Source organism: Schistocerca serialis, chromosome 5, assembly GCF_023864345.2.
Source record: "Schistocerca serialis cubense isolate TAMUIC-IGC-003099 chromosome 5, iqSchSeri2.2, whole genome shotgun sequence".
NCBI classification, from domain to species: domain Eukaryota; kingdom Metazoa; phylum Arthropoda; class Insecta; order Orthoptera; family Acrididae; genus Schistocerca; species Schistocerca serialis.
This window is the reverse complement of record NC_064642.1, coordinates 252385721-252457809: the sequence shown is the minus strand read 5'-3', so window position 1 is coordinate 252457809 and position 72089 is coordinate 252385721. Positions and strand designations below refer to the sequence as shown.

The 72089-nt window shown below is 42.2% G+C and overlaps 1 pseudogene; it reads right to left on the bottom strand.

Moving 5' to 3' along the window:
- Window positions 1–47682: 47682 nt before the first annotated feature.
- Window positions 47683–47800, bottom strand: LOC126482689 (5S ribosomal RNA; annotated as a pseudogene).
- Between the last annotated feature and the right edge of the window lie 24289 nt (window positions 47801–72089).

Below are 72089 nucleotides of genomic sequence, written 5' to 3'. Positions count from 1 at the left end.
CCTATGGAGTGCCTTTCACAGCCCGCTGTGTAGTTGGTATGTTCCATTCAGTGGTAGATGAGGACAGAATGAACTGCAAACGATCATACATACATTGAACTATCTTTATCAGTGGGAGCAGTGGCTGGGAAGCCTAACTACGAAGTGGTAGCTTTATTTTCATGTTATTTATGTTTACTATCTTCGATGGTGTCTTCATTCTGTTTTAGTTTTCCAGTCTTGATTAACTATGACTGTTCGCACATTGATATCTATATAAATAAAACAATAAAAAAATTAAAAAATATAAAAAATACCTTCCGCACGCTACTAGATATAACCTTCCCCCTCTTCCTTTCATCGTGTTTTTGTGGGTTGGCGCACACACGTTAGTCCCGTATAGTATAGTTTCTTCACATTTTAGATTGCGGGGGGGGGGGGGGGGGGGGTTAGGAAGGCGACGCCTGAAGAGGTAAGAGTTCATTTTTATTTGGAAGGGACACAAGACACAAGTGGCGGTGCCCCGTAGGGGTGGCTATGATTTTGTTTTATTTCTTTTGTCAGGTAAATAAAAAAAGATGGTAGAGCACTTGCCCGCGAACGGCAAAGGTCCCGAGTTTGAGTCTCGGTCCGGTACACAGTTTTAATTTGCGAGGAAGTTTCATATCAGCGTACACTCCGCTAGAGAGTGAAAACCTCATTCTGGAGGAGCCAGGATGCTATAGACGGCTCAGATACGGCAAGTTGCCGTTGGCCTAGTGGGGGAACAAATGCCCCTCCCTGGGCACCATCCAGCGTGGCGAAGTAGGTGCAATTTGTGGTTGGCGACGAAATCGTCGTAGTCTATATACACTTTTCTTACCCGTATTTGTTCGAGATTCTGGCACCTTCTTGTTAATGTAGTTTTCGGATGAAATGGGGACGTTCATTGAAAATATCAACAGGACGCAGTTTGGTTTCGTTTGTGTTCGGTGTTGTCCTTACGAAGTAAACCACGTGTCAGTATTATGTGCTGGCTCTCGGTAATGATATTATTGCCGTATATGATAAACGATTGTGGAGCCCATGTGACAATGTAGCAGTAAAAAGTTCTTCCTAATGGACTGTCGTACAAAAAAATTCTCTGCTCTTGTTATTGCAAGCAGTCGTTGATTGCCCTGGTCTGGTTTTCCGATGTCTTTTTATTGTCACTCGGCACTGGCCCTGCCACTGAAGATTAATTACAGTTTTTCGTCAGTCCCACTTCCCCTCCTGCCAACTTCCTGTCCTCCTCTCTCATTGTTGAAAGTTGTGTACACGCGCGCCTGGCACTTTGAAGGCCAACGAGAGCGGCGGTGGTATTGTGTCTGCGACTATACAAAGTATAGCTAAAATCTGGAACACCGATTATTCTGATACAATGCTTCGAGAGCTGCAGTCTACCCCTGAAGTACATAAAAACATTGCTTGGATGTTATCGCGCCCGGAGGAATGTTTTCCAGAAACATAATAATTACTAAACCTCATCTCTCTAAGATCATAGTAAATGAACTGTAGGACAAACAACACATTTTTTACACTGCGTTGCGTTAGTCGCCTTCTATGACACCACCGAGAGGGGTCTATGGCATGTGGAAATTAGTCAGAGATGTACATTCTCCTTAATTTAAGCGCAATACTTTGAAACGACTGCATTACGGTAGTACAATGGTAATCATTACTACCAGCTACAATTATGGACTAAAACATTTAAATTTAAGAGTCTTGTGCGGATACTCTTCAATGGGAGTTGCTCAACAGAACGTTCTTTAATTCAGTCTTAAACTCCACCACTTTATTTATATGACATATAATATGTCCTCAACTAAAATGAACACCATATATATACAGAAATATGGTGTTCATTTTAACTGAAGACATTGAAATATCTTGAAAACTACACATCGGGTGAAAAAAGTTATAATTCGAATTTGTTTCGGAGAGGGACATCCAGTGATATCACACTCGACACCCACCCCACCCCGTGCGTTGGTGGCGGGGTGCAACTTTGAAATCTTCAATGGGAAACCTCGTTTTTTATTACACATTACGATTCTAAATCAAAATCTACATACGTTTTATCTGAAGCATTTTCTTCGTTTCGCCACAGATGGCGCTGTAATCGAAGGAATAGAAGTGGGTACACAATCGTAATTGCACTTTACTCAATGGTTCTCGAGTATACAATTGCACGTGGGACCCTACCTCCAAGCTGCAAGAGTAGGATAGGCCAGTACTTCATAACTCCTAATTTGAAACACCATTCGCAACGTTATATTCCTTCGTTATATGGAAAAGGGGACTACTCGATGCACCACTGTGGCCGTGGATCGAGGGAAACGTTACTCTACTTTTCCTATCACATTAAGTGTTCAAACGTCGTGCCGCCAGCTGCAGTACACGTAATGATCCGCTTTTCAAATGACCGTGCGCAGGGCAAAAGCATATCCTCGGGAATGTCAGCACAGGCGTTTCTGATGAGATCGACCGTGTCTTCACGAACTAATGGCACTTGCTACTACAAATTTTTTCTTTTCTTTTTTTAAAAATATCCCTACAGAAAGAAATCCGCCGACGTCAAGTCCAGTGACCTAGCGGCTAATTAATAGGCCACCTCTGCTTATCCACCGACCAGTGTAAACTCGTTTAATACCTACTGAGTTTCAATTGCACAATGCTCTGGCAACCGTCATGCTGAAGCCGCATAGGTTGTCGAACGTGCAGCGCAATATCCTGCATTAGTACCGATAGTTTCTGTCCCAAAAACGCTCGATATTTCCGTCCATTCAACGTGCCGTCGATAAAATACGTACCAATACGTTTGTTCCCCATGATGTCACACCACACATTAACCGACCAAGGATGTTAATGGTCAACTTGCCGTAACTAGTGGGCCCTGTCTATGCTTCACTAAGGCATGTTATGGCGGTTCTAGGCGCTTCAGTCTGGATCCGCGCGACCGCTACGGTCGCAGGTTCGAATCCTGCCTCGGGCATGGATGTGTGTGATGTCCTTAGCTTAGTTAGGTTTAAGTAGTTCTAAGTTCTAGGGGACTGATGACCTCAGAAGTTAAGTCCCATAGTGCTCAGAGCCATTTGAACCATTTTTTGAATGCATGTTATGCCGGTAATGGTGCACTGATTTGTGAATGTAGACTCATCGGAAAATAGTACTTCGGCAAGGAACGCGAGGGTAGCTTGCATTTGTCGACGTGCCCATTCACAAAACACTACCCGGTTATGGAAATCGGCGCCATGAAGTTCCTGATGACAGTGACACGTCGTGTGGATGATACTTACGACGATGCAGTATTGCGACAATAGTATCTTCGGACATATCGGAATCGCGGTGTAATTTCCGGGCGCTTATCTGTTAGTTTTGGCGCTTTGTCGCCAGTACAGCCATTTCATTACATTCTCCTGTAACATGTTTACTTCGTTACCTTTTGCCGGTCTGTACGTTGCCATCAGACATTAAGGCGCTTACAACGTTGTAAAAGAACGAACGAGAGCGAGCTTGCTCTGGAAAATGCTCGGCATACGAAGCAACAGTGGCTTCAACACTTCTCCTCCATTCTTCGTAATTGTTTCTTATGTATTTCCAAATTCATCCTCAACTTGCGCGTCTCTTCTCCAAATGATAGAGAGCTGAGCAGGCAATAAACACTGAGCAGGTATTGTAATGTCTAGAGTCGCTATGTGTTCTACGCCTGCACGATACGTGAGCTCCGGTTACTGTGTACTGCCTACTACGATACGTAGCAGTTCTCTACAGGGCCACACCACAGTGGCGCTCTAGTAGTCCCCTGCTCGATATGTTGGAGGAATACAGCGTTGCGAATCGGTTTTCCAATTAGAGGTTATGAAATACTGGTCTTTCTTATTCTCGCAGCATGGAGGTGGGGTCACATGCCATTGGACATTCAAGGACCATTGAGTAACATGTCGTAAATTACGATTGTGTACCATTTCAACTCCTCCGCTTACAGCGCCATCTGTGCCGAAACGAAGAAAATGCTTCAGACTAAACGTATGTAGATTTTGCCGTAAAATCGTAATGTTTAATAAAAAAACGCAGGTTCCCATTGAAGATTTCAAAGTTACACCCGCCACCTAAGCACGGGAAGGGATGGAGTGGCGGGGTGAGGGGGCTGGCGGGTCGAGCATGGCAACGTTGGATTCCCACTCCAAGACAAAGAAATTGGAATTATAACTTTTTCTGATCAGATGCGTCTGTAATTAAAATGAACATCCAATATGTATATACTGTAAGGGTCCTTCCCCCTCCCCCCCCCCCACCCCGAGACCTTGCACCCCATCCTTGCCTCTTTCCTTCCCACATCCCTCCCTCCCTGGCCCTCTTCAGCGCGTCCCGCCCATCTCCCCCCTCCCTTCCCCTCCCTCCTTCTTCCCGTCTCCCTCATCTCCTTGCGCCTGGCAGATCCTCCGTTTTGATCATCGTCGGTGTGCCACGTCAGTGTTGTGTTTAGTGCTGTTTCTCCTGTGCTTCAAGAGGTGTGATTTTAATTGTGTGCTGCCTTGAGGTTCGCTGTCAGTGTGTTGTTATGTGCTACGCCATCCGTCGATACTTTTATGCTCCGGTCATACTGTGCCTTGTGTTCTTTTAATTGTCCCAGTGTGTGGTTTTTTGCGGGCGCTACTTTTTTACGGTTTTTATCTCCATTTTACAGTCGCCCCTTTTTGTCTATTGCCTTCCATGATGTTCCCCCTTTTTTATATCTATTTTCACCATATTCTCTCCTTTGTATATTTTTAACTGTCTTCTATTGTTTGTTCTATGTCTTTCGGCTGAAGAGCAGCGCATATGCTGCTGCCAGCCCGCCCCGATTTAAAAAAAAAAAAAAAAAAAAAAAAAAAAAAAAAAAAAAAAAAAAAGTACTTTAAGGGTGGTCGGAAATTTCCGTTACAAACTTCTGGGACATGTAGAGGGTAGTGAGTACAGAAATTTAGAACAGGAACCTATGTCCGGAATCGTATCGTTTCCGTTCTACGACAGTTTCAATTCAGATGTGTACCTCGTCAATGTCTGCTTACGGAAAGAGAAACATATCAGAGTTCTCTGTCCTGGAATGCAACAGGGTAGTCACGATGACGTGTACTACGTCAAACGATCCCCAGATGTCACTTATTGTCCACTTTGCTGTGAGACCGAGTCAATACCTGTGCATCACCGATAGAGGAAATATGGTGAAGTACACGTTTGCGGAATACACAGACATGCTCCTTGTGTATGGCGAAGCTGGAGGTAACGGAAGAGCTGCTAGTCGGCTGTATCACGAACGTTTTCCACACCGTCACACTCCATCACACAAACTGTTTGCCCAAGTTACACAACGGCAACGAGAAACGGGTACCTTCACCGTGAGGAGGCAGGACTGTGGTGCGCCAGGGCGACGCCGCACTCCCGAATTTGAAGAAGGTGTACTGCGTCGTATTGAAGATAGCCCGTTAACGAGTTGGCGAACAGTTGCGCGTGCAATGGCTGTTGGTCACAGTACCGTCTTGGACGTCCAGCATGAGCAACAATTACATCCGTACCACTTACAAAGGGTACACGCTATGGGTCCAGCAGACTTTCCACAACGCGTCGCCTTCTGCACATGGTTCCTGCACCGTTGCATCGACACACCCCTGTTCCCACGTCGAGTTCTCTTCACAGATGAATGTAGGTTCACAAGGGATTGTGTTCTGAATGCTCGAAATAGCCATGTCTGGGCGGACGAAAACCCTCATGCCACGCATGTTCAGAGATTTCAAGACAGGTTTGGAATTAGCGTGCGGGCAGGTATTCTAGACGGTCAAGTGATTGGACCATACCTGCTTCCATCCAAGCTCACGGGTCCCACATACTTAGTCTTCCTGGGACGCGTAATGGACCCGTACTTGGAAGCTGTGCCATTGAATGTCCGTCAGGAAATGTGGTTTCAGCATGATGGAGCACCACCTCACTTTTCACTGGCTGTCCGGAGACATCTCAACAGACAGTATGGTGAAAGATGGATAGGCCGTGGTGGTCCAACCGCGTGGCCGCCACGATCGCCGGATTTAACCCCTATGGACTAATTTATGAGACACCTGTAGAGACAGAGGAAGATCTGCTGGCACGAGTTCTGGCCGCTGCACAAGACACCGAAGAGACACCAGGTGGGATGGAGAGAGTGTACCAGAACATGCTTCGGAGGTACAATGTGTGTAACAATGTTGGTGGTCGCCTCATCGAGCATCGGTACGTTGCAGCTGGTGCCGTAGATGCTGGGTTCTTTGTTGTCGACTAATGTAAACCATAAGGTGTAAGTTTTAATGCAACTGCTTAAGTAATAACGGCACGAGTCAGTATTCTTTTCAAATTGTTTGCAACAATTGTGCTGGGTCACGCCTAAGTACATTCCTCACATGGGTGTGGATGAAATAATCATCTGCATTCAAACCGTCGTAGAACGGAAACGATACGTTTCCGGACATGGGCTCCTATTCAAAATGTTATGTACTCACTACCCTCTACATGTCCTATAAGTTTGTAACGGTAATTTCCGACCACCCTGTCTGTATGTGTATGTGTTTGCGTGCGTGAGTGTGTGTGTGTGTGTGTGTGTGTGTGTGTGTGTGTGTGTGTGTGTTCTGCAAATAGTATCCCTGTACACTGAGTTTAAGCAGAAAATAATTCCTTACCTCATTAACGAGTGGAAATATCCAGAATAGTTTCTTCATTTTTAAATCACCTATAACAGCAATCATGCATACTACAAATATAGCTGAATTATGACGCTTAATTGCTGCTAGGCAACGTGTTTTTCAATTAAGGTTGTGATCTCTCTGTAGTCTGAAAAATTTAGCACAGTACTGAACTGTATATACTGAGTCTCCAAAACTCAGTGATAATCCATTTCTTAAATCGTCTGTTGATGTCTTGAATAAACTGAAAGCACAAGAAATCAAATAAAGAGAAAAATAAATGTCGCACGAAACGTTGCTGTTTCTAGCCTTTCGTAAAGCTTTCCATTTTGGCTCTAAATTTGTGTTTAAGTGGATGGATTATCACAGATATATCAAACTGCGTATTTCTCAGGCTCAAACTGTATTTGTTGTGGCTACCCCATTCCATGCATGTCTCTCCATCTCTGTCTACTGCAGCCTTCACGCTTTTGAACTCTGCGATTCTTACCCCAGCTCCACACTTCCCTCTATTATGTAAAAAACTGACAATTCCTTGATGTTGGCTCAGGATTTGTCCTATCGACTGTCCCTACTTTTGGTTAGGTTGTGCCATATATTTCCATTTCCCCAATTCGACACAGTACCAGGTCATTCGCTATTTGACCTTCTCATTTAACCTTCTGTAGCACCACATTTCAGCAGCTTCAATTCCGTTCTTGTTGTCTGCTGTTTATAGTCAACGTTTCCTCTCCGTGTTCAGTTCAGATAGATACCTTCAGGAAAGACTCCCTAACATTTAAATTTATATTGATTGTAAACAAATTTCCCTTTGTCAGTTTTGCTTTTCTTGCTGCTAGACTCATCTTGCGCAGTATTTGGATTTCCGTTGAACGAACCGTTGTGTGTGCAACTTTTCCCCGGCGCCGATGAAACTAAGAACGTGTGATGTTAAATGCCTGACACATACAACAGATACGTAGCCATTGAGACCTTCAGAGTTGGAGGATGAGTTTCGTGTCATGAGATAGCAGTTTGCTCAATTATAGTGTTGTGTCCTTTTTCTCTGTTTGGTCACATTCTCTGACACACTCTGTCTCTATTTTCGATGTGGAACTGATTTGCGGAAATTATCTGTATGGCTTGAGAGAGGGTCAGTCAGCCTCTCTCAATTATTGTTTTTTAAAATGCTAAAATGGGATCTCAAAGTGACTAGGAATATACGTATTTTGTCTTTCGTGTGGAAGTGTGTGAGTGAGAGAGAGTGTAGCAGGTGGCTGAGGATTACATTCGTGTTTGCTGAGTACCCGGCATTATCCGGGTACGTATTTATTCCAGTCTTCTATCAGTTCCTCTCCTCCTCCACCCCCTCTGGCCATCTCCTCTTACTTCTCTGTCTGTCTGCTCCTCCCCTTCTCTCTGTCAGTCTGGTCCTCTCCCCTTTGTCGATCTCTCCCTCCATCCCCCTTTTTGTCCATCTCCTCCTGCCCCCCTCCCCCTGTCTCGCCATTTCCCCTCGTGTCTTTCTGTCCATCTGCTCTTCACCCTCTCTCTGCCCATCTCCTCCTGATCGCTATTTGTATCAATCTCCTCCTTCCCTCTGTCTGCCCATCTTCTCCTCCTCCCCCTTTACTTACCACGATATCACCCTCACCTCAACAGGAGGCTGGTGGTACTTACTCTCACAATATTTCTTTTCACATCGTAACTGATGTGTGTACCAGATTTGGTTGAAATCATTCCACCGTTTAGGATGAGCTCTTTACCAGTTGTTCTGCCGCCTTCATACATGTCAAATACATCTCACATATATTTAACATATTTCTAGCGAATTTCGCCGTGTAGTTTCGTTTCCAACTTACTCAATGTTTATGACGACATATCTCCTGAACTATGTGTAGTACAATGTTATATTTTTCTAACTGTTTTGAGTGGCATAAATTAAAACATCATACATGATGACACAGTTTCTTTCGAATCTCCGTATTTGACGTCATAGCTATGTGCCGTGAAATAATACATTTTTGTAGCTATATTCAGCATTATGTGTGGATAATTGTCTGCGAAATGCGAGTAGAGTTAGTAGCAAAGAGGTATTCTCGGTATTTGACGTCATCTCCTGACGTATGTGTCCTACAGTGACAAAAATTTGCTTGTACATTCAGTAGTACGTGCGAATATTGTCAGCGACGTTTGTCGCGAATAGATTTAGTAGTGGAGAACTAATACATTAAGAAGTCATGCTTCATTTGGCAGTTTTGCTGCATGATCAGCATAAAAGTAGTAAGTAATAAACTTTTCTCCTTTTATCATTTTGTGGGTCTGTCAACGAGAAAAATTTTGTTAAGGTTTGAAATTATATGTAAAGTTTGTTGTAAGTCAATAAGTGCTCACATTCTCAAATACTGGATGACTAAAGAATGGGTATTCGCGCATCGTCGGTTACACTGCTTTTTCATCCCCACCCATCTGTTTTACTCCTCAGCGAGTCTTTTCAGACAGTAAGTGATGAGTGTACCAAATTTGGTTGAAACGGGTCCAGTTGGTTATTCGGCGACGTGTAACACTTATACACACATATGTACATTCAGTTTAACACAGCATATGCGTTTTACCCTTTGGTAATTAATTTTCGTCTCCAGTTAATTTAATAAGGACGCTGACGACATCGCTGCTGAACGCCCTATACATATACCACCACCACTACCAACGATTAGGGCCTTGGTAAAATATCGATATGTCATTATATCGAAATTTTTCATAAATATAGAATTATATAGGCGTTATTTCGTCCACCGATATATCGATATCAGAACAGCAATATCGAGAGCCGATATTTTTATTTTATATTATATTTAGTTCATAATTTTTGGTAAATATTTGAAGTTGTTCTTTTGAAGTTGTGGTACAAGGGAATTTTACTTTCATTGTGCGATGGAGTAACTATTTTTGAGCTTTCAAAATGTCCGATCTTTCTCTTTTGAGCATATGAAGAAAGTATGTGCCAGAGAAGAAGTGCGATTGCAGTTGTGGGTGGCGGTGTAAATGGATTAACAAGGTTTATAGCACACCAGATGCATTAAAAAACAATTTTTAACGCAGCTAGAATGCTGTTTCTTCAAATCGACATTCCTCAAAAACAGTTGCTAAAAATGACGAAAAAATCTAAAAGACAAGACTGGTCTTTGCGGTTGGCGGAAACTTGTGAGGGAAAATGGGTGACGTAATCGGTGCTTGGCACTGCCAACAGAAATTGCAACGCTTAGCTTCAGTACCCCCCAGGACAGAATCAGAGTACCCCATCTGTCTGCGTCCAGTGTAAATCACGGAAAATTGCGGATGTGTTTCAAATGTCTGTGACTCGTGTAACTGAGACGGGACGTGGGGACCAGCCCGGTATTCACCTAGAGGGATGGGGAAAACCGCCTAAAAACCACATCCAGGCTCGCCAGCACACCGGCCCTCTTCTTTAATCCGGCGGGCAGATTCGATCCGGGGCGGCGCGCCTACCCGAGTACAGGAAGCAGCGCATTAGCGCTCTCAGCTAACCTGGGGGGTCGAGCACTCGCTACCCTTGGTGAGAGGTTATTGTTCCAGCATTCAGTGACCTAACAGATCATTTTAGGCTCTTTCCACATCAACCCATTCCTATCTTCTGGAATGCACTTTCGAATAAGAACAGTGCGTAGTCACGTCTCTCGATTTTAAAGAACTGCGTGTGAGAGCATGAATCAAATATTCGTTTCCTTTTTTGGAATTCAGGATATTTTCTGCCCATCATTATCTTCGTCAGACGCGCGACCATTTCCGGCTGGCGTTAGGACGGGCATCATCCTCCACCACACGTTGCGCTCACTGTCCACTGAGCGTCCAACGAATTACTGTCTGTCTTGTAACAAAGAGCACATTACAAATAACTACATCTGGATTTCTTCGATGTGTGCCGTTGGGGAAGGGTGGATGACGAAACTGGCAGTGCCCATTTAGAGGAACCACCCCAGGATTTCCATTAGGTGGTTTGGGGAGTCACGAAAAACGTAAATTTGAATGGCCGGCCCGAGGTTTCTACCGCCGTCCTCCTATTTACGAGTCCAGTGCCTTACCGCTGCACCGTGTCACTTGGTGGCGGCCGGCCGTTGTGACCGAGCGGTTCTAGGCGCTCCAGGCCGGAACTGCACTGCTGCTACGGTCGCAGGTTCGAATCCTGCCTCGGGCGTGGATGTGTGTGATGTCCTTAGGTTAGTTAGGTTTAAGTAGTTGTAAGTCTAGGGAACTGATGACCTCAGATGTTAAGTCCCATAGTGCTTAGAGCAATTTTTGAACTTGGTGGCGTTCTTCGAATTCTGAAATGCCTTGTTCTGTCCAACACCGGACCGAAAGCATTTCCAATGCTGATAAAAAGACGTTACGAAGCTCTGCATTAATTTCTCCAATAACTAAATTATGCAGTGTACGAATTTCCACTACATTTAGCTTCCGCGTTACAAGATCGCGGACAGACTCAGCGGGATCAGGAGCACCTCTGAAGACGTCCAGAGCACCTTCCGACGTGACGTTCATGCACCACGACCAGCCTACCCGAAAACTCACTAGCAGCTGAGACATCCGGTGGTGCAAGCCTTCATTGTATAATCAGAAGCTTCTATGGGGAAGAAGCTATTTCATTCCATCGTAGTCCACTGCAATAACAAATACACTGAGGGAAAAAAATCGCAACACCGAAAAATAATTAATGTACACTAATGAAATTTCGGGAATACATTTGTCTAGGTACCATATTTAAGTGATCGACAGGATAATGACAACGCGAGGTAAGCCTTTTCAAATGTGGGCTGAACCTGCCGGTGTGGCCGAGCGGTTCTAGGCGTTTCAGTCTGGAACGGCGCGACACCTACGGTCGCAGGTTCGAATCCTTCCGCAGGCATAGATGCTTGTGAAGCCCTTACGTTAGTTAGGTTTAAGTAATTCTAAGTTCTAGGGGACTGATGACGTCAGATGTTAAGTCCCATAGCGCTTAGAGCCATCTGAACCATTTTTGAAATGCGGGCTGCTGGTGCATTAATAACCAGTGTAAACGCCAGAATGTGGAGTGTGTGCACGCAAACGTGCACGCGCTCTCTTGCACAGGTAATGGATGTCAGTTTGTTGAATGGAGTTCGATGGCTGTTACACTTAGTCGCTCAATACAGAGACGATTAGCGCTGTTTGTAGACGACGCTGGAGTTGTCGTCCAATGATGTCCCATATGTGCTCGACCGGTGAGGAACTGGTGATCCAACAGGCTAAGGCGACATGTAGGCACTCTGTAGAGCATGTTGGGTGACAACAGCGAGTGTTATCCTGTTGGAAAACACTCCCCATAATGCTGTTCATGAATGGCAGCTCAGCAGGACGAATCACCAGACTGACATACAGATTTGCAGTCAGAACGCGAGGGATAATCATGAGCGTGCTCCTTCTGACAAACGAAATCGCACCCCAGACCATAACTCCAGGTGAAGGTCCAATGTGCCTCGCCCGTAGACAACTTGTTTGCAGGCCGTCAACTGGCTTCCTAACCAACATACGGCCATCAAAAAATGGTTCAAATGGCTCTGAGCACTATGGGACTCAACTGCTGTGGTCATAAGTCCCCTAGAACTTAGAACTACTTAAACCTAACTAACCTAAGGACAGAACACAACATCCAGCCATCACGAGGCAGAGAAAATCCCTGACCCCGCCGGGAATCATACGGCCATCGCTAGCACCGAGGTAGAACCGGTTTCATCAGAAAACACAACAGACCTTAACCCTGTCCTCCAATGAACTCTCGCTTGTCACAGCGGAAGACGCAAAGGGCGGTGGTTTTGGGTCAGTGGGATGCACGTCTGGCTCTGAGCTGCCCTTGAAGTAACCGATTTGTGAGAGGATGTCAAATTAAACACCTTTCAGCCGTCTAATTTCCAAACTTATTTTATTTCGCTACTAGTTTCGGCGATTTACTACACCATCTTCAGGCCCTGTGTACAAACAACAATGTTACCAGTATGAAATAGATAACCAAAAAACGGGGGTGGTGCAATTCTTATATACAGCGGTAATATGTAATAATATAACAATACCAACCAATACAGGAAATTACATAGAGTTACAAATAAATTAATAAATGAAATAAAAGAACAGTTACACACTGCATTGACTTAAACTAGTGAGCAAAGTATATATGTCACATAATCGTAAAAAGGAATCTACTAAACGGAAGTTAATATGTCATTTTATGCATAGACAATTACTATATAATGCTAATGAAATGCCCATGAAACGACTTGAGTAAAACAATATAGTCATATACTGACGAGTACAGACTGCTTGTAAAACAGTTGATTACATGCTGTCATATACTAGTGAAACATATACCACTTACTAGAGGTCAACTCGGTAACGGTCTGTATCATCATATTCCATATACTAGCGATAACTAGTAAAAGGATAATATAAACATACATCAGTGCAATTTATCGATGACAAACTCATAAGATTCAACTTATTTAATAATAAAACATTTCTAGTGAACCAAACTATGGAAATGGAAATGAACGTTTGGCGTCATTGGCCGGGAGGCCCCTTAAGGGGCAGGTCCGGCCGCCTTGGTGCGTGTCTTATTACATTCGATGCCACGTTGGGCGACGTGCGCGCTGGATGGGGATGAAATGATGATGAGGACAACAAAACACCTAGTCCCTGAGCGGAGAAAATCTCCAACCCAGTCGGGAATCGAACCAGGGCCCCTTAGGACGGCAGCTCGTCATGCTGACAATTTTTTTTTTTCATTTTGTTCGATATAGTCCGTTGCGTTTGGTCTGGGCGGACGTCACAAGACATCCGTTCAAGTTGATCGTTGATTCCTTGACTCAGTTTTTTTTTTATTACAGAGAGCATGCAGACCATTCAGCTATCGGAGCAGACTGAACCAAATTATGAATCTAATGTAACATACCGTAACGAATTCCCACTAAACAGTAAGCATTGTAATATATGGAAAAGGCAAAACCGACGTTATCATGAAAGTGGTAAGTCTGCTGGTAAAGCAGGCGCTTCGTTATGTGATATACCAAACCATAAGCTATGAAGTAAGTCTAAAGAAAAGTACTGCGATACATACGTAGTGTATTAGAAAGACACTGATTAGAATAGAATAACCAAAGGCGCGTTCCTCTATATGTCATGTAGTGCTTAAGCAAGGGAAGAGAACGGGTAGTACGACTTACGACAGAAAAACCACCAGAACACATGTGTCATGGTATACCATACAATGTGTAACATGCCAGTTAGTACCTTTGTGATTAGATGGTTAATTGAGAATGTGGATCTCAAGGAATATACCAGAACACTGTGTGGGGTATTATCAAGGCATTAGAGGTCCAGGTGTGCAATCTGAATAAACACTCATGTCAACTAATACAACTAGAAGTCGCGTGAAAACGAACACTCATCATGTAACATGTAAACAACGTGAACAGGAAAGAACTCACAACGCTAAGACCATAATGCAACCCAATGTAGTGTAGCAACCATTCTTCAACATGTAAACATGGTTGTTTGATCTAGATAATGAGCTGTTGTGTATGTCGCTATACTGACTCCGTAAAGAATAGCTCATAAGACTTCAAAATTCGGTGCCCAGGAGTTCCTAAAAATAAAAATAAAAGCAGTTGATTCTTTCTGTTCAGAGCAGTACACCGATATAAATACGCTGTGAGTGACGGTATAAAGATTATAATTGCTTTAAGAACTTGTAAACATAAACAGATAAACATACTAGGTATGCTTGTCAGTACTACAGTAGTTACTGACTTTAATTCTTTCTCTTTACCGTTCAACGGGTTAAAAGGATTAATTGTCTAGGACAAACAGTAACTCAGCTGATAACCGTCAAACCAGTATAGGAACCCTTGTCTAATCTATTAGATCTCTATTTTCACTAAGTCAGTCCCTTGTTTGAATTCAAGACAAAATTTAAAGTAAAATAATAAATTACAGCCTTTGCTAATTCGTATCCTAAAATAGTCTTTAAATGAGGCGTAATTTCTTTAGACGTTGCTTTCACCAAACGTCATTTACCAAACTTACGCCCATGTAAGTCTAATTACGTGCAATGGCGCAAGATTCATTTCGAATATCTCTGCAAAGCTATAAACTCGCTGATGAAATAATTAGGGCCTGTTCACGTAATTACATTAAGACTGTAAGTAAATATGTTCTTTCACACAAGTTTCAGCTTTACGGCTCTGCGATTCTGATACTTAAACGGTACATCACTTGACTGTCTTTTGCTATTCTCAAACTCCTGACAACACCAGAGATACTTCATGACAACAGCTGATTCAGATATATTACGAAAGGTCGCTAAACAGTCACTATGTGCTGAGGGTAACGGTATAAATAATTTCTCTTTCAAAATTCAAGTAATTTAGCAAAATGATAATTATCAATAGTCTTTTCCTTTCAAAGTAATATCAGTATTTTTGAGATCACTTCACACTTTATCAATTCGACAACGGAAGCTGACTCTTTAATAACTCAATGTTAGATCCAATCTTCCTTGAAGTATTTTTTGCGATGATTTTTATTAGGTGATTACTCACCATTCAATCGGTAATTCCCTTTTAACGTAGAAATAAATGGGAAATCAAAACTCAAATTTTCTTTTGGTTTCCAATTTCTGTTCTTTTTTAAATCTTTTTTTCTTTTTAGCCTTTTATTGACTTCTTACTTTTTTCATATGCAGCTTGCAGAAACAATAACTTTATGAAAGTGTCAAAAATCTTATTATTACCAAATCTTTATTCCCAAACCTCCTTACAGATCTCGGCTACTCAAAATAAAAATCTGGTGCCACCGCCACTTTTACACTAAAGTTGAATACATCAGCAAAAATTTTCCTTCTTCAGGCGTTGGCTAGCTGACTATTTAAAATCTCACTGTTACTGCTGAAGAAAGTACACTCTCCATAGAGTTGAAAAAATGTTATACTGTTCGATTAACGGACAATATTCATAAATTCTCTCAAGGATGCCTTCCGTCACAGGACTCGTAAAAAATAGGTTGGAATTCACTAAAAGTACCATTGAAAATTCCTCCAAATAGGGAAAGGATACTGCATCAAATATCGCCAGTAGCATTGGTGAAATTTTATAAAGTATCCTTTCCCTGTTTGGTGGAATTTTGAGACCTCAGCTCGCACTCAGTGTACCTACACCTTCCAAACAATCGGAGTTATATATCGGCCTATGTTCCGGTATCCTAAATTTTAACGACATATTCAGTATTACCTCCTCCTTTCAGTATCATCTGCGTTCCACAATCACACTTCAGTTACTGAATAAAATTAACCCATCTCGGTATTATCTAAACCTGGACTCCCAAAACTATCCATGGACAAGATCATCAGTCATTATCAACGACGTCACGAATATCAGTTATCTTCAGATGAATATCTGACTTACCGCTATTTCCATTTACTTCTGATCGATCCTCCTCTAACCAGTTAATTATAGGAAGCTACTCACAGACAATAATCCAGATACAGCGATTGAAATGCAATAAAAGCCACGCTAGACTGAGGTGACAAAAGACATTTGATACTTTCTAATATCGTGTGGGACCTTTCGTTCGGCGTAGTGCAGCAGAAGTCGTTGGAAGTCCTGTGCAGAAATATTGATTTATGCTGCCCCTATAGCCGTCTGTAATTGCGAAAGTGTTGCCGCTGCAGGATTTTGTGCACGAACTGACCTCTGGATTATGTCCCATAAATGTTCGATGGGATTCATGTCCAGTGATCTGAGTGGCCAGATTATTCGCTCGAAGTGTCCGTAATGTTCTTCAAACCAATCGCGAACAATTGTGGCCTGGTGACATGGCGCTGTGTCATCCATAAAAATTCCATCTTTATTTGGGAACATGAAATCCATGAATGGCTGCAAGTGGTCTCCAATAGCTGAAAATAGCCTTTCCAGTCAATGACCGCTTCAGTTGCACCGTGTAAACACAGTCCAAACCATTAAGGAGCCACTTCCAGCTTACACAGTGTCCTGTTGACAATTTGGGTCCATGGTTTCGTGGGAGTCTGCGCCACGCTCGAACCGTACCACCAGCTCTTACCAACTGACCGAACCACAGCTTTCCATTCGTCTAGGGTCCAACCGCTATGGTCACGAGCCCAGGAGAGGGGATGTAGGTGAGTCGTGCTGTCAGCAAAGGCACTCGCTTGTCTCGTCTGCTGCCATTGCCCATTAACGCAAAATTTCGCCGCACTGTCCTAAAGGATACGTTCGTCGTAGATCCCGCATTGATTTATGCGGTTATTTCGCGCAGTGCTGCTTGTCTGTCAGCACTGACAAATCTACATAAACATCGCTGCCCTCGGTCGTTAGGTGAAGGCTGCCGGCCACTGCGTTGTCTGTGGCGAGAGTTACTGCCTGAAATGTGGGTATTCTCGGCACACTCTTGACACCGTGGATCTTGGAATATTGAATTCCCTAACGATTTACAAAATGGAATGTCTCGTGCATCCGTGCTCAATGTCTGTTAATTCCCATCGTGCCGCCATAGCCGTGTCGCAAACCTTCCCACTTGAATCACCTGAGTAAAAATGACACATCCGTCAATGCATTACCCTGGCTTCTATATCTTGTGTACGCGGTACTACCGCCATCTGTATATGTGCTTTTGTCACTTCGATGTATTAAATCAACACAGAACCCATTACTGGACCACTAAATGAAAAAATGGTACTTTTCGTCCTTTGTAATGAAACGTCCCCTTAGAAAAATTATGAATGACTGTGCTGGAAAAAGCTCTTACGTTATTTGATTTTCAAATAGCTGAGCAAAACTGAATGTACTCAGACATTTCTCTCTTTACTTATTCTGATCATCACTAAACTGACACACAGTATTTTTTTAGCGCAACTCAGTCTGACTTTCAATAATACCTACAAAAGAATAGTCCTGACTAACAATAACCTATACCTTTCATGAATCACTTACTTCACAAAAATCTTCGTTATTCGAAGTACTGTAATACAGCAAGCGCCAATAGTGCCAGCTAAATAAAAGATTCTAACTACTGAAGGACTAACTACTGATAGGCATAGTTAGCAAATGAAAGATTTTGATAGAGAACAATGTATTTACCTTAATAACGTTCTAAAGTCAATTCATGGCCCCCATCTTTACAGATTTCCTTTTTCTGGGGGACACACGTCCAGATCGTTCGCTTATAGCAACCTCTCAAAACTCTGGCATCTCTCTCTCCACATTCACCACTGCTGGCAGCTCACCTCCAACTGTCCAACGCTACGCGTTGTTCACATCCAACTGCCCAACACTACACAAGCGAATTTTCCAACAATGAGTCCAACCAGCCACAGACTGCACACAGCACAGTCAGTGATTTTCATACAGAGCGCTACGTGGCGTTTCCAACATAGAAACCTAAACAGCCTACTTACAGTAAATAGTAAGGGTATTTTCGATCAAAACCACCGGTCTCAGCTATGATGGCGAGCTACTTCTCATTCGCTGCTCTTTGAAGCCATTTCGGCTACTTGGCAGAGAGCAGACAACTTCACCTGCGACGCCCAGCAGGTTACTCATTGTACATCTACAGCAATGCTTTACATACAAAGATTAATATAAAATAATTAAATAACACAATAAACACAGTCTGTAAAAAAAAATTTAAGCTTATCTGTAATATGTAATAAGGGAAGGAGAACAGAGGAAACGTGACCTGCCAATGAAAAGTATTTTGCTACAGCACAAGGGCTATCAAGAAGAAAGAGTACACATCCTGTACGTCACAGACGTCGATGCCTACATTCGAAAGTCAGAATATGTCGTTTATTGCAAATCGCGGCACTTGAACACCGTGTTTTCTCGGCACGGCAGATCTCAGTTTCTGTACTGGGACAGGTGGAATCCGCAGGACGAGGTGTTGCGCAGGACTCAGCAGCAAGACGGAGAGAATCTGAGGAAGATTTATGGTTTCCCAGGGGAAGGGGGTGGGGGGGAGGCGCAGCGCGATGGAGATGAAGGCTCCCGTTGCGTGTCATGAAAAACTACCCGCCAAGCGGAAAATATGAGGAGGCTTCGCGGCAGTCCCAAATTGAAAAGAGCAAAGCGTTAGATTCCCGTCCATCTTCTGATGAGACACATCGAAATTCAGATTTTCTGGAGCTGTATCGTCCTACTGGAGGTACAACGTTGATATATATCCCCATAAAACACACGCGAACGGCAGAAAACCTTCTCTCTTGGATCTGGGTCCCCATCAGTCTCGTAGAGTTTAGAACTTAATTCCAATGAAAAAAAGCAATTAGTAGGCTGTTCATCGTTCTTTTATGATAGTTCGGCTACAAATATAGTGGGCACAATTCACTGTTTTAGAGGACTTGTCCTTCTCGCCCTTTTAAAGTGACATTGTTTCTATCTCTCTCTCTCTCTCTCTCTCTCTCTCTGTGTGTGTGTGTGTGTGTGTGTGTGAGCGGGCGCGCGCGTTGCGTGTATGTGTTTTTCCATCTTTTTGCTATTTAGTAAACATGCAAGGCGCGAGGCCAAGAGGAGAGTCGTGGAACCACGACCGCCTCCAAAGAACAATTTACTAATTTATTTTTCAGTTCTCACCTTTTTAGACAACTTGTGGAGAATAATGCAGATTGAAAACCAAGGGTCTTGATAATCAGAAGCATGCGCTCGCTGCCTGGTTACAGAAAACATTCCAACCAGTTAGTTGCGCCCATGCGCCGCACCTGCTGCAAACAACAAAAAACAACAAATCCTACATGTTCGCGAGTCCAAGACAGTTCAGTAAGGCAAGGCAGAGAGGTAAAAAAAGCTACTGAAGGGAAGACTGATCTTGACAAACTGCCTATTGGCTTCTGTCGCGCATTCTTCGGCCGACGTTCAACTAATGATTTTACTGACGTTCCGCCAGCACGAGTGGCTGGCATTGTCAAAGCTTCGCCCTCCATTGCCGGTGGTGAACTGGAGCCGAGGTTGGGACAGGCGGAGAAATCAGCCGTGGCAGAGCACGCACTGAGTGAGACCGACCACGTAATAAAATTCGCCGATACGGAAGTTCTGGCTGTAGAGAAGCACTATCACACGCGCTTGTTCAGAGAAGCTGTAGAAATACAAAAACACGCGAAAGTTTCAACAAGAAAGAGGAAAGCCTTAAGGTAAACGGCTCCTGGCTTCCCGCACTGCAGCGAACGACCGTCGCATTTAGCAAGAGGAGAACGGCACCGGAAATGACCGCGGAGAAGCCCTCGGACGTTGGTGCGCCAGGTACATACAGACTGCGGCCACGAGCTCGGCTCCAGTTTACCGTCGGCAACGAAGGGTGAAGCTTTGACAATGCCAGCCACTCGTGCTGGCGAAACGTCAGTAAAATCATTAGATGAACGTCGGCCGAAGAACCCGAGAGAGAAGCCAATAGAGAGTTTGTCAACAAGTGGCCACGAAAGTCTTAACAATTTTGTAAGATTGATCTCCAAAAATAGACGGAAACGACAGAAACAACCAGCATTCTCCTCATTTACACCCTGAAAGTCCCAGTATGCGGACAGAATGTTTCTGAGTGAAATATTGACAATGGTAATATCATATTTCGATTTTATCCCGTGTAAATTATGACGTTTCCAAAGTTGTGAAAATTTGCTGCTACTATAGTTCTTAAAGCAATTGCACGACACATGAATGTGTCAAGTTTAGCGTGCTTATCACTGACGGAAGAACATAATTATTATATTTAAAAAATTTACACTAAGATAAAAATAAAACATCCACAACGGGAATAGAAAACGAAACGAAACTTCACCTATAGAGAGGGTATGTGGCGTTATTTCAGAGATTACAAAATCCAGACATACTTACAAAGAATTTAGCGGTATGGTCTACTTATCAGTATGTTTATTTTTTTATTTATTTACTTTGGTACTTCCTGTAGACCTACTCTCACTGTTCGTATAAGAGGTCACGTTTTTAACATTTTTTAAAATGTTGTTATATGTTTCGATTAGGTACAAAGTCATGTCTCAGCATAAAAACAGAAATAATGATAATAATAATTTTTATATGTCGTAACAAGTCTAGACAACTAGACAACAGGTTAGTAGTTATACGTCTGGAGGAGGTCCAATGTATGGTACAATATATAGTGAACATTAGATCAGTTCCGGTAAAGCACTTTAATACAGAACACTTTTGGAGAACTTTCTTTCTATATGAGGGAAAATATACATTTACTACTATTGCAGAATATAGTGATTAACGGAAAGTTCTTGCACTGAATGACAGTGAAATATCACCTTACATTAAACTAAAAGCTTTAATACACTGTTCTGATTAACGACACTAGCTCTCTCCTCGATCTGAACTACGATGGGGCTGCCTTCAGAATGTTTATGAAAGTGGTCTCTCAAAGAGTGAGGCAGTAAGGCAGAGTACGGAACATCTTGAGGGTGTGTCTTCGTCGACGTCTCTCATTCGTTTCTACGTTTGGCAGCGATTGTCTGTAGCTTGTGGTTCCGTCGTGGAGTACCAACTTCAACATGCGACCTCGCGTTTCAGGCGACTCCACAGTAATATTACTAACAATAATATTAAAAACAATAATTATGATAATGATACTGATAATAATAATAATAATAAATCCCGTGGAGGCCCGGGAAAAGAATAGGCCTCCGGTATGTTCTGCCAGTCGTAAAAGGCGACGAAAAGAACAAACCACTAATAGGACTAACCCCCCTTTTAGTGTGATTAGTTGGTTCAGGACAGAACTAATGAAGCCTCGGACAAGCACTGTAATGGTAGGGGACGACGCTTGAACCCTATGCCCGTCCACAATGGTAACGACACTGCTAGCCACACGACAAATGATTTAAATCCAAATAGAGGTGTTTTGCAGGATATGCTTCCTGCAACCACTCTAGAAGGAAAACAAAGGCAGAGGATGAAATGGTCAGATGAAGTTAACCTACACCTCATGTTCTGTTATTACCAAGCAACAAACTTAGGAAACAACTGAAACGTCCCCTTTAAACAATTATACACGACTGTCCTTAAACTGACACACAACATTTTTAGCGCAACGCAATCTGACTATCAAAGATCCCTGCAAAAGAATGGCCCTGAGTAACATTAAAGTATACCTTTCAGAAATCACTTACCTCACAAAAATCTTCATTACTCGAACTACTGCAATACAGCGAGCGCCACTACTGCCAGCTAAATAAAAGATTCAAACTACGGAAGGCACTAACTACTGATAGGGATAGTTAGCAAATGAAAGATATTAATAGAGAACAAACAATGTATTTACCTTAATAGTCATAATATATATAGCAGTTCATGACAAATTACAAAACTCCGCCATCTCTCTCCCCACATCCACCACTGCTGGCGGCTCACCTCCAACTGCGCAACGCTACGCGCTGTTCACATCCAGCTGCCGCTGCCCAACACTACAATGGCAGACAACAATGCAAATTACCCACAGACTTCACACAGCACAACCAGTGATTTTTCATATAGAGCGCTACGTGGCGTTACCAATAAGAAAACATAAACAGCCTACTTACACAACACAACTGGATACAGATCACAAGTATACACAACAATTATTAACAGATACCCAGAATTAAAATTTTTAACAGAACAACGACTAGCTGATCAGATCTGTGTAATAATCAAAAATAACAGGATACCCCAGTCAGAATTAGAAAACATCAAACAACAAGTACAACAAATACTGGAACAAAATAATGTGCAATCAGAAGAAGAAAATACAGTAATGGACTCAAACATCCCAGAGCAAACAAACAAAGAACAACACGCATCAATTAAGATTTCGTTTTCCTCTGATTGTTTAAGACAGCCACCAGAACAAGCACAAATAGAACATGAAGTGGCACACATGTTAGATATAGAAGAAAAATTTCAGTTGACATATATAGAATACAAAGACACAAATACAGACATTAGACCATTCTTGCATAGACCGCCAAATAACCCACAAGTTGAAACAACAATAGTAACTATCAACACAATCATACACAACAAAATAAATGAAAATACACCTATGGAAGAAATACAACTACTGGTTTATGTAGGAGTACTCACTATACTAGATATACACACTAGGCAGAGATCAGAACCAACCAACACACAGAAGAAACCCACAAAACCAGCAGGCAACACAGGCTACAGATCAGAATAGAAAAACTGAGAAAAGACATCGGACAGCTAACACAATTTCTGAGAAATGAAATATCAGACAAAAAACGAAAAAGGTTAGGTAAAATCTCACAACAAGAAGCGATAGAGCAATTAGATGAAAAGAAGCAGAAATTACAAGCATTGGCCAAACGACTTAGAAGATACAAAAAAAGCGAAAATAAAAGGAAACAAAACCAAACATTCAACACAAACCAAAAGAAATTTTACCAGACAATAGATAACACACACATTAAAATAGACAATCCACCAAACATAACAGACATGGAACACTTTTGGAGCAACATATGGTCAAACCCGGTTCAACATAACAGACATCCACGGTGGATACAAGCAGAAACAGACACATACAAGATGATTCCACAAATGCCTGAAGTGATAATTCTGCAACATGAAGTCACCCGAGCAATTAATTCTATGCACAATTGGAAAGCCCCTGGAAATGATAAAATAGCAAATTTATGGCTAAAGAAGTTCCCCTCAACACATTCACATCTAACTAAATTATTTAGCAATTACATTGCAGACCCATACACAGTCCCTGATACACTTACACAAGGAATAACTTACCTGAAAACTAAAGATCAAGCACAGTAAACCCAGCAAAGTATCGCCGCATAACATGCCTACCAACAATATACAAAATATTAACTTCAGTCATTACACAGAAATTAATGACACATACAACACAGAACAAAATTATAAGTGAAGAACAAAGAGGCTGCTGCAAAGGAGCACGAGGATGTAAAGAGCAACTGATAACAGATACAGAGGTGACATATCAAGCTAAAACTAAACAAAGGTCGCTACACTATGCATCAATTGATTACCAGAAAGCTTTTGATAGTGTACCCCACTCACAGTCGCTACAGATATTGGAAATATACAAAGTAGATCCTAAATTGATACAGTTCCTAAACATAGTAATGAAAAATTGGAAAACCACACTTAATATTCAAATAATGTCACATCACAGCCAATACAGATCAAACGTGGAATATACCAAGGAGACTCATTAAGTCCTTTCTGGTTCTGTCTTGCTCTGAACCCACTATCCAACATGCTAATTAATAGAAATTATGGATATAATATTACTGGAACATACCCACACAAAATCACACATTTGCTATACATGGATGATCTAAAACTACTGGCAGCAACCAATCAACAACTCAACCAATTACTAAAGATAACAGAAATATTCAGCAATGATATAAATATGGCTTTTGGAACAGACAAATGTAAGAAAAATAGCATAGTCAAGGGAAAACACACTAAACAAGAAGATTACATATTGGATAACCACAGCTACTCCATAGAAGAGATGGGAAAAACAGATGCCTATAAATATTTAGGATACAGACAAAAAATAGTAATAGATAGTACAAATATTAAAGAAGAACTAAAAGAAAAATATAGACAAAGACTAACAAAAATACTGAAAACAGAATTGACAGCAAGAAACAAGACAAAAGCTATAAATACTTATGCTATACCAATATTGACCTACTCATTTGGAGTAGTGAAATGGAGGAACACAGACCTAGAAGCACTCAATACACTTACACGATCACAATGCCACAAATATAGAATACATCACATACATTCAGCAACAGAAAGATTCACATTAAGCAGAAAGGAAGGAAGAAGGGGATTTATCGACATAAAAAACCTACATTGTGGACAGGTAGACAATTTAAGAAAATTCTTTCTAGAACGAGCAGAAACTAGCAAAATACACAAAGCAATCACTCATATAAATACATTGGCTACACCACTGCAATTTCATAACCACTTCTACAACCCTTTAGATCACATAACATCAACAGATACGAAGAAAGTAAATTGGAAAAAGAAAACACTACATGGCAAGCACCTGTATCCACTAACACAGCCACACATTGATCAAGATGCATCCAACACATGGCTAAGAAAAGGCAATATATATAGTGAGATGGAAGGATTCATCATTGCAATACAGGATCAAACAATAAACACCAGATATTACAGCAAGCATATTATTAAAGACCCCAATACCACAACAGATAAATGCAGACTTTGCGAACAACAAATAGAAACAGTAGATCACATCACAGGCGGATGTACAATACTAGCAAATACAGAATACCCCAGAAGACATGACAATGTAGCAAAAATAATACATCAACAACTTGCCATACAACGTAAACTAATAAAACAACATGTTCCCACATACAAGTATGCACCACAAAATGTACTGGAGAATGATGAATACAAATTATACTGGAACAGAACCATTATAACAGATAAAACAACACCACATAACAATCCTGACATCATACTCACCAATAAAAAGAAGACATCAACACAACTAATCGAAATATCCATACCTAATACAACAAATATATAGAAGAAAACAGGAGAAAAAAATTGAAAAATACATCCAACTGACTGAGGAAGTCAAGGACATGTGGCATCAGGATAAAGTTGACATTATACCAATTATACTATCAACTACAGGAGTCATACCACACAATATCCACCAGTACATCAACGCAATAGAGCTACATCCAAACTTATATATACAACTACAGAGATATGTAATTATTGATACATGCTCAATTACCTGAAAGTTCCTAAATGCAATGTAATATATACCGTACAGTTAAAAGGAAGTCATGCTTGATCAAGGTCTGCATCACTTTCCATTTGTAACCAGACCTAAGGTCTGAGAAAGGAAAGAAGATAATAATAATAAAGTAATATTAAAAAAGGATGTAAATACAGGGTGATTTTTTCCACCGTGTACAAACTCTAGGGATTGATGAATGAGAAGATACAGACCAAAAGCATCTAATGAACTTATGTCCGGAAATGCATGGTTTCCATGCTAAAGACCATTTATTCAATCATACTCTGTTACTGAGACTGCGGTCTAATAAGCGATGTACCATGCAGCCACAGTTACAGTATGCATGGTTTGCTCCTAGAGCAGGGCTTCCCAAAGTGTGGTCCGCGGACCCCTTAGGGGTCCGCCGGCTCTTTCTAGCGGGTCCGTGCCCAACCTTCACGAAATCGTGGAAAACAACGAGTAAAATTATTGAATAAAAATGTGAAAAATCAAATTCATCACTTTTTTTTCGTGCGAAAAAAAGTGTACTTTTACTTCAGGTCGTATTCCCAAGCAGCCTTTGCGGTTCCTAAGTGAGAACACATACACAGTTTAGTGCCGGAGAATGCAGCTTCTCTGATCACTGTTTCGCAACAATACGGGGGTCGTTTGTGCGACGGCTCACGGCGGTAGATGCGCTGTAACCTTTTTGGTAGGGTTGTGTCCCCTTCACTTCTCTTATTGGCTCACCTTGTAGTAGATGTGATACAGCGTTGTACACAGTGGTTACGTATTCGAATCGAGAGCTTCATGACATGGTGTTTAGTTACGGGAAGGCATATGGCAACGGGCGGGCAGCAAGGTCGTATGAAGAAACCTATCCCCGCCGACAACAGCCACAGCATTCAACGCTTGCAACACTGTTTCGTCATTTGTCTGAGACTGGGTCATTTCAGGAAGAAGCAAATCATGAAGGACGTACCCGAAATGTTTGGACACCAGACTTGGAGGAAAATGTGAGTAACACTCTGGAAGACGACAGCCGTGTCAGTACCAGACAGTTGGCCCGCCAGTGCAGGGTAAGTTAGACGACCGTGTGGAACATTTTTCATGACAAATGTTACTACCGTTATCACTTGCAGCGCGTGCAGAGCTTACTAGCGACACCCTGGAAACGCCGCTCTCCAGACATTACGCCCCTTGACTTTTTTCTGGAGCTATATCAAGGACAGAGTATTCGTCACACCAGTTTCTGAGGTCGACGAACTGAAGACTACGATACAAGCTGCTGTGGGTACTGTGACAGAACACATGTTACGAAACACCTGGCGGGAACTGGAACACCGCATCGACATATTCCGAGCTACCAAGGGAGCACACGTTGAGGTTTACTAACGTAAGTGGTCTTAAAAAAAACTAGTAACACTAACGTATGTAACGGCATCAAATGTAAATTATTATGTCAAACGGTTATTCTGTAATAAATTGTTATAGTCAGGACAAGACTTTGTGCTCGCGTTGTATACATATGAGAAAAGTAATGGGATACCTCCTCATATTGTGTCAGACTTCCTTCTGCCCGGCGTGGTGCAGTAACTCGACGTGTCAGGGACTCAACAAGTCGTTGAAAGTCCCATGTAGCAATGATGTGGCATGCTGTCTCTATAGCCTTCCACAATGGCTAAAGTGTTGCCGACGGATGATTTTGTGTACGAACTGAACTCTCAATTATGTCCCATAATTGATCAGTGGGATTTATATCGGGCGATCTGGGTGGCCAAATTATTCGCTCGAATAGTCCACAACGTTCTTCAAACCAGTCGAGAACAACTTTGGCCCGATGACACGGCGCATTGTCATAGGAACATGAAGTCAACGAATAGCTGCAAATAGTCTCCAAGTAAGTGAATTTAACCATTTACAATGAATGATCCGTTCAGTCGCAGCGGAGAACCCAGTCCATTCCACCGTAAACACAGGCCACACAATTATGGAGGCACCACCAGATAATACAGTGCGTTGTTGACAACATGGGTTCATGACTTTGAGGGCGCCACGCACTAACCCTACCATCTTCTGTTACCAACTATATGACTAGGCGACGGTTTTCCAGTTGTCTAGGGTCCAATCGATATGGCCACGGGCCCAAGAGAGGCGCCGCAGGCGATGTGTTGTTAGCAAAGGCACTCACATCGGTCGCCTGCTGCCATAGCTCCTTAATACCAAATTACGCTGGACTGTTCTAAGGGATACGTTCGCCGTGCATCCCACATTGATCTCTGTAATTATTTGAAGCAGTCGATTCTGCGCAAACGCCATTGCTCTCGGTTGTTAGGTGCAGATCGTTGGACACTGAGTTGCTTGTGATGAGCAGTAATGCCTGAAATTTCATATTCTCGCCACACTCTTCACCCTGTGGATGTCGGAATATTGAATTCCTTAACGATTTCCGAAACTGAATGTCTCATGGGACTTGCCCCCACTACCACTCCGCGTTCCGAGTCTGTTAGTTCCCGTCGTGCAGCCTTAATCACGTCGGAAGGCTTTTCAGATGAATCACCTGAGTACAAATGAGAGCTCCGCCAATGCACTGCCCTTTTATACTTCATGCACGCGATACTGCTACCACTTGTATATGTGCATATCGATATTCCATGACTTTGTTTCCTCATTGTATAATGGCTCAAATGGCTCTGAGCACTATGGGACTTAACATCTGTGGTCATCAGTCCCCTAGAACTTAGAACTACTTAAACCTAACTAACCTAAGGACATCACACACATCCATGCCCGAGGCAGTATTCGAACCTGCGACCGTAGCAGTCGCGCGGTTCCGGACTGAGCGCCTTAACCGCGAGACCACCGCGGCCGCCCTCATTGTATAATCGTGAACGTATTATACGTGTTTCAGTACCAATATTACTTGAAATATTATACGCATTTGTATTGGCTAAATAAGTGAAATGAAAATTTAATAAGAAGAATGAGTACTGGCCAGATTCTATTCAATAGTAAGAGACATTTCAAGCTAGGTTTTAAGGAAGAGGGATATGGGCAGAGAGAGACAGAAAAACACTATCCTCTTATAAAAGTAAGAATGTGATCTGGAATGGCGTCAGAGGAAGTCACTGTTCTACACTCCTGGAAATGGAAAAAAGAACACATTGACACCGGTGTGTCAGACCCACCATACTTGCTCCGGACACTGCGAGAGGCCTGTACAAGCAATGATCACACGCACGGCACAGCGGACACACCAGGAACCGCGGTGTTGGGTGTCGAATGGCGCTAGCTGCGCAGCATTTGTGCACCGCCGCCGTCAGTGTCAGCCTGTTTGCCGTGGCATACGGAGCTCCATCGCAGTCTTTAACAGTGGTAGCATGCCGCGACAGCGTGGACGTGAACCGTATGTGCAGTTGACGGACTTTGAGCGAGGGCGTATAGTGGGCATGCGGGAGGCCGGGTGGACGTACCGCCGAATTGCTCAACACGTGGGGCGTGAGGTCTCCACAGTACATCGATGTTGTCGCCAGTGGTCGGCGGAAGGTGCACGTGCCCGTCGACCTGGGACCGGACCGCAGCGACGCACGGATGCACGCCAAGACCGTAGGATCCTACGCAGTGCCGTAGGGGACCGCACCGCCACTTCCCAGCAAATTAGGGACACTGTTGCTCCTGGGGTATCGGCGAGGACCATTCGCAACCGTCTCCATGAAGCTGGGCTACGGTCCCGCACACCGTTAGGCCGTCTTCCGCTCACGCCCCAACATCGTGCAGCCCGCCTCCAGTGGTGTCGCGACAGGCGTGAATGGAGGGATGAATGGAGACGTGTCGTCTTCAGCGATGAGAGTCGCTTCTGTCTTGGTGCCAATGATGGTCGTATGCGTGTTTGGCGCCGTGCAGGTGAGCGCCACAATCAGGACTGCATACGACCGAGGCACACAGGGCCAACACCCGGCATCATGGTGTGGGGAGCGATCTCCTACACTGGCCGTACACCACTGGTGATCGTCGAGGGGACACTGAATAGTGCACGGTACATCCAAACCGTCATCGAACCCATCGTTCTACCATTCCTAGACCGGCAAGGGAACTTGCTGTTCCAACAGGACAATGCACGTCCGCATGTATCCCGTGCCACCCAACGTGCTCTAGAAGGTGTAAGTCAACTACCCTGGCCAGCAAGATCTCCGGATCTGTCCCCCATTGAGCATGTTTGGCACTGGATGAAGCGTCGTCTCACGCGGTCTGCAGGTCCAGCACGAACGCTGGTCCAACTGAGGCGCCAGGTGGAAATGGCATGGCAAGCCGTTCCACAGGACTACATCCAGCATCTCTACGATCGTCTCCATGGGAGAATGGCAGCCTGCATTGCTGCGAAAGGTGGATATACACTGTACTAGTGCCGACATTGTGCATGCTCTGTTGCCTGTGTCTATGTGCCTGTGGTTCTGTCAGTGTGATCATGTGATGTATCTGACCCCAGGAATGTGTCAATAAAGTTTCCCCTTCCTGGGACAATGAATTCACGGTGTTCTTATTTCAATTTCCAGGAGTGTATATCTGCTGTAGTGATCACTTTTTAGCTTTTTTTAATACGAGGGCTATTCAGAAAGTAGGGAACGTTCTGGCATTAAAAAAACTAAGTACAAGAAATACATTTTGTTATATACATCTGAAATATCGACTGACATACTACTTTTCCACATAGTCACCAAACACATTGAGGCACTTATCATAGCGGTGGACAAGCTTTGAAAGACCTTCGTCGTAAAATTCTGCCGTCTGATACTTCAGCCAGCAAGTGACTCCCGCCTTGAGTTCCGCGTCGTCATCAAAGCGCTGCGTTGCAAGCCAGTTCTTCATCTTGGGAAACAAGTGGAAGTCGCTTGGTGCAAGATCGGAGCTGGGGGGCAGATGAGGGAAAATTTTCTATTCAAATGAATTAAGGAGCTCTTTAGTGCAGTTTGCCGTGTGAGGTCGAGCACTGTCGTGCAAAAACAAAAGTTTCGACGTCAGCTTTCCTCGACGTTTGTTTTGAACTGCTCTTCTAAGGCTGTGCAAAGTTTGACAGTACCGAGTAGAATTTACGGCTGCTCCACGTTCGAGAAAATCAATAAGAAGCACACCTTGCCTATCCCAAAACACTGTCCCCATCAACTTCCTTGCTGACAAGGTTTGCAAACATTTTCTTGGTTTTTTGGGGGGACCTTGTGTGGCTCCACTCCATGGACTGTAATTTTGTCTCGCAGTTGATGTGTTTCACCCAAGTCTCGTCACTGGTTACGATTAGATCCAGTATTGAATCACCATGTTTGTGGTAGGCATCCAGAAATGTCAACGTTACCCCCATTCGCTGTTCTTTATGGCGTTCTGTAAGCATTTTGGGCACCCATCGTGCACAAAATTTGTTGTAGCCTAGCTTTTGAGTGTCAATTTCAAACAACGAAGTGTGTGAAACTTGTGGAAAAGAAAGCGAAAGGTCTGTTGCTGTGAAGCGACGGTTTTCACGAATCGTTTCCTCAACTTTAGCGACAAGATCGTCAGTCACAATGTTCGAACGTCCACTCTCCTCTTCATCATAAACGTTGGTTCGGCCACTTTTAAACCGAATGCACCATTTCCGGACGGAACATTCACTCATTACGTTGTTTCCTCAAACTTCACAGTTCGCGATAAATTTCTATAGGTTTTAGGTTTTTTGCCAACAAAAACCGTATCATAGACCGCACCTCAGAACTGGCGGGATTTTCGATTGCAGCGCACATTTCAAATTCGAATGTCGGGAAAAAAACAGACGCCCAGAAACGTTTTTGCTGTCACGGATGGATGACGACTGAGTTGCCGAGCATGCACATGAAAATATACGCGTCTAGCGGCATTAGACGGGAACTTTTCCTACTTTCTGAATAGCCCTCGTATTTGAAAATAGTCTCGTAAAAGCAACAGGACTGTTTTCGGCACCGTGTTGTACTTCATGTGTAGTGCAACTTCGTTCAATGCATATCTCCTCGTGTCCGTCGCCGAGGTGGAACTGGAAGCCGCGTCGACGTAGGGCTGATGTGGTACTGCGGTTGTGCCTCGTGTGTCGCTGTGATCTTGGTCGCACACGCACATTCTGTAAGGCAACTTTCACGTCTTCCACAACAGTAGATGCACTGGCTAGTATTTCGTTATTCACGTTGATGCTAGTAAGGTGATGCTGTGCAGGATGTGAGGGACTTCGTAATTGCGTACCCAGGTAAATTTGTCCTTTTCGTGTGGGGAAATGGTGTTAGGAACATTGTCTGTTATTGTCCACCATTCATTATTTCTTATAAGTTCGTGTAGTGGTCGGTTAGTCTCTATTAGTTCCCTAATTTCATTATAGGTGTCACAGTTAAAGACAATGCAGAATGTTTGACTGTGTTGGCGGAGCCACAAACTCACCTGTGCTTGCACAGTTTCATCACTGTCAGAGTGAAGACCTCGAAGGTGTTCCTTGAGTTTTGGAGAAAGATGAAATTGGCTGGAACCAGGGTGGGACTGTACGGAGGATGATCGATGGCAGTGCGCCCAAGGCGTCAGATTGTTGGAGATGTCTCAGTGCTCGTGTGTGGTCTGGCATTCTGAGAAGCAGAGGGTGCTCCATGTATGGACGGACTCTTTGAATTCTAAACTTGATTACAGCACACTGTTTCTCGCGCACCGGCATAGTTACGTCACTCACCGCCATGTTACACGCTACAGTTCTGAGCGACAGAAGGCTGCAAATATGTAGACATGGAGAATAAAGACGTAGAATGTTAATAATGTTTGTTTTATTTAAAAAGGTTTAAGAGTTTTTACATAACGCAACATCAAGAAGCAACATACTACGCCAACATTGAAAAGCTTTAACATGATGTTAAAATTATGATAAGGACACAAATAGAAGAAGAAGGAGCAGAAGAACAAGAAGAAGAAGAAGTAGGAGAAGCATATGACGATCAACTGCTGGTTGTAATGATGCTCTACAAAAAACTGAAACTTTCTATTGTGCCGAATAACGAAGAGCTTTATTTGTCCTGTTTGATGTGGATATTTCTGTATGATGCTGATAAATTGTACGGTTACTGTTAATAAATTATTTTTGAAAAAAAAAGGAGCCAGACGGCTAAATAAGGTAATGAGCTCGTTCATAATCCAGACAAAAATGTATTTTTTATTTTAAATATCATTTTTTTTACTGTTCAGTTAGCAAAGAATACCTTCATTGCTAGTAGAATATGTAAGACAGGATTTAGTCGTAATCACATAATTTAATAATAATTTTTAATCATTCCCACGATTCTACAGGAGTTGTTCAACTCAACAACGCAAAGAAAACTTTTTAATTGTATTACGTAATCTATTACCGTACAAAACATTTTCAGACAGACGAAGATTGTTTTCTAGGATATATTCAACGATACAAATTATTACGTATCATTTTTTTATACTTGAATTCTGGTGCTGACTTCGATTTCTCCAGTTTATAAGGGATTCTTAATAATGGTAGTCTCACAATTCATTTCGTTCATAAAGGTTTGCTGAAAGAACAGGACTCTCCGGTCTGAAGACGAAAAGCTACTTATGGCAGGTTTGCGACACTTGTTAGTGTTGATATACGTTCTACTGCAACAGACGCTATGCCGTAAGTGGGCAGAAATTACTCATACGCATAAATGAGTTCTGCTAACAACACGTAAATCGGTTTATCCATTGTAGGGTTAATTTCCTTTTTTTATTACTTCGGTGTTTGATTTGTTTCTAAATAAAATATTCAGGTTACTAATAATCTTTGTCTTATTTCAAGGCGTGTCTTAATTTATTGTACAGTGTGTCCATAATTAAAGTTCCACTTTCAAAGTGCTACAGGAAGAGAACCACTGCTCAGAATGATGTAAAACTTGAACGGAATATTGGCACAAGGGGGAAACGTCATGAAAAAAATTAACGAAAATTTGGCCTATCGATGGAACTGTAAGCACCAGAATATACATACCAACAGTCGCGCGACACCCTGCTGCTCTTCATTTTGCGTTCGAGACGCCCAACACGACTCTCTCCATCAAGGATCCCAAGCTGTTGGTAAAGCTCTCTTACAAGAGCAGTCACTGTACGCCAGTAACCCTGCAGAATTCCGGACACTCAAGTACATGGAAAAAGGCACGGGGCTGATGTCTACTAACAGCCTGGAGATAATGATTACAAAATTCGAAAAGACAGGGTCTTTGCAAGTGGACTGTGACAGAGGCAGAGAAACAGTTGATACGAAGTCTACGGAAGATGTGGCCACAGCACTGCATGTGGGGACGGGCGGTGGTGTGAAAAAATGCACTGCTCTTGGAATTTATCAAACATTAGACATGACAGCGATTACGGTGCATAAAATCCTACGTAACATTCTGCACTGCTACCAATACAAAATCAGCCACGTTCTGCAGTTCCTGCTGACGTGCCAGTTGTGGATTTTATTGTTCGTATGGAGGTGGACAATGAATGGCCATGGAACATTCTGTGGACAGACGAGGCCAATTTCTATCTCCAAGACATGTCAATATGCAGAACTGCAGAATACGGCAACGGAAAATCCGCACGCACGTCAGCCAGTACCACCTCATTCTGCAAAAGTGACTGTATGTTGCGGGTTGACGGCATCGTTTAACCTAGGTCCGTATTTTTTCGAGGAGGTGAATCCTGCGGGTACTTTTACCTGTATCGTCATTGGTAAGCGATATGAGAGTCTTTTGCCCACCACCGTCATTCCAACACTTCAGCTGCATGGATGTTCGGTAGGATCATTCTAATGCAGTATGGCACTTCTCTGCACATGCATAGCCAGCGAATCGGCTGCTGCAGAGGCATTTCGGAAATTCTAGAAGCCGTCATTTGCCTACGGCCTAACCGCCCAGATCACCTGATCCCTAATCCTTGTGACTTCTTGTTGCGGGGTTACCTGAAACATGTGTTCAGTGCTCCAATTAAGAACGTAGCTGAACTGAAGGAACGCATTGCGCTATGCACACTGAACGTGAGTCCCAAAACAGTCAGATCTGTTGTGCAATGTGCTATTTCTCGACTTTTTATACTCGAAATGTGGAATGCCGTAACTACAGTAAACCACTGCTAGTTGTTGCAAAGCTACAAAATGGATTAAATGAAGTTAGACGTGCTAGTTATTAATTAAGTAATGCATAAACAGAAACATTATGGTCATTTACAGTTGTTAAAGCATTGCTCAAAAATTTCTTACAGCAATGCAGTGACAGCATTACGCCACGCAGAACTGAGACTAATGTAAAATGCCCACGACCACAGCTTATGACATGTTTTTAAGGAAATTACACTAAATAAATTCGTGATACGAGGGCAGTTCAATAAGTAATGCAACACATTTTTTTTCTCGGCCAATTTTGGTTGAAAAAACCGGAAATATCTTGTGGAATATTTTCAAACATTTCCGCTTCGTCTTGTATAGTTTCATTGACTTCCGACAGGTGGCAGCGCTGTACGGAGCTGTTAAAATGGCGTCTGTAACGGATGTGCGTTGCAAACAACGGGCAGTGATCGAGTTTCTTTTGGCGGAAAACCAGGGCATCTCAGATATTCATAGGCGCTTGCAGAATGTCTACGGTGATCTGGCAGTGGACAAAAGCACGGTGAGTCGTTGGGCAAAGGGTGTGTCATCATCACCGCAAGGTCAAGCAAGACTGTCTGATCTCCCGCGTGTGAACACACTCGTTCGAGATGATCGACGGATCACCATCAAACAACTCAGTGCTCAACTTGACATCTCTGTTGGTAGTGCTGTCACAATTGTTCACCAGTTGGGATATTCAAAGGTTTGTTCCCGCTGGGTCCCTCGTCTAACCGAACACCATAAAGAGCAAAGGGGAACCATCTGTGCGGAATTGCTTGCTCGTCATGTGGCTGAGGGTGACAATTTCTTGTCAGAGATTGTTACAGGCGATGAAACATGCGTTCATCACTTCGAACCTGAAACAAAACGGCAATCAATGGAGTGGCGCCACACCCACTCCCCTACCAAGAAAAAGTTTAAAGCCATACCCTCAGCCGGTAAAGTCATGGTTACAGTCTTCTGGGACGCTGAAGGGGTTATTTTGTTCGATGTCCTTCCCCATGGTCAAACGATCAACTCTGAAGTGTATTGTGCTACTCTTCAGAAATTGAAGAAACGACTTCAGCGTGTTCGTAGGCACAAAAATCTGAACGAACTTGTCCTTCTTCATGACAACGCAAGACCTCACACAAGTCTTCACACCCGAGAGGAGCTCACAAAACTTCAGTGGACTGTTCTTCCTCATGCACCCTACAGCCCAATGAAGGACGCAATCTGCGAGAGGCACTACGCGGATGATGAAGAAGTTATTGATGCAGTACGACATTGGCTCCGACATCGACCAGTGGAATGGTACCGTGCAGGCATACAGGCCCTCATTTCAAGGTGGCGTAAGGCCGTAGCATTGAATGGAGATTACGTTGAAAAATAGTGTTGTGTAGCTAAAAGATTGGGGAATAACCTGGTGTATTTCAATGCTGAATAAAACAACCCCTGTTTCAGAAAAAAAAGTGTTGCATTACTTATTGAACTGCCCTCGTATACCCATAAATTAAGAACAATGGCCCCTGTTGATTGTAGGAGGTTTAAACGTAGCACATGACACTGAACGTAGTGTGAAAACAGTATGGCATACACAACACACGCAAGGCAATACTTACCCTCCTACTTATCTTGGAAGATAGACTGAAGAAAAGGTGACATACATTAATATCACCTGTAGATTTAGAAAATAACTTTTCGTGGTATTGACTGGATTACAGCTTCTGGAAATATTACCAGGGATAAAAAATAGGGAGAGAATGGTTATGTAAACACGTACAGAAACAAGATTGCACTTCCAGGAGCCGAAAGACAAGTATGAGAAGCAGTAAGAGAAAAGAAAGTGATACAAGTTTGTAGCCTGTCCCCATGTTATTCAGTTTGTACAGTGTGCATGATTTATTAATTTATTTGTTCGAATCACCCCTTTCGAGGGTGTAATAAGTCACCTTCGGTTTTATTTCTTTGTGTTTAATTTTTGTTGTTCCTAGACTTCCATATTCCTTTGAGGGCATCATTTCTTTTCTTCCTGGGTTCATCTTCTTCCTTTTGCAGACCTCTTTCGTCCCTGAAACTGTGTCATCTGTGTTGCTTCTCTAAAAAGCATTCTGTTATCTATTACGTACGTTCAGATTCCAGTGTTTTTCATATTTTTGTCAAATTCAGTGAACCACTCGGATTTAGATTTGTAGCTGTTTAGTAAGTTGAAGATCTGCTTGGTTAGCCTCTTGCTATAGATTCGGTATATGTGTTCACAAAACTGCAGTCTTCTTTTCCTTGACATTGTTTGATAGTGTCTTAGTTTTGTGTTGCAGGACAAAGTATTTTTGTTAAAGATGCTTTTGTCATTTGGAATGCCCTTTCTATTTTGTGAACTGTATTTTCTATTGCCATCTTTTCTGTTGTTATCCAAGTAACGTCCACTCTCCTATGTATTTAAAACAATTTGTTTTAGATATTGTGTTGTTATGAGTTTTAAGATTTGGAGGGGCATCATTACATCTGTCATGAAATGTGTTTAGTGTTATTTTGTGTGCATGTTTTATACTTGTGTGATTTGTTTTTTGGCACCCTGCAGCGAGTCAGTAATTAATGCCCAGTCATCTGCAAAAGGTAAATAGCCTATTTTGATTCCATTTGGGTTTCTTCCTAGTTGAAAACCCCAAATATCGATGGAATCTCTTACTACCTTGTCTAAAATGCAATTGGAAAGAAGGGGTGATGAACCATCTCCCTGTGTTATTCCTGATTTTATTTCAAAAAGTCTTGACAGTTTCCCCATAAATGTTACTTTCGATGTTTTGCCTGTTAAAATTATTTCTGTTGCTTTGCTGTCGAGTCCGAATTCATTTATAATGTTGATTACCACAGTTCTATCAATTGAATCATTCGCCTTTTTAAAATATAAGTTATCACATATTTTAAGTTTATGATTTTGCTCATTTCCGTTATGTTATTTAGATATCGCATTTGCTCTACACAAGACCTTGTAACATCGAAAATGCAGGATGCATGGCACCTGCTACTGATACATAATTTTTTTGCTGAATTGTATGTAATATTTGTAATTTAAATGCTTTCTTTTGATAACTAAGGACATTGCTTCACTACATGTGTAAATTTAGGTAGAAGTCTGTTGACATTTCATTGTATTTATCTGTGTTTTATTGTGAAACTTATAAGCTCTGGGAGAAAGCCAAACGAATTGTTATTTGCATCAACTAGCAACGTTAGTAGCAGCGCTTGTGCGTTGTAAAATCTTTGGGTAGGGAGTTGTTGTGCGGAGCGTGCGGAGAGAGAGAGAGAGAGAGAGAGAGAGAGAGAGAGAGAGAGAGAGAGAGAGACGGGTTTCCAGCGCTTGTAGTGTGCGGAAGTGTGGTGTTAACGCTCTCGCAGCAGATAGTACCATTTGGCGGCATCATGTACGCGCGCCGGCCAGATGTCTAGAGCAGGAGTAAGGACAGTGAACAAGCGGAAGAGGCTGTATTAATTAAGATTGCACGTCTCTGTAATTAGCCGCGGCTCCACAAGATGCTACCGTCTTCAACAGCAGCAGCAGTTCCAGCAACAGAATTTCATTGTCGGCTGCGAGTTTCGTAGTATGCACAGCACTGAAGTAAGGCTGTTCATTGGTAGAAAGTATTAACGGCTAACCCAGCAGCACAACTGAATGTGATTTGATTGATAAAATTTATTTAAATAATAAACAGTCAAACTCAGGACGACTGTGTCCTCACTGCCCACAGGCATTGTTACCAAGCAGGATCCTTGTTCCTTTTTTCCCTTATATGCTATCTAAGTGTCATAAGAAACAAACTGAATAGTTACAGCCAGTTTGTAATGAATAATTTCACTTTTAAGAATTTTAGCCTCAGCCTACTTTCAATTAACTGTTGTGAAACAGAGATTTCAGTATATGACTAAAGTAAAGCAATTTCATTTTTCAAGCTTGAGAATCAATCACTGGAAAAAATCCAAATCTAAAGAAATGCACAAATTAAGAGTGCGGAAGCTTTATTTATTTTACATATAGCTTGGAGCACGTGGATGTTTGGTTTGGTATGTATTCTAGTGTTTAACTCTGTTCAAGTCAGTAAGAAAGGCTCAGTTGTTCAGACAATAATATGAAATCCAATTTGCAAAATAAGGAACAGCAAAGTAAAACGTGCTTGCTTTTTTTATATTTCTTTGATGACGTTATGTTGAGTTTACCGAAAGTCATTGTTCACCTAACGAAGTTCAGTACTAACATACAGTTTAATTACATATTTTCAAACCATTACTCGACTGCCTTTTTCAAAATTTAATGCCGAACATAAAGTAAGAGTGACTACTCAGTTTTCTTTATCATTACATACCCATTTAAAATTAGTGTCAAAAAACGTGACCACCTTCAGTTGCAACGTCCATGTTTAATAATACATGTTTTTGTTTCCCATCATCTTGTACAGGATTTTGTATGTAAATTGCCCTAGTGGGCTGGCGACCGTTAATTATTTCGTTTATTAGTGTCACTTTTGAATTCATGATTAGTGGTACCCCTTTTCTGTCCAGTGTTGTTCGTGAGTGAACGCAGAAAATAACTTTCATTTTCCAAATTATAGCCCTGTTTGGTTTAATTACTTATTATTTTTTGTAGACTTTCCATCAGAAGGGTTGGTTCTACACTTTCCTCCAACTTGTCGGTATTACTTCTTAGGGAAATGTAGCCTTATCCAATTAGAAAATATCCATTAGGCATACATGCGATCCACTATCATATTTTATATCGCAAGCAGAATATGCCGATTAGTAAGAGGGAGGTTACAATCTTCCATTCTTAAATCTGCTAGCTGTGGGTTCAGTATTGCTTCAGGTCTCTGTAAAAGTACCATGGATGAGATCTTGCAGTGGCAAGGGGAAGATTTCTCACATTGGACGATGAGGCCCTGGGTTTGGGACCGGTATAGCGGAGTTATTGTACATTATACTATTATGTTTGTTACTATATAAAATTTTTATGTTTTGTTTTAGGCAAAGAAAGTAAATAGCAAATTTTTTTCTATTCTGAACCACGCTATTATTAACGCAAATAACTAGGATGAAGGACGACGAATGGGGCGTTTCTGGGTGGAGTGATAGCAGAGGCACGAGAGAGGGGCCTTAATGAGACAGAAGCGAGCAGGATGTTATCAGACACGGAGGTTCGCCATGTGCCTGGGCAAGTTATGAGACGGCACGGAAGGCCAGCAGGGGCGTCACCGTGCGCTCCGGCGAAGGAGGACGCGGTACCTAGTTCAGCTTGATGCTGACGTTATAGGCGACGCATCTGCTGCCGTCTTGGACACTTCGTCCAGAATTATGAGTTAATTCAGCTCGTAACTCGTAGGCTGTGTGTATTAGATGGGTACTACTCTCTATGTTGCTTCTGGGCACAGGACCTGTCACCACCTTTGCGCGAAGATGTGACTTACTTGACGCAATCAAGAAGTTGGCGAAAATGTGGGCTGAAGTGTACTAAGTTGCTTTTAGCGGAGTGGGAGCAGATCTCCACGGATAGTTAGCACAGGTGATTTTAGAACGGAGAGAAGAAGTTGTTGGCTTCATACACTACTGGCCATTAAAATTGCTACACCACGAAGATGATGTGCTACAGATACGAAATTTAACCGACAGGAAGAAGATGCTGTAATATGAAAATGATTAGCTTTTCAGAGCATTCACACAAGATTGGCGCCGGTGGCGACACCTACAACGTGCTGACATGAGGAAAGTTTCCAACAGATTTCTCATACACAAACAGCAGTTGACCGACGTTGCCTGGTGAAACGTTGTTGTGATGCCTCGTGCAAGGAGGAGAAATGCGTACCATCACGTTTCCGACTTTGATAAAGGTCGGATTGTAGCCTATCGATATTGCTGTTTATCGTATCGCGACATTTCTGCTCGCGTTGGTCGAGATCCAATGACTGTTAGCAGAATATGGAATTGGTGGGTTCAGGAGCGTAATACGGAACGCAGTGCTGGATCCCAACGGCCTCGTATCACTAGCAATCGAGATGACAGGCAACTTATCCACATGGCTGTAACGTATCATGCTGCCACGTCCCGATCCCTGAGTCAAGAGATGGGGACATTTGTAAGACACAAACCATCTGCATGAACAATTCGACGAGGTTCGCAGCAGCATGGACTATCAGCTCGGAGACCACGGCTGCGGTTACCCTTGACGCTGCATCACAGACAGGAGCGCCTGCTGTGGTGTACTCAACGACGAACCTGGGTGTACGAATGGCAAAACGTCATTTTTTCGGATGAATCCAGATTCTGTTTACAGAATCATGATGGTCGCATCCGTGTTTGGCGACATCGCGGTGAACGCACATTGGAAGCGTGTATTCGTCATCGCCATACTGGCGTATCACCCGGCGTGATTGGTTACGCATCTCGGTTACCCCTTCTTCGCTTGACGGCACTTTGAACGGTGGACGTTACATTTCAGATGTGTTACGACCCGTGGCTCTACCCTTCATTCGATCCCTGCGAAACCCTACATTTCAGCGGGATAATGCACGATCGCATGTTGCAGGTCCCGTACGGGCCTTTCTGGATACAGAAAATGTTCGACTGCTTCCCTGACCAGCACATTCTCCAGATCTCTCACCAATTGAAAACGTCTGGTCAATGGTGGCCGAGCAACTGGCTCGTCACAATACGCCAGTCACTACTCTTGATGAACTGCGGTATCGTGTTGAAGCTGCATGGGCATCTGTACCTGTACACGCCATCCAAGCTCTGTTTGATTCAATGACCAGGCGTATCAAGGCCTTTATTACGGCCAGAGGTGGGTGTTATGGGTACTGATTACTCAGGATCTATGCACCCAAACTGCGTGAAAATGTAATGACATGTCAGTTCTAGTATAATATATTTGTCCAATGAATACCCGTTTATCATCTGCATTTCTTCTTGGTGTAGCAATTTTAATGGCCAATAGTGTAGGAAGTGAATGAGGTGCAAAAGCTTAAGGATTCTATTTCAGAACAGTTTATTTCCTAATAGCTCTACCTTATTTGGAGAGTTGTACAACAGCGTCTTTGTGCCTTTACACATCAACGATTACACCCTACCGCTCTATATGTTATTCTTTTCCAGCAGCTCCCAGTTCCTATCAGACACAACCACTTTGCTTGAAACCTGTTCCAACAATACACAATTAAATACTCTAACCACAGTAAGAAACAAGTGCCAGACAGTTCTTGTTTATTCATCTATGCTGACACACATAAAATATCAATGCCCGTTGTTACTAGATATAAACACTACAGAGCTTGTTCTTTACTAACAGGCAGACAGCTCAAGATAGTAACTGTTGCTGGATACTTATCGGAAACTCAGTGTGCTCCCTCGAATTTGTTTAGTCTTTCCATGGTTTACTGCAGCAACATCAAAGCGCTACTCTACAGAGACTCTGAGGCTCGGCTGTAGTATTACCTCTTCTGCTTTCTGGTAATGACTGTGACTGCGCCTGCAACTCACTTGGTCCTGTGTATATACTTTTCAGTGTCTTCTGGGCTAGTTTCCCCGGCAGCGATGCCTTCCCCTGATGCTGCCAAAGCTCTTCCTAATTGCTGGAAACGTCCAAACTCTGCTGAAAATGATTGCGAATCGTGGTAATCTTGCAACAATTTCCGTCTCTTGTCCCCGCGTCTGGATACTGTTACTACTGTTGCATTTCGGACGTGTTATCGCCCTGGTAGTGACCGTGGCTGCGATACATCACTTTCATCTCTGTGTGTTGGCAGTTATGCTCGTTCTTCATTCTGCCGGCTGTATGCTGTACCCTTTTAATAAGATCTGACAACGATGGCACCTTTTGCATTAGTAAAATTTGGTATTCAGTACGTCTAAAGTGAAGGTGGCTGCCATTTGGTGTGCCACATAAAGGAAGCGACCGTCACCATCTAGTGAAACGAGCTCTATAGCTTCAGACGCAATGAAAGAGCATTTTGTTAACGGATGTTAATGCTGCAACGATGGTTCAAAACTGCGTTTACTTCAGTCATCATGTTGTATGTTAATACGTCATCCACAGAAGATCATTGAACAAGTAATTTCTTATCTTCGTAAGTCATTGTAAATTACTGGCTCTGCCCATCACAAATTTTCTTCCATAAAATGTATTGGGGAACAACATCAGAGCAGTTGGCCAGCTGTCTGACATACGAGGGTCATTCAATAATCATAGAGACAAACTGGTCTGCGGAAATGGCTATTCGTAGGGCAGGTTTGGTACTTTTATGGATTTAAGTTGACATCACTGGGATGAGCCCTGATCAGCTGATGTATCAATATTGTTTTGTTTATAACCTCAAAAATACATTTCCAGATGGCGAGTCCGCTTGCTGAAGGCAAGAAACCAGTGAATGTATACTGTAGAGTGTCTAAAGTTTATGGTGAAAGTTGTATGGATCGTGCAAATTTGTAAAAGTGGGCCGAGCAGTTCAAAAACTGTAGCGACTCAGTAACTGACGAACACCGTTCTGGCTGACCATTTGCAGTTTCACCTCCCTCACTTGAAAGTCGAATTAATGACATTAATCATGCCGACCGCCGTGTGACTGTGTAAATGATAGTTGATAAGGTTCAAGTTAGTACTGGTACAGTTCATAGCATTGTCTGTAACAAGCTGAAGCACCGCAAAACATGTGCAAGATGGGTCCCAAAGGAATTGACGCGGCTACACAAGGAAACAAGGTTGAGAGTCTGCACAGAGCTAAAGGAGCTTTATGAAAGAGAAGGTCAGCGCTTCATCAACAAAATTTTAACTTGTGATGAAACATGGGTTCACTATTATGAGCCAGAATCAAAAACACAAGGCATGGGGCGGAAGCACACCAACTCACCTGCCAAGAAAAAATTCAAAACCCAAGAATCAGCCGGAAAAGTCATGTTGACGGTGTTTCGGTGTTTTGGGATGCTGAAGGTCCAGTTTTTTGTGATTATCTCGAAGGGCATTGTACAATGAACTCGGATTTGCTTTTGAACAAGAGTGAAGCCAGCCATGAGAGAGAGATGTCTTGCATCTGAGAGAACAGGTGTGATTCTCCAGCAAGACAACGCATGTGCTCATATTGCTCGACTAACGCATGAAAACATTGACAAAATGGGCTGGGAAGTACTGGATCATCCCCCTTACAGTCCTGATGCATCGCCTAGTGACTTCCATTTATTTGGTGCAATGATGGAGGCATTACGTGGGGAGAAGCTCCAGGACAACGAGGAAGTGAAAAAGTTTGTGAGAAATTGGTTCAAATATCAAAATAAAGAGTTCTTTGCAACCGGGATAAAAAAGAGGGGATTATGTTGAAAAGTAGAAAAACTATTGTTTTGTGAAAATAAACGCTTTTTTCTCCACTCCAATTTCTCTCTTTAATTATTAACTGATCCTCGTAATATCTCGAGATTAGCGTTGTAAAGACATGGCAAGAAAGTTAACTTTCAAACTATAGAGTACTGTGATCAGTATACTGGAAACAGGAGACTGAACTGTCGCAAGTACCTCTTCCTTGCTTAATTGTCAGTTTTGTAGCTTGGTGCTGGAACACTAAATACCAATTTGTTTCATCAATAAGTCAGTAGTACAACTGTTAAGAAGCTTTTATATTTCATCCCATTCATGTATATGTGGACTCGGCTTTTTCCATAAAGTCGAGAGTCGACTTTCAGGATTGTTGGTCAACGCATTGTGTTCAGCAATCAAGTCACTGTGAAGTAGTGGTACAGTCTGTCGGTAAACTGAAGAGCGAGCGAGCGAGTCCCCACTCTGTCAACCCAGCTACGTCACAAGGCGCTTCTACAGGCTGTTTCACAACGTAGTACCGACCCTGTCGCGGCGCGCGCTTTAAATCTGTGGCGACGCCGTGTACAGATACATCGCGGCTGCGTTTATTTTCAGACAAATGCATTAAGACCATAAGGAATACAAAAGACGATAGCTTCTTCCGAAACACAACATTATAGAGTACATAATATTAACACAAGAACGGAAGTCAGGATTCTACTACAAACATAGGACCGAATGGCTGTTCATGTGAATGTATGTTCCTCTATTGCTATTCGTGAAACGAACCCCATATAATGCAATCAATATGTAGAATTTAAGGCTTGTTCCTACTTTGTGTTTCTACTAAGAGGCAGAAGTTTCCTTTGAAGGACTGCATTGAAACAGCGAGGTGACGCAGTGGTTAGTACACTGGACTCGCATTCGGGAGGACGACGATTCAATCCCGCGTCCGGCCATCCTGATTTAGGTTTTCCGTGATTTCCTTAAATCACTCAAGGCAAATGGCGGGATGGTTCCCTAATCCGATGAGATCGATGACCTCGCTTTCTGGCCTCCTCCCCCAACAACCCAACCCCAAACCAACTGCACAGAAACTTAACAATTCTTGCAACACGAAGAGTGTTTGAAAAGTAAGCAGAAATTTATAATTTTGTGTGTTGTATTAGTCCGATTTGCACTACTTTTTTATCACTGTTTTCCTAGACATGTCTCAAAAGTATGTGTACAATGTTATGCGTATTGGGTATTTACTCTGTTGTCAGCTGTCTAAAAGGTTAGATGTGTTGTGGTAGCATCAACGAATATTTGTTTTGTATAAAAACAGATTAGAGAACCTGCATTAAATTTTGTTATAAGAATGAAATAACGTGTACGAAATTTTTAGAAATGTTAAATATTGCTTTTGGTGAACCTGTTACGAGTAAACCAAGGGCATACAAGTGGTACAAAAATTTCAGAGCAGGCCTTAAAGGACAGCGGTTTTAGAAGCATAGATGAGATTAAAAATACACAGTTAAGAGACCTATGAACTATCCTGAAGAAACAGTTCGTAAAGTGTTTCGGGAATTGGAAAAAGCACTGGTATAAGTGTACAGTATGTAATGAGGAATATTTTGAAGAGGATAACATTGTTGTAAATTAACAAATAAAGTTCTTATCAAAAAATAAAAATTAATATGTGAACGCACCTCGTAGGTCAAGTTTTTTGCTTAGAAGTCCAGAATCGTTGTACATGTTTCAAAAAAAATTTCTGCAGTGTTTGGAATAGGTTTTGGGCACACGTTTTAACCAATTTGTCTTAGAATCAGGTGAATAGTGACCGAGATAGAGACTCGGTGTTCCGTAAGTATCAAAGGTTTTACATGATTTTGAAACTGTCTATAACGGTGGGTTTTCTCCCAGAATTATTAGTTTTCCTTCGTGTCGATTCCACTAAACCATGCGGCTCATTTTCACATTCCTTTCTTATGCGTCGTATTGTGCATAAATTGTCGCCCTTTGATTGGGACTGGTAACATTAGCCAACAGTTCTTTTTGGGTAGCCTCTTTAATACACGCTATAATAACATTAGAGACGATTGAACGCTCGTTACTCCGCAAATACCTCCTCTTCCTCGTATTCTGCACATTTTCTTGCAATGCTAGACGATTATCCATCACCTCTGGATATCGAAGCATATCAGTAAGTATACAAAGTTAACTGACTGAGATTGGCAACTAAGATCCCACGAACAGAAACGACGTTATCACCGCACGCCGATCTACTCCACTAGACAGGTAACGGGCAACAGATTTTGGGTGCCCCTGTAGGCCAGTGGCAGCGTTCTTCCGGGAAAGGCCACTTCCCCCACCAAAAGCGTTGCTCGCTCTTCAGTTTACAGAATATATGAATGTAGCAAAACTTACGTGGCGACGAGTCAGTTTCATCCACTACGGAAATATGTGACGACGAGCGGTCGAAGGTTGGAGAGGGTGATTCAGATGGTTCAAATAGCTCTGAGCACTATGGGACTTAACTTCTGAGGTCATCAGTCCCCTAGAACTTAGAACTACTTAAACCTAACTAACCTAAGGACATCACAAACATCCATTCCCGCGGCAGGATTCGAACCTGCGACCATAGCGGTCGCGCGGTTCCAGACTGAAGAGCCTAGAACCGCTCGGTCACTCCGTTCGGCGGAGAGAGTGAAAGTGGGGGTTGTAGTAACTGGGCTTTTGGTGGAAGTAACTGTAGCAGATTAGCAATGAAGCTCCGACTGGCAATGCTCACTAGCAGATCACCCGCCTGAGGATCTTCTGCCCCAGGCGACGGACTTCGTCTCTTCTGCAGGCGTTTCTTACCCTAGTAAGAAAGTGGTTTACAAAAGAGACAACAGGGAAGCCACAGACAGTGAAACTCGGGGTAAGCTGGCGAAAAATGCAGTATATTTAGAAATTAACAATTAAGTTCAGAGGGAGCCTTGTCACAAATATTCATACATTTATACACACGGAATGTAGCCGCTGGGAGAGCATACTTGTACAGAAGATCACTCACAAACCAATCTTCAGTATGGAGACCAGTCCCCAGAGAGAGCCCAGAAATGAAATTGCCTATATCACTGTAACCAGGGAAACTAGCCACGGGTCACGCTAACAGCAACAGGGGCCGGCCAAAACAGCTCACTACGCTACATGCCGGTCTGCAACGGTAGTATCTCGCTGTACAGACGCAGCACTAACGCAGTCGCAGCTATCGTAATTGCGGAGTACTTTAGAAACATCACGCGTGGTTCCCGGATGACTAAACCTATGCAGTTCCCAGGGCAGCGGGAAGCACTAACCATTAAAGAGCGGTAACTGCCGTACACTGAACTTCGCCATGTTGACTCCTCTAGAAACTGCATCGGAATCAGGCAGGACTGCTGCTCTCCAGGTTATTTAAAGTCCCGGTCTATGAGCAACACGCCTCCGCAGTACGCGAAACGTCCTCGCAGCCAACCCAAGGCCGGTAGCACTCCGTCTTCAGGCCACAAGTGGCCCATCGGGACCATCCGACCGCCGTGTCATCCTCAATCGACGATGCGGATAGGAGAGGCGTGTGGTCAGCGCACTGCTCTCCCAGTCGTTATGATGGCTTTCTTTGACCGGAGCCGCTACTATTCGGTCGAATAGCTCCTCAATTAGCATCACGAGGCTGAGTGCACCCCGAAAAATGGCAACAGTACATGGCGGCCCGGATGGTTACCCATCCAAGTGCCGGCCACGCCCGACAGCGCTTAACTTCGGTGATCTGACGGGAACCGGTGTATCCATTGCGGCAAGGCCGTTGCCAAGGCCGGTAGTACGCTATCATATTTCTTTGACAAAGAAATATGATCAAATATTCGTCAAATTTCTTTGACAAAGATCTTTGACGTGCCGCTAAAAAAATGGGTATTACGCTGTCGTTATATTTTTCGCCAAATTTCGAGATGGCGGACGACAACTTATTATTACGCGGTGTAGTTGCACAATTGCATTGTGTGTGCATTTGGAAGAAAAGCGGCGAAAAAAAAGAAAACATACATGGATGAAGCCCTAGTATTAGGCATTCAGCAAAATTTGTTACGAGAGCTGCAAGGGGGGGGGGGGGGGGAGGGGGGAGTCAATTCTTAATACATACATTATGGACGAGAGAGTATTTCAGTATTTTCCCAGTAAAGTGGCATATCGTATTACAAAACAGGATACTCTCTTGAGAAGTGCTATATGTACGGAAGACAGGCAAACTGTGACACTGCGGTTGCTTGATACATGAGAGAGCTACTCTAGTTTACAACACGGCAATAGAATATCACATTGCACATTAACCAAAATAATTCCAGAAACAGCAATTTATAAGGCACTGAAGGTGGAATATGTGAAGGCAAATAAATGTTTAGTACAGTATATGAACAATAGGAAGTATTTTTAATTTTGAATAATTTAATTAATAGAATTAGTGTTCCAACAACTACAAAATTAATAATAAGTACGGAACAGATGAAGAGCTTTTTATCTTGTGGCATCCAGAGTCCAAAAATAGACAAAGCGGGATGGAAAGTTAAGAAAGAATTTCCTTTTATTTTAGATTGTGACCACATCCCCTATTCCAGCTTGCTGAAAAGCTGCCTGGATGTCCCCAAATGTAGAGCTGTAGCTGTGACTGTGGACATGAAATCGCCTGCAGCATATTTCACCTGTCACATTAATAGCATGTACTGTGCTCTTTGTTCACTCCCCATCCTAGTCGAAGCAAGTTTATTAAAAAAAAATACTACAGAGGTATCAAATAGCTGTAGCGACGCCAGCGCTCGAAGCGGTTATATTTAACATTGCAGTAAACAGAAGACGAACGACTTTGATGATGAAATCCCCTAGATCTGATCATATTTATTTGATGACAGGCGAGATTTGACAAAGTTCCCTACAACATCATCAAATTTCCTCGACATAAATATTTGACGTACCAACTTTGACAAAGAAATTTGGTAGTGTACTACCTGCCTACCAGGGACGAAAGTGGAACCGTTCCTGGTGTTCTGGCCGCTTCGAGTGCAGAGTTCCGCCCCTCACGCAGGGTGCCCCGACCTGGCCAGAATTCTCAGAAGGCGGCAGAGCTGTGTGTGCCTTCGCCACTGCGTGGCTCCAACGACGATTTGAAATAACGGCCAGAACAGCAAGCTAGATTTCGCCATCTTGGGCGTTTTCTATCTACATCTACATCTATATTAATTAATCGGGTATTCTAAATTATCCTGCCCTCTCTAACCTAAAGTCCTCTACGTAGACAATACCTCGATACTGTATGCATACTTGGCAAAATTAATTTAGTCGCATTAATTCAATGATCAAATTTGATGAATTCCTAGTTAATTATTCGTCTGCTCGGAGCTAGATATTAATTTGCTCAAAACAGTGATCGGAATTAAAGGAATAATTTTATTTCTCTATCTCCCTTTGTTACGAGAACTGGTCTAGGTCTGGACAGATGCCATGACCTTTCCATGTGGTTGGCAAGGTCGCTGCGTTACAAGTTGGTTGGAGCCCGGTCCGTCACCAGTGGCAGGGGGTTTTCTGTACGGCTTTTGCGATCCCAGTGGCGTTCGAACAAAGAGTACCAGTTGTGACACATGCTTTCCTGTCCTCAACAACTTTTTCTTTAACCACGCAGATGTCATACCACTGAATCTGAATCTGATTCACTACTGTGAATAAGACAACGTCAAAGAACCAAAAAATTGTTGTAGGCTGAAGCAAAAGGCAGTTTTTTGACAACTAGAGCTTCGTGCACTATGGGTTGCTATTTATATATCCAAGCGTTAATAAACATTACAGCACCAAAACGAAATGCTAATGAATGTGGATGGTTAATAAGCTCCAAGATTTTTTTAACTTCGCATCTAATATCCACCAACAGATCTGGAAGATTCTACGCTAATTGCTCCGTTTACTACTAGTATGGTACCCATTCATGTGGTGAGTTGAGTACATTTCTTTTTGTTTCCTCTGAATTTAGAGAAAGCCCTTATGTTTAAATGGTTTAAATGGCTCTGAGGACTATGGGACTTAACATCTGAGCTCATCAGTCTCCTAACTAACCTAAAGACGAAACTTCCTGGCAGATTAAAACTGTGTGCCCGACCGAGACTCGAACTCGGGACCTTTGCCTTTCGCGGGCAAGTGCTCTACCATCAGAGCTGCCGAAGCACGACTCACGCCCGCTACTCACAGCTTTACTTCTGCCAGTATCTCGTCTCCTACCTTCCAAACTTTACAGAAGCTCTCCTGCGAACCTTGCAGAACTAGCACTCCTGAAAGAAAGGATACTGCGGAGACATGGCTTAGCCACAGCCTGGGGGAGGTTTCCAGAATGAGATTTTCACTCTGCAGCGGAGTGTGCGCTGATATGAAACTTCCTGGCAGATTAAAACTGTGTGCCCGACCGAGACTCGAACTCGGGACCTTTGCCTTTCGCGGGCAAGTGCTCTACCATCATAGATACCAATGGTAGAGCACTTGCCCGCGAAAGGCAAAGGTCCCGAGTTCGAGTCTCGGTCGGGCACACAGTTTTAATCTGCCAGGAAGTTTCATATCAGCGCACACTCCGCTGCAGAGTGAAAATCTCATTCTGGTAACCTAAGGACGTCACACACATCCATGCCCGAGGCAGGATTCGAACCTGCGACCGTAGCGGTCGCGCGGTTCCAGACTATAGCGCCTAGAACCACTCGGCCACTCCGGCCGGCCGAAAGCCCTTATGTTAAAAATTAGTTAATAATTGTACTTATTGACATTAGCTAATTTTATGTATCTTGGTTAAAATGATTGTGTCATCTACATTTTATGTAACAACTCAGCAGTGGGACAAGACGGCCTTATTACAAGTTTCAGTAACATTTGCTAAAATTATTTACTATCTTCTCTATTCCTGTACTTCTATTATGACTGAGGGCAGTAGTTGTGTTCTCTGCAAATGCTAAGTAAGGTTTATGTAAAATTTCGATAGCAGCTTAGAGAATACTATGTAATTTTAAGTTGAATATACCAACATTCAGTAACTAAAATTACGTTAAATTTGTTTCGTTAAGTGATAATCATTTCAGAATAAAATTCAGTTGCACAGATATTTTTATGTCACTTCACCTCTTTCGATTAATTAATAGCTGTACAACTGCCGACTGAATTTATGCTACGGCTGCTGAAAAGTAACAGCTATGAATCAAATAACATAATTTGTTTTTATTTTTCGGGGAATAAATAACCGTCTGCGTTCAAAACGACTGCATCAGCATCTCCAGAATTCTGGCCATAGATCCTGTCTGCTCACTATCCGGAGCATATCCAAGGTGTCGAAACACGCAAACGTAACGTTAACTCCAATTCAAACTCGAAAATTTGGAGGTAATTATTTTCGCCAGGAAAGTCTGAAAGAGCATCTTGAGTACCTGGATTACATTTAACACAGTCAACGTCGACGTGTCCTGAAAGCTGAATAGAATGAAACTGCAGCAGAGCGCGAACTGCGCAGCGCTCTAATTCCGGCTGTGCAACAGTTGGGGAGCATTTTGTGGAGGGGCGATATGCAGAATAATCGCATTTGGCGGGATTAGCAGTCCAGCACCCGAGCGGCCCAGAAGGCCTTAGGGACTCGGGAAATACCCGTAAGCTCGTGGTTCGCTAATCTGCCGCTGCCGTCGCAGCGGCGCTGCTCTCCCCAAGGCATGGAATCCATTAGCGGCGGCTCGTCGGCGGGCAGGTATGTGCGAAATTGGCCGCGGGAATGGAGTGTGGCGGTTCTGGAGCAAGGCAGTCGCTACCGGCTGCCCGGCGACAACCGAATGCGGAAAGCTCGATTACCTTCCATTATGGAGCCAGCCGGAGAGAATGAGGGCGCGTTACAAAGAGTAGGCGAATTTATAATCATATGCGTTAGCACTACTGCAAATGTTAACAGGTTGGTGACATGAAACCGGCGACGCTAGAGAGGTCTTAGTGAAGTTTTCTTTCGTAACGAAGGCAATTGTGTAGAATGGGAATAGGTCGTAAACGAAGATGAGAGATATGGTACGCTAGAAGAATTTGGCCGAACACTCAAAGGCCCAAGTGGAAACAACGTGCATAGTATAAGCGGCACTGTCTCAGAATTATTGAGATCCTTGGGAGAGCAGTCATGACCATTCTCACGGATGCTAGAATACACGGAAGGGGTCATGCTCAGACGGGCTGCGAGCTGTGACGTCACTGTGAACCCTCTCGCCACATCGCACTGTATTGAAGCTTACAGACACACGGAGCACACCTGTTTAACTCATATGCAGCTATAAATGTAATAGAGCTCTTCAAGGTTTGTTGTATTATTATTGTCTTTATTATTAAGCTTTATATTAGTTAAACTGTTTTTCTCTATCGTCGGCAAAATGCTAGTGTAATGCCTCCAGACTTCATCTTTTTAAAATTTTGTTAATAACTTTGATTTTTCAAACCACTAAGGCTTAAATCAAATAAACCTTATGGAATGCTAAAATGACTGTGTCGTCTCTTTAACAGTGACTTCACCAGGAAGAGGATATTTCAATGAATGTCTGACAAAACATAAGATAGGCAACAAAAAGTCGCAGCCTTTGCAATATCTTCAGATGACCAGTCAGTACACCGTCATTTCGTAACCACTTTTTGTCAGAAAAAAAGCCCTGAATCATCTTTTGGGCTTGCTTTCGGTAACTCAGCGCTAAACCGAGAGAAACTATCTTGTAAAACAGCATTTTTTTTTGCCAAAGACCTTTTACTTATGTTTTCATAATTTCTAATTGTTGGTGTAAGCATAGCTGCATGCACAGCAGTGTTTGTTTTCATGGTTAACGTTTTGTCTAGTAGTAATTTCTTCATTAGCTGGTAACATATTTACATTGAAAATATCTTCTAACTCTTTAAGGTAGCTTCGTTTTTGTGCTCTAATATTCCTGTCATTATTAGGCTCATTACTGGGTCCTAAATCAGCTCTGAAGGATGGTTGGTTTAGAGTTTGAACAACATCAATTTTCAACTTGCATTTCGAAGAACTATTCTGTAGTTCGCTTTTCAAATCCCATTCGCAATCCAAGTCTATAAAATATTACAGACACAAGCATTTCCAACTGAAAACAAATTTGCACATTTACAAACATCTATCCATCGTTGTTTCGTTTCATTGTTTGCAGGAAATACGTGAAATTTAATTCCTAACTTACTTAGTTATCTGCTATGGTCAGTAGGCCTACAACTGGCGACCGCGCTGCAAACCGTAATTTTTCACTTAAAAACTTACTCTAAGAAAATCCCTCAGTATAGTAATAATTACTACTACTACTATTTAGTAATAATTAATAATCATCGGTGGTCTAGGATGCCGGTACGGTAGCTCAGCATGTTCGGTCAGAGGGTTAGTTGCCCTCTGAAATAAAAAAAAACACTTACTTAGTGGGTTAGTGATGAAGTTGAACAAGCGTCATGGGACGCCCGCCCCTAACAAACAGAGCGAACAGCAATGAACAAAATGAAAAAAAAGGGGTGGCGTCTTTGATTCATAATCAAGACGTCTTCGGTCCTGGGTTCGAATCCCGTCACTGTTGAAATTTTGATAAATAATCAGCATTGGCGGTCGAAGACTTCCGGCATAAGAAGTCTCCCCTCATTCTGCCAACGGCCTTATCAAAGATGGCGGAGCAGTGGACAAATGGCTCTAAGCACTATGGGACTTAACATCTGATGTCATCAATCCCCTAGACTTAGAACTACTTAAACGTAACTAACCAAAGGAGAACAAACACATCCATGCCCGAGTCAGGATTCGAACCTGAGACCGTAGCAGCAACGCGTTTCCGGACTGAATTGCCTAGAACCGCTCGGCCACAGCGGACGGTAGCAGTGGACAGAGGATCAGGACACTCTCTTCTCCTAGAGGTGGGAAACTGCACCGAAACGCAGAAGAATCAGCAATGTTCAACGGCATGAGGATGCAGAAGGCAATGGAAACCACTGCATTAAAGACACACAAAGTGTATCCACCGGACAAGTGGTGGTGGTGGGTAATGTTTAACGTCCCGTCGACAACGGGGTCATTAGAGACGGAGCGCAAGCTCGGGTTAGGGAAGGATTGGGAAGGAAATCGGCCGTGCCCTTTCCAAGGAACCATCCCGGCATTTGCCTGAAACAATTTAGGGAAATCACGGAAAACCTAAATCAGGATGGCTGGAGACGGGATTGAACCGTCGTCCTCCCGAATGCGAGTCCAGTGTGCTAACCACTGCGCCACCTCGCTCGGTCCACCGGACAAGTGACCTGTAATTGTAGAAGTGCCATGATGGTCTCTCCATTGAAGAGGAATGGACATTTGTGAAAAGGGCAATTACGTATGTAGGAAAGAAAAACATAGATATAAAGAAGGTAACTGCGAAGAAACCATGGGTAACATAAGACAGACTTCAGCTGATCGATGAAAGAAGGAATTACAAAAACGTTTAGGGAAATTCATGAGTACAGAAAAGGAAGTCGCTGACGAATGAAACAAATAGATAGTGCAGGGAAGCTAAGACTAAATGGATGCATGAAAAACGTGAAGAAACTGAAAAATAAACGATTGTCGGAAGGAGTGACTCAGCATATGGGAAAGTGAAAACAACTATCTGTGATATTAAAAGCAAGGGGGGGTAACATTAAGAGCGCAACGGGAATTCCACTGTTAAATGTAGAGGAGAAGGCAGATAGGTTGAAAGAGTACATTGAAAGCCTCTATGTGGGAGAAGATTTGTCTGATGTGATAGAACAAGAAACAGGTGTCAATTTAGAAGAGATAGGGGGTCTAACATTAGAATCAGAATTCAAGAGAGCTTTGTAGGACTTAAGATGAAATAAAGTAGATTGACAGATAACATTCCTTCAGTATTTCTAAAAGCATTGGGGGGAAGTGGCAACAAAATGACTGTTCACGTTGGTGCGTAGAATGTGTGAGTCTGGCGACATAACATATGGCTTTCGGAAAAATTTCGTCCACACAATTCCGAAGACTGCGAGAGCTTACAAGTGCGAGAATTATCGCACCATCAGCTTAACAACGCATGCATCTAAGGTACTGACAAGAATAATGCACGGAAGAATGGAATAGAAAGTTGAGGATGTATTAGATGGAGTCCAGTTTGACTTTAGGAAAGGTAAAGGCACCAGTGAGGGAATTCTGATGACGCAGTTGATAATGGAAGCAAGACTAAAGAAAAATCAAGACACGTTCAAACGATTTGTCGACCTGGAAAAAGGGTTCGACAGTGTCAAATGGTGCAAGATGTGGGAAATTCTGAGCAGACTAGGGATAAGTTATAGGGAGAGACGAGTAATATGCAATACGTGTGTGAGCCAAGAGGGAATAATAAGACTGGACGACCAAGAATGAAATGTAAGTCTTTCGCCCAGCTGTTCAGTCTTTACATCGAAGAAGCAATGATGGGGAAAAGGTTCACGAGTGGGATAAAAATTCAAGGTGAAAGGATATCAGTGATACGATTCGCTGATGACATTGCTATCCTGAGTGAACGTGAAGTAGAATTACATGATCTGTTGAACGGAATGAACGGTCTAATGATTACAGAGTATGGATTGAGAGTAAATCGAAGAAAGACATAGGTAATGAGAAGTACTAGAAATGACAACAATGAGAAACTTGACATCAGAATTGATAGTGATGAAGTAGGTGAAGTTAAGGAATTCTGCTTCTTCGGCAGTGAAATAACCAATGACGGGCGGAGCGTGGAGGACATCAAAAGCAGACTAGCAATGGCAAAAAGGGCATTCCTGCCTAAGAGAAGTCTACTAACATGCAAATATCGGCCTTAATTACGAAGAAATTTCTGAGAATGTACGTTGGAGTACAGCATTGTATGGTAGTGAAACATGGACTGAGGAAAAACCGTAAAAGAAGAGAATCGAAGCATTTGAGATGTGGTGCTACAGACGAATGTTGAAAATTAGGTGAACTGATAAGGTAAGGAATGGGGAGGTTCTGCTCAGAATCGGAGAGGAAAGGAATATTTGGAAAACACAAGGGACAGGATAATAGGATATCTGTTAAGACATTAGGGAATGATTTCCATGGTACTAAAGGGAGCTGTAGAGGGCATAAATTGTAGAGGAGGACATAGACTGGAATACATCCAGCAAATAATTGAGGATGTAGGTTGCAAGTGTTATTCTGAGGTGAAGAGGTTAGCACAGGAGAGGAATTCGTGGCGGGCCGTATCTAACCAGTCAGAAGACTGACGGAAAAAAACATAGTAATAACGACGACGTAACTCTGAACTCAGTCACCAGTCACTAACAGAAATTCTCACTGCCGTAAAGAACTTTGTTTTCGCTCGTAAACGCAATTACAACACAAGCGTTATAGCAATTGTGGGGTACTGAGCGCTGATTGGGCTCACTCCGACATCAGCCACCCGGTTTGCTATTGCGCATACACCTCGGGAACCACACCATGCATCCTAGTATCCGTGACAAAACTATTTCACTTAGTGTGCAAGATACAGGGTGTTTATAAATTAGTTATACAAAAGTAACATTTAATTATGAAAGAAGTAAATTACTTGCAGAAATGTTGTTACAGCACTGAATGCAGTATATCTTCAAGTTTTGTTTACAAATGTTCAATACGGCTATCTTTTGTAACACAGCAAATGTCCCATCCATAATCCATTTCCTGGCAAACCTTATGAAAGAAATCTTGATGTATGGTGGCAGCTGCTTGTTTATCCGCTGTCGCAGCTCGTCAACGTTCCCTGGAAGCGGGGATACAAACATTTTGCTTTTAATGTATCCCTGTACACGGAAGTCCATTTGGGGTTAAATCTAAGACTGCCGAACGTGCTTATTTGCTCTGTCAGAGACTGTTGGCCTATTCCGACTCAGCGTTCCAAGTGATACACAGCCAGCATCGGCGAAACAATTGCACCAATGAATAACAGTTTGTCTTTGAGGTGGTCCCTTGCAAAATATACTTTGGAATCGCCTCTAAATTGTTGTAGCGGATTTAGATTCCTGATACCATAAGCAACACTACGCTCGCTCTGCACCGTTATATGACTTCATGGTGACTGTCGGAATAACTCATTCGAGCATGCGAACTAGCGGGAAAGTCAGAAACTAACAGTGTTAGGCGGGGATAGAACTGGAAGATATATTGCTTTCAGAGCTGTATCAAATATTTCTGTAAGTTATTTACCCTTTCCCGTCAGATATAAAAACTAAACTTAACTCCGTTCGAACAGGCCTTGGAACGCCCAACGGTACCGACCGGCCGCCGTGTCATCCTCAGATTACTGGCGTTATTGGATGCGGATATGGAGGGACATGTGGTCAGCACACCGCGCTCCCGGCCGTTGTCAGTTTCCGTGACCGGAGCCGCTACTTCTCAGTCAAGTAGCTCTTCAGTCTGCCTCGCAAGGACTGTGAACCCCGCTTGCCAACAGATTTCTGCAGACCGGACAGTAACCGGTCCAAGTGTATTCCAGCCCGACAGCGTTTAACTTCGATGATCTGACGGGAACTGGTATTACCACTGCGGCAAGGCCGTTGGCTTCCCGTCAGATCACCGAAGTTAAACGCTGTTGAGCTTGGCTAGCACTTGCATTTGGACAGGTGACCGTCCGGTGTGCCGAGTGCCGTTGGCAAGTGTGATGCACTTAGCCCTTGTGAGACACGTTGAGGAGCTACTTGACTGAGAAGTATCAGCTCCAGTCACAACTGACAACGGCGGGAGAGCGGTGCGTTGACCACATGCCCATCCATATCCGTATCCAGTGACACCAAAAGTCTGAGGATGACACGGCAGTCGGTCAGTATCGTTGCCCCTTCCAAGGCCTGTTCGGGCGGAGTTTAGTTTAGATTTATTTACCCTCTTCTGTATAACTAATTTATAAACATCCTGTGTATGAGACAGCCGGTGTACCTTCAGACTCCAAGAGGAATATAACAATTACAATTCCGAACAAGGTAGCTGTTGACAGGTGTGAATACGTCCGTATTATCAGATTAATAAGTGACGCTTGCAACAGACTAACAGGAATTATTTACAGAGCAGTGGAGAGGTAGATAGAAGCCGACAACGGGGAGTATCATTTTCCATTCTAGAGAAATTTAGGAATGTACGAGGCAGTACCAACCCTACGACTTGCTTTAGAAGATAAGATAAAGAATAACTTACATTTATAGCAAACTTTTGACTATGATGACTGGGCTACATCTGTATTAGGGGCTACAGTTATGAGAGTCGAAGTGCATGAAGGGGTAGCGCTAGTAGAGAATGGTGTTGTCGCCTACTAGTGATCTTATTCTATCTGTCCATTTAGCGGACTACTAATCAAACCAAGAAGAAATTAGGAAATGTAATTAAAGGTCAGGGTGAGGAAACGAAAACTTTGATGTTAGCCGATGACATTATAATTGCCAGACCCAGTAAAGAACTTAGAAGAGCAATTGAACAAAATGGATAGTGTCTTGAAAAGCAATTATCAGATGAAAAGCAACGGAAGTAAAGCAATATAACAGAATAATGTAGTCGAATTAAATCAAGCGATGCTGAGGGAATTATTAGGAAATGAGAAACTAAAAGAAGTCAACGAGGATTTTTTTTATTGGTAAGCTGATCATCCCCATCCGGGGATCTTCGGCCGCCAAGTGTAAGCCTTATTGCAGTCGACGCCACATTGAGCGACTTACGAGTCGGTGATCAGGATGAAAAGATGATGAGGACAACACAACACCCTGTCTCCGAGCGGAAAAAAATTTCTAACCCGATCGGGAATCGAACCCGGGCCCACGTGCATCGGAGGCGAGCACGTTACCACCCAGCTAAGCAGGCGGACAGTAGAGACAATAATAAATACAGACAATAGCAAGAAAGGCACTTCTGAAAAAGAGGAATTTGTTATACAAAACAAATACAAGCGTTAGGAAGTTAGCGAGGGGAAGTTTTTTCTGAAGGTATTAGTGTGGAGTGTAACCTTATATGGAAGTGAAACGTGAACGAAAAGAAGTCCGGAGAAGAAGAGAATAGAAGGTTTTTAAACATGATGCTACAGAAGAATGCTGAGGCTTAGCTGGATACGTCGAAGGAATAATGATAACGTATGGAATTGAATTAAGAGAAACATAAGTTTACTGCACAACATGACTAAAAGAAGCGGTCAGTTGATAGGTAATGGAGAGAAATACGGAGGAAGGGGTAAATATTGTAGAGGGATGTAGGATGCTGTAGCTATTCAGAGATGAAGAGACTTGCACGAGATACAGTGGCATGGAGAGCTGCATCAAACTAGTCTTTGGAGTGAAGTACGCAACAGCAAGACAAGTTCTTAAAATTAACCACCTAGTGAGTCAATGCACTTCCTGACATTCGTGTGCAAAGCAACAGTGGAATCTCATTTGGAATGTCAGAGGTTAAACAATGTCGACACTTAACGGTTGTTTGCTTCGAACAAGTTCATATCGATAGGCATTACTCAACAGTACAGGCCACACAGAAAGATTTAACTATCATCATGGGTGAACTGCAGAAATAATAGTGTGATGGCACCCACCTCGTAGGCCATTTTTTTGGGGTGGGGGGGGGGGGGGGGGCGAACTAATACAGTACGTTGGCCAGGTAGAGCTTCGGCAACACAAGTACTTTTTTTATTTAGTACTGGTCCGGCCACAGCGTGCTAAACGTCACGCATGTAGTTTGTGTGGTCTGAGTGCGGTCCATGGCCCTGGCTGCCCCATCTTTGCTCGGACCGTCTCGGAAGTACACCGCGACATGTCATTGAGTGTTGCAATGTGGCATTTCTCGGTCGGCACAACTTTTTTCAGTTCGGCAAAATCGTGGTGTCAGCGCTGTTTACGGTTAGCTATTTGTTCGTTGTATAAAGGACGTTAATAGGTCTGCACAAAAAGAGGCAGTCTAGCGATCTGTCGTCACATCCATTTAAAACTGAATGGAAGTGACAGAAGAGAAGTATGAGAATTCTCAGTATGTATTATGCAGTCGCGCAATCAACGGATGCTGCAAATTTACTGTCAAACGACATTATAGTACCATGTAGAAGAAATTTAAAGACAGTGAAAAAGCAAAACGTTACAAGGATCGACAGGTGGGATTTATTGTTATGTAAATCAAGAAGCACTTTGTGCTAAATTTGCTGGGATGATGTCCGAACAGCAAAATTTCTGTAGTCGTAGAAACGAACTAAGAGTTGAAAATGTGTGGTAAGATCTTACGAGACCAAACTGTGGATGTCATCGGTCTCTAACCATACACACTACTTAATCTACTTAAGGACAACACACACACGCATACACGAACCTCCGACGGGGAGGGAGCCTCGCGAACCGTGCAGGACGCCTAAGACCGAATGGCTACCCCGCGTGGCTAAGAGCTTGGAGACTTTGCACGAGTGTATTAGTGAAAACTACGTTGGTTAAGTCAAGGTGGATGCCTGGAACGATTTTTCAATTTAAAACTCGCTATTGTTAAGTTTACGAAGGAAAAAAAGGAGTGCAGGAACGAAAATTAGAGCATCTGGAGTGGACTGCAGACCACACATTTTGAATGAACATGACGGCACGCAGCTTACGGTAAGATATTACAGGGCGAGAAATGAATTCTTTCTGATTTGATGGGGGTGGATTTAAAAAGAAAATCGCGTTATAGAAGAAAAAAACACACATTCTGACAAACACAGTCGAGTTCTCTAGGATAACTGGTGTTAAAGAAAACAAGTGATTTCAAGAATTCTTAACGATCTTGAAAGAATTACAAGGTTGCTTTTCTAAATGTTTTGAGTACACTGCCATCGTTCATACAGTTTTCCAGCTGGCTGTTTCAGTTGAAAGTGCTCTATTCGTATGCAGATGTAACTGATTTACGTGCAAGGTAATTCCTGTTAATAACAAATCCTTTTACGTTAAAAATGTCCAGGACTTCAACTTCCCTCAGGTGGAGTTTCATCGTTTCTGGAAAAAGGCTGCTAAAGTGCTTCAATATTTCGACCAACATATATGTGTGAAAGACGTATTTTCGATTATGGCACTAAACAAGTTATAATCACGTGGCAAACTGACTGCGAAATTCTGTGAAATTGTCTGCGTCTGCCTGAATGCCGAAGTCTGTGCCAGATAAAATTTTGTCTTCAGTGCGCCAAAAGTAATTAAATAATACTATAAATTTGTTTCGTTTATGATTTATGTTGCAGAGAAATGTGAAATATAAACCAAAGTAGTATGCAGTGCGAGTGGATTGCCATTTAAATACCGCTCGTCGCAATTTCCCGCTCTCCCTCCCCCCCCCCCCCTACTCTCGCTCAGACAGCATGACGTGGCGGTGTGGGAATGTACACAGAGGATGAGCGCCATGCCACTCGGGCATCTCTCGCGAGCCGAATTATTGGCCATCCGTGATCTAATAGTATACGGCCATCCAGATTAAGGGTTTACGTGGCCTCTCTAAACTGCTTAAGGCAAAATCCAGAACGATTCCTTTGAAAGAGGTACTGCTGATTTTCTTTCCAGCATGACATTTCTGTCAGAACCAACGCTTTCGTCTCTGGTCTTTTGGTCAAAGTTTTTGCATTGGGATAATCACCTTAGCGTAAAATTATGTGTTACTGCAGGCAGTGCTTGGACGTGGTTTCCATTGAGGTGATACTACACGTTGCAGTAAGAATCACGCAGTACGATGCTTATTCGTGCGAAGTTCCTGTTCCCATTTGAGCGACGTCACAAGCAACAAGACCGAACGAATCACGTTTCTGCCTCCGCTGCCAGCATTAGCTCCTCTGCAGAGGACCTTATTGGGACTTATCACTGCTTATGGAAATGAAGTCCCATTGAAACGTCCCCTTAGAACAATTATACATGACTGTGCTTAAACAATATAAAATGGTGCAAGCTGTTCGAGATTCTGAAAAAAGTAGGGGTAAGTTATAGGGAGAGACGGGTCATATACAATATGTACAACAACCAAAACGGAATAATAAGAGTGGACGATCAAGGACGAAGTGCTCGTATTAAGAAGGGTGTAAGACAAGGCTGTAGCCTTTCGCCCCTACTCTTCAATCTGTACATCGAGGAAGCAATGATGGAAATAAAAGAAAGGTTCAGGAGTGGAATTAAAATACAAGGTGAAAGGATATTAATGATACGATTCGCTGATGACATTGCTATCCTGAGTGAAAGTGAAGAAGAATTAAATGATCTGCTGAACGGAATGAACAGTCTAATGAGTACACAGTATGGTTTGAGAGTAAATCGGAGAAAGACGAAGGTAATGAGAAGTAGTAGAAATGAGAACAGCGAGGAACTTAACATCAGGATTGATGGTCACGAAGTCAATGAAGTTAAGGAATTCTGCTACCTAGGCAGTAAAATAACCAACGACGGACAGAGCAAGGAGGACATCAAAAGCAGACTCGCTATGGCAAAAAAGGCATTTCTGGCCAAGAGATGTCTACTAATATCTAATACCGGCCTTAATTTGAGGAAGAAATTTCTGAGGATGTACGTCTGGAGTACAGCATTGTATGGTAGTGAAACATGGACTGTGGGAAAACTGGAACAGAAGAGAATCGAAGCATTTGAGATGTGGTGCTATAGACGAATGTTGAAAATTAGGTGGACTGATAAGGTAAGGAATGAGGAGGTTCTACGCAGAATCGGAGAGGAAAGGAATATGTGGAAAACACTGATAAGGAGAAGGGACAGGATGATAGGACATTTGCTAAGACATGAGGCAATGACTTCCATGGTACTAGAGGGAGTTGTAGAGGGCAACAACTGTAGAGGAAGACAGAGATTGGAATACGTCAAGCAAATAATGGAGGACGTAGGTTGCAAGTGCTACAATGAGATGAAGAGGTTAGCACAGGAAAGAAATTCGTGGCGGGCTGCATCAAACCAGTCAGTAGACTGATGAAAAAAAAAAAAAAGTGCATAAACTGACGCACAATATTTTTTAGCGCAACGCAATCTGAGAATGGCCCTGACTAAATTAACCTATACGTTTCACAAATCACTTACCTCACAAAAATCTTCGTTACTCAAACTACTGCAATACAGCGAGCGCCAATATTGCTAGCTAAATAAAAGATTCAAACTACTGAAGGCACTAACTACTGATAGGCATAGTTAGCAAATGAAAGATCTTGATAGAAAACAAACAATGTATTTACCTTAATAGTGTTCAAAAATGATAATATATATATATATATATATATATATATATATATATATATATATATATCAGTTCATGACATCCATTCTTACAAATTTACTGTTTCTGATGGACACACATCCAGATCATTCGCTCTCAAAACACTGCCATCTCTCTCCCCACATCCACCACTGCTGGCGGCTCACCTCCAACTGCGCAACGCTATGCGATGTTAACAGCCAACTGCCCAACACTACAATGGTAGACAACAATGCAAACTAGCCACAGTCTGCACACAGCACAGCCAGTGATTTTCATACAGAGCGCTATGTGGCGTTACCAATAAGAAAATCTAAACAGCCTACTGACATAGCCCCCATGCTCCCCACAAAAACATTTCACAAATTGGTTTGGGCAGTGGCCAATAATGATTTGATAAAGTTTTTCATAATTACAATAACAAAGATATCAAATGCACACTCTTATTGATACAATGTTGGTCAAAAGCTAAAATTTTCTCACAGTCCATAAAGACAGTCCTGATCATCCATCACAGTAAAATTGCAGTGTTTTCTTTTTCTCAAAGTCCGAGCAGTAAAAGAGAATGCACATGGAAGTAGTGGAATTCCATGCAGTCTTGAAGAAGTACTGTTGTCCTTCCAATGGAAAGACAGTGCTGACTCTCGACATGAAGACAGGTAATGGGCCACAACAGAGAAAACCCACAGCAGAGTCAGTCGAAGTTTTGAAGAATATTGGTAGGTAGGTGATCACAGAGCAGACCCACTGTAGTCCTGGTAGATAGTATGGTATTGGTGGGCCACCAGAGTTGCAGACCCACTGCACTCCTTGTAGAAATAATGGTATTTGTGAGTCATCAAAGGTGTAGACCCACTGTAGTCCTTGTAGAGATGGCTAGCAGCCATCTGTTGCGACTGTACAGGTGCACAATCACCACGAAAGAGTCTTGTGGAGAATATAGCAAGTCCATAAACCACCACTTGTGCACGCACAAAGTTTTTGGAGTTGTCCTTAGAAGTATTGCAGACAATATAGCAAGTCCATAAACCACCACTTGTGCACTCACCAAGTTTTTGGAATTGTTCTTAGAACCAACAGTGCTGTTAACCAGTCCCTTGCTGAATTATCAACACATTCACGAACACTAACAGTCCCTACTTCTCACATATTGTCCATATACTATCACCAACAGAAATGTGTGCAGTGAAATGTAACTTACAAGTTACTTAATTTGATGAACTGGTGTCAATTACAATTTTATAACATAAGAATACAATAACAGAGGTACAAAATACATCATTAAAGAACATAACAATACAGATAATATTTGTAGTAAAACAGGCTTTACAAAAGAATAGAAATAAACATGCACATCAGTGTTACAAGAATTATGACATAAGTACATACATAAAAGATCATAATAACTTTTGAAACGTCAACTTCACACATGAGCATTAAAACAAAACAGAATAAATAATGTCTAAACATGTTTACAAAGTAAATAACATATTATTAGAAAAATTCTACCACATAACTCCCCATCAGATAAACACATAAAGATAGGAAGAACATTAATACACAAGGGTACACAGACACATAGCAGAATAACACAGGAGGAAAGGACAGGGTGTGTTTTCAGTGTAATTTGGTACTGCAGTCCAACCCAAAACTTTCATTCTGTAGATCTTTCCTCTTATTTCAACATTTGTTTCCACCAAAAAGAATCCTATCCAAGCATGCTTTCCGTGTTTATATGTTTACATATTTCTTACCTCATTATTTATTTTCCATTATCTTACCTCATCATTTATTTCCCAGAAAATCCTACCTAAACCTGTTGTCCCTAAACCTTACTTTTTTGTTCATATCCTCTTTCAAAATACTTTTTTGGCCAAACCATCTTCTTATAGCTTCTCAATGCATTTCTTCCAATTCATCACAACTCGTTCTCTTATATAGCCTACCCCATCTTAAGCTAACTTAAATCTACTGAGCTCAGATGCTAAACTAAGGGACGACGCACTGCAGCAGCATAAAACAATTAACACAAACAGCAATGACAAAAAAATGGAAATTGGCAAAGCAAGCGGAAGTATATATAAATTAGCAAAGCAATTGCAATACTACGACTAATATAAGGCAATGTGCAGCAACAAGAAAAATAAATCAGTAGTAAAACTGGCTTAACAGAGTAATACAAAGTGAAATTCAGTAGTACTATTCCTGGCAAACAGCAACAGCAAATGCAATAACTTATATCTAAACATGACAAAGCTCAAGCAGAAACAATAGTACACTAAAGACAACAATGCAGATAAGGGAAATGTCTATTCACAGCTTAATATCTATTTCATCAAAGTGGTGCACCACAAGAAGTTATTCTACCAAAAAATTACCAAGTAGTTGAAAAGAAAATTATGTATCCAGTAACTGTTATTAATCCCTTCTTATTGTTCTTTCCTTTCCAAGTGCTCCTTTTTCGAAGAATGTGGATAGTAAAATTATTATTTAATAGATCTGTTGACAGAAAGTGTTCACATTAGTAAATGCATTTAATTTTATTTTATAAAACCAATGTTGCAACACAGCTAGAAACCATATATCAAATGAAATAAGCAACTATGTACAAAGTAAAGCATAAAAATATCATTCAATAGTCATGTGGCATTTCATAAGTTAGTAGAAATTCTCTCAACTCTCGTAGAAAGACGCTTGTCATAATCAGGTGTGCAGATGTAAGTATCTTTCCAAGTAATGAGCGTGTCGTATTTGGAATGCTTTCTGGAACGGAATGTCAATAGCAAGGTTAATGACCTCTCCTTTTTTTTTCACCTGTGCCTCTGAAAGGCACACACTAATGGCTTTTTTCCAGGCGACTGTCACTCAGCTGGGTGCTTACAGTGACCTACCTTCCTTACTGAAATATTTACAAATCTGTAGAAACAAAATCCTATAAATATAACAGTGTCCAAAAAATTTTCGCCGGCATTCTGATACATTCACACATTTACACACATTTCATAACGCTTAAAGTATGATTCTTGGTTTCCAACATCCTTTTTCACATATCAGAGACCCTAACCACTATTCATTACTCCTTACTTTATTACATATTTACATATTCGACGACACTTCAATCTTGCATCGACAGTTCAACATTTCATCATAATAAATACGTAGCACAATCAAATTTATATACAGCATCAGCTTATTGATCATAAACGTGCCTGAACAGCGTAATACACACTGTCATCGTAATAATAACATCATAACACATCAGTCAAATCTCAAAAACGTTGTAGCTTTCTGCAATAACTTCAAAACCTAAAAAAAATTCTCTGCTCATTTCAGTAGTCTCATCTAGCCCAAACGTACTTTAAAAATCATGTTCTCATACCAAATACATCATTCAAAGCTCTCATAGTATCACAACGGTTCCAAAAAAATATGAACAGTTCACAAAGTACAGACAAAATACAATTTCATAAGTGTGAAGTTATCCAACTGTGTAATTACGTAAACATGTGTCACTGAAGTAGTAAAAAAAAAAGTTTGTCTCTCTCAGTTAAATGATCAGATAGCTGTATAATTATGTGTTAGAGAAATATGGTACCGATGTGTAAAGTTGTGTAAGCAAATACTATATTAGCTAGGGCTCCTTGTGCTTGCCAAATACATGATACACAAAGTAAGCGTGTACCCCCTGAGGATTAATATATTTATACCCTCAAGTGTTACAGATTACACCAATGAAATGAAATGTATCACGGAAAACTTTCTTTGTAATTCAAAAATATTTAAAAATTAATGTTTTAAGTACAAAATTAATCACTCAAATACGTGTACTGGAGCGCTAAACTGTGCGTCTTGTTGTAAGATAATCTCTGTCATTACTTAACGGTAAAAATGTGCCAAGTGTCGTAATTATCGTCGTCCATAAGCAAAGTTCTGTAGAAGTCAATGTACTTACCTCGTAACAAACAAAAGTGAAATGCTATGCGTATAGATATCGTAGTTATTACGTACAGTACCATGATCAAGAAAGTACTATACTGCAATGTATTGTTGTGCAAAGGCTGTCTCATTGTAGCTATACCACAAAAGTTACTACTAAAACATGTTTTACTTTCCAGAATAATTCAGAAAAACAGATACACTGCAAAAGCAACAACATAAATTGTGTCACACATTAGTAGCGTCGTGATATAATCGTGTAGCTGTCAAATAAACTAACCACTATGTCATCTGGTATCTCTCAGAAAGCACTTTAAATCCAGATTGTATTTTCAAGTAAACCAAAATGTTACATTAAAATCTCATTAGCAATACCAGTACATGTTCTAAGTATATGAGCCTTATAGTCGTTATATAATCGTGCAACTGACAAGCAAGAATGTATGCACACAATAACACTGTGTCGTCTTTTCACTATAACAATGCACTCATAAATACTGTCTAAATATGTTCCCTAGGTTCTAGACTGGATAGTTAACTTCAAAACATTGTTACATGTTAACAGTTTCTCAGTGTGACAAATTGTACTAGTAGCGTGAAGTAAAAAATTTTATGGCAAAGACCAAGTTAAAAAGCAGATTATCTCTCAATAAACGGTTTTACACGTGAAATGTGGTGTAAACCTTTACTCTTCATAGTACGCAGAGTTACAACTTGAACGCAATTATCATGTTGTATACGTTGATAAGGAATGCTAAGATTTTTCTCAAGGTTCGCGTCTATATTATTTTTCGCTGAGCCAGCCGGCGCACGTGGCTGCATGCGGTGCGAGTCATAGTCTGTCTCTTTGTTGGTGTGTGTCGTTATTGGGATTAGGAGACCTAACTTCTACAAATTCACCTTACCGAGAGGGACCTGCCCTGTTTGAATCCCGCCAGTTCTGATGCAATTCAGGTCTGTCGTTACGATTATATCATCTGTCGTCATGTTGGTAGATTCCATAATTTCTTTCTTGTCGGTCATATGGTGGAGAATTTCTCCCTGAATCGTAACTGCTCACTGAACTGTTGCGTCTGAATTTATTCTGTCTCCATTGATAATAATTGTTTTGGTTCCCATATTGTCTGTTTCTATGGTTATCTCTATCATATTCATTACTACAGAAATGCGATGTTTCTCTGTAACTATTATTCTGCCAACGGTTGTCATACGGGTGGTGTCTGTTTTGGTCACGATTTACGTTGTAAGAATAGCCTTGTCGTGTCCAGTTATTATTTCTTTCCTCGCGGAATTGTGGCGGATGTGACCTGTAATTGTTGTGTTCCTGTTTTCGCATTACGCAATTGTCAGTGTCAATTTCTAATTCTTGTAAGAGTCCCTGAAAAGCTTCAATGTCGTCTTTGCAACGTCCTGCCAAAATAATGTGTTGTAAATGTTCAAGTAATTTGATTAAGCAAATGCGGATGAGTTCTGAGGGGCTCTATGGGTTTGACAGGTACTGATTCTTGTGCAACATGTCTTCAAAATATTTCACAAGACTGGAGAATTCAGATTGTTCGAAATGTTTCATCATTATGATGCTATGTTTTACTCGGTCTTGTGTAGCTTGAGACCAATATGCTGAGAGGAAGGCATGATAAAATTCTCCTTCGCTGTGGCAATCGTGGATGACCGATCGCATTCTTACTGCTGGTTCATTCTCTAAATAGCCACACATAAATTCTAATCTGTGCTCTAATGACCAGTTGGGAGGAAAACAATGAGAGAATCGATGAAGCCACGCTTGTGGTTGAATGTCGTTGCCGGAATTCTTAAATGTTTTGAATTTACGTATAGTAATAAACAGCTTATAGTCAAAATCATCATGTCGGCGAGTCGCGTATCGGTCATTGTTACTTCGTTTCGGCGGTTCCACCTCAAAAATCGGTGTACCTTGCCAATTTCTTGCATAATTTCCGAAGTACCCCGTGTTATTATTTTGTTGCTGTTCCGTATTTCTATGTCCCTCTTCCCGTATTGGAGCACGAGTGTCCTCTGAAATACGTAATTCTTGTATTACCTGTGTCAGCTGATCTTGTACTTCCCGGATTTCTCTTTGTTTGAATTTCTTAATTTGTTCGCACTCTTCTGTGTCATTAAAGACTACCGGTTTTGTGTCATTCAGATTATCATCTACCTTCGTAGAGTATTTAGCTGATCCGAAAGTTCAACTACTTTCTCTGATAATGAACTAATTTCCTCCATGTATCATTCAGAACCAATTTTCGGAGTATCTACAGTGTCCTTTAAGTTTTCCTGAGTTTTTGCAAGTTGCGTAACCGAATCGGTAGATGCAACTGAGTCAATTTTAGCTTGCAAGGTCTCATGATTTTCATGAACAATAGTTTGCAGTTCTTTTGTGGCTGCTTCGTGATTCTGTAATGCATTTTCATGCCGCGAAAAAATATGTTGAAAATGCTCACAAATTTGTGTTTTTACGTCATTACAGACTTTTTGACATTTCGATTCAATGTTATGTAACTTAGTAGTTAAATCTTCACGTCTTTGTTCAAGTGTGGTGTCTAAATTTAGAAGCTTTTGCTGTGTTTGTCTCTGATTTTGTCCCATTGTGTCTAACGTTTGAAGCTTTTGCTGTGTTTGTCTATGATTTTGTTCCATTTGTTGCATTAATTGCAATAATAATGTATTAGTGTCTGGAATCTGTTTCTCTATGCTTTTTGGCAGTGCATTTTCACCAGCAACATTCACATTTTGACAAGCAGAAAATGTGTCTTGACCCATTTGAGAAAGCGGTGAGGACCCAAAACCTGAGTCTACAGTATTTGCAATATTGTGTTCTGTCATTTCAGATTCCTGAGGCAAGCTGTTACCGACCGATCGATCGACAGTGCTTCCCTGTTCACTACTTGTTTCATTGTCACATCATTATTTGCCTCCCGCTCCATTTCCCTATGCACAATTACCAAATTACTACTTCGAATGTCTGTTAATTCATTACACAGTGGTGCTGATAAGCTGCGCTCGTCGTCACTATTATTTCTCAGTTTACTTTGGATCCTAGTGTTACGTTTTTCACACGCCATTATTGTCACAATATTTCACACGATAACACAGAAAAGCACAATTTGAAGAGCAAAAGTAAGAGAACACACTAACATTGCACTGAAAATAATATCTAGTTAATTGCAAGCGCAGCTGCGAAATACTTGGTGCAAATCTACATGCATGCCACAACTGTTTTACTGTACAACAATGAAAGAATGCAACTACAAGGGAGATTCTCTCTACAATTACGCGCTAGCAATAAACAATAGCTACACTAATTACACAAACTACAAGAAAAAAATCAGAAGATTCCAGTGAGGTATCCTCAGCTAAGGGTCGACATATGAAACGTCCCCTTAGAACAATTATACAAGACTGTGCTTAAACTGACACACAATATTTTTTAGTGCAACGCAATGTAACTTCCAAAAATCCCTACAAGAGAATGGCCCTGACTAAATTAACCTATACGTTTCACAAATCACTTACCTCACAATAATCTTCGTTACTCAAACTACTGCAATACAGCGAGCGCCAATACTGCTAGCTAAATAAAAGATTCAAACTACTGAAGATACTAACTACTGATAGGCATAGTTAGCAAATGAAAGATCTTGATAGAGAACAAAAAATGTATTTCCATTCTTACACATGTACTGTTTCTGATGGAGACACGTCCAGATCATCCGCTCTCAAAACACTGCCATCTCTCTCCCCACATCCACCACTGCTGGCGGCTCACGTCCAACTGCACAGCGCTACGCGCTGTTAACAGCCAACTGCCCAACACTACAATAGCAAACAACAATGCAAACTAGCCACAGACTGCACACAGCACAGCCAGTGATTTTCATACAGAGCGCTACGTGGCGTTACCAATAAGAAAACCTAAACAGCCTACTTACACCATGCTTCTTGGTAGAGCCTAGGGGAACGATGCGGCAGACCCGCACAGCCGTACTAGGCAAGGTCCTAATGGAGGTGGTTTCCCGTTGCCTTCCTCCGACCGTAATGGGGGTGAATAATGATGATGATGAAGACGACACATCAACACCCAGTCGTCTTGGGACAGGAGTAAATCCCTGCCGGGAATCGAACCCCGGTCCCCGTGCTCCTTAAGCGAGAACGCTACAGTGAGACCACGAGCTGCGGAGTTATCATTACTTAAAGCTGAGAAATCAGAAGAACTTGAAGTACTGAGCACACCTGTAGAATGCTGCAAATATCAAACATAGTTCAACTGTGGTTTCTCATGTGCTCTCTCAGTACGAACACAAACTTCACGAATCCCGTGGAATGAGTTCAAATCGCTTCCAGTCTCTGGAGCAACTATTATCTACTACCATGACAAAGCATGCCACAAATTTCGACCTACTATTTCTCCTGCTGAGAAGATACTCATTGCAATAACGTAAGTGTTTGAGTGGCACTAAAAATGTTACTATGAAAAATTTATTTTTAGAAAGGCCACCTATTATGGTTCTTTTTTCACACACACACACACACACACACACACACACACACACACACACACACACACACTCATACACTAAAGTGCCACAGAAACTGGTATAGGCATGCGTATTCAAATGCACAGACATATAAACAGGTAGAATACAACGCTGCGGTCGGCAACACCTATAAAAGACAAGTGTCTGGTGCAGTTGCTAGATTGGTTACTGCTGCTACAATGACAGGTTATCAAGATTTAAGTGAGACTGAACGAGGTCGGCGCACGAGCGATGGGACACAGCATGTTCGAGGTGGTGATGAAACGGGGGTTTTCCCGTACGACCATTTCACGAGTGTACCGTGAATATCAGGAATCCGGTAAAACATCAAATCGTCGACATGCTGTGGCCGGAAAAAGAT